Source organism: Cynocephalus volans, chromosome X, assembly GCF_027409185.1.
Source record: "Cynocephalus volans isolate mCynVol1 chromosome X, mCynVol1.pri, whole genome shotgun sequence".
Classification (NCBI taxonomy): Eukaryota; Metazoa; Chordata; class Mammalia; order Dermoptera; family Cynocephalidae; genus Cynocephalus; species Cynocephalus volans.
Genome location: NC_084478.1, coordinates 177,887,114 through 177,948,969, shown reverse-complemented (window position 1 = coordinate 177,948,969; position 61,856 = coordinate 177,887,114). Strand labels below are relative to the sequence as shown.

Sequence of the window (61,856 nt, the reverse complement as noted above, 5' to 3'; positions counted from 1 at the left end):
TGCACTGGAGGCTTCAGAGGGAGCTAGGCCCTGCGAATACCTGGATTTTGGACGTCTGGCCTCCAGCACTGTGAGAATCAGTTTCTGCTGTTCTAAGCCCCCCAGTTTGTGGCACTTTGTTACAGCAGCTACAAGATACCGTACGTGGGCCTTCCCCGGACCCCCACACAAGCCCTTACTCCCAGGGCTCGGCTGTTGTAGGCTTCCTTGCCCCAAACCATTTGGCTAAGTACTGATTTTTCCCCATGGGAAACTGGGTCATATTTGATAGCAGAAGTCCATGGAAAAGAGAAGTCACAGACACAAATTCACGATTCTTTGTGGGGAGCATAACATCTCTCCATAAGGTGCCAGCCGTCCTGGTATGGAACAGCGCCCAATCTGGACTGACAGCCTTGCGGTGAAAGACATGCTCACGCCCCAGTAAAGCGGAGGCACGCAGCTGCCTGGCTGGCTGCTGGCTGCTGCCATTTGTCTTTTTGCCTGTTTTAGAAGTATGGACCCTGGTGGTTGGAGGGAATCTTGAAGCCATTTTTCTCCTTTCTTGGCAGCTTCCCTGGAAAATGCGCTCTCTGGTGCTGCTAAGTCTAAAAGGGTGATGTGCGGGGCAGCGAAATAGAAACATCATGGAATGAGGTGAGGGGAGCCTTAGTGCCATCACCGCAGTGGTCCTTTGCAAGTCTTGGCCACAGAACTGCCTTCCTGGCTCTCCGGAGCTGGACCACGGGGAGGGCCGCGGGCACGGGTGTCTGCACGCACAGGTGTTCCCAGGTAGCTGGCGAGTGCGGGAAGGGATCGTGTGGAGTAAGTGGATGAGGGACAGGATGGGCTTTCTCTCCACAGCTTTGGGTTGAAGAGGAAATCCGATTGGAAGCCTCGTGAGCTGCTGATGGGCACGTACAATGGTGCAGCTGCTGTGCAAAACAGCACGGCGGCTTCTCAAAGATTAAACACAGAGCTGCCACAGGATCCAGCAATCCCACTTCTGGATACACACCCAAAGGGGCTGAAAGCAGGGTCTCAAAGAGATATATGTGCACCCATGCTCATAGCTGTATTATTCATAACAGCCACAACGTGGAAGCAGCCCAAGTGCCCATCCATGAATGAGTGGATAAGCACTGTGTGGTCCAGCCATACGATGCAGTATTACTCAGCCTTAAAAAGAAAACTCTGACCAACACGCTACAACGTGAATGTGCTCCGTGAAATGAGCCAGGCACAAAAGGACAGAGCTGAATGGTTTCACTTATTTGAGGACCTTATATGAGAGGAGTCAAATCCATAGAGTAGAATGGTGGTCGCCAGGGGCTGGGGGAGGGGCGGGGAGTTAGAGTTTCATGGAGACAGTTTCCGTTTGGGAAGTTGAACACTTCCGGAGAGAGTGTGATGCTTGCACAGCAGTGTAAATGCACTTAATGGCACTGGACTACACCCTTCAAAATGGTTAACATGGCAAATTTCATGTTCTGCGTGGTTTACCACATTACAAAAACTAGGGCGTCTGTGTGTGTGCCAGGGTTCTGGTGTTTGGTTTGGTGCACTGGCGCTGAATTGTCGTGATCGTCAAGGGCCCTTCGCCCTTCGAGGTCCTGATAGCTGGTGACCCCCGGAGATTGAGCGCCTGTCCCCTTTGCCCTCAGTGGGCTAGCTGTTTCCTCCTTGGCAAGGATCCCGCCAGGCTGCCACACGCCCAGGGTAAATTCACCATCCCTGTGGCTTCTCAGCTCTGGTGAAGTGCCCTGAAGACACCTGTTTTGTTCTGTATAAGAATTCACCAAATAATAAATCACACGCGTTACCCAGACCAGGATTGTAGGAGCCTTTCATTTTTTTTTCTTACACACAGAAATTTTGGTCTATTCTTTAAATTAGGAAATTCAACTACAGACTTTGTTATTATGCATCTGTGGTCTTTCTCATTAAGATATTTTTTCATCTTTATAACAGGCAGATAAAAATGTAAAACATATTTATTAACTGAACACAGTTGACCAAGCCATTCCATGTAATATAATGCTTTGTAAAGAGGGGCTTCCCGATAAGACAGGTCCCTCGGCCTGAAGACTGTACAAAAACCAGAGCAAAAGATCCGAGTTCATGGTGCCCCTTTTCTGAACCCCACACCCCAGCGCAAAGGCAGCCCAGGGACTAAACAATCGACGTGTACATTAGGCAACTTTATACAGCAGCACTGAGGGTTTGGCTTAATGTATGTTGGCCATTTGTTCTATCAATGTGTCTACAACAGAGAGTGAAAAGCAGCCCATGAGTGTAGCATTCCACAGCTTATCTTCTTCAAGTTAAACATTCTGAGTTTTATTTCTTATTTAAGAACACAAAGACCCTCAACAAATGGAGTTACCCTTTCTTTTGTTGTCGTTTAAACAAGGACATCAGGGAACAGTTACAAATGGGTAACATTCTCAATGTGCCCTTTAGAAAAAAAGGGATGGCTTTAAGTTATCTGTAGCTGGCATTTTAAAGTGGGATTTTCTTTTCTAACCCAAATTCTTTTGCCCGAGATCTGACTACTCCTGCTCAGGGCTGACGTGGCGTCGGTGTTACTGGTGGGGACGTGTGGCTTTGCGCGGGTGCCGCTGCAGGTGAGGCACTGGGCCAGTGCGGGGTGGGGGCGTGGTGGGGGTGCGGCGGGCTCAGCCCCTGAGCTGCAGTTACCCCTCTGTGCCCCTCAGCTCCCACTGTCTCCCGGCAGCTGAGCCCCAGGCCTGAGCGACAGGCATGGATAGCAGCTGTGCTTGGACCCCAATCGCCTTCCTGCAAAGTGCCACCCACTTCACTGGTGTCACTGTGGGTGTCCACCCTTGGAACCTGGGGACAGAGGGTAGGGTTGGCCTTCCCTTAGGAAGAGGTCCGGCCATCTTGGCTTCCTCAGTAGGGCAGCAGAAGTCGGGACTCTCTCTATGTCCTCTGCCTTCTCTGCGTTTCCCTCCCGGGTTAGGCTCATTTGGGGAAATTGAGACTCGGCACAGTGGGCGCGCGCCCTGCCAGGAGAGGCTCCCAGGAGCTCTCGGGAGCCTCAGGCTCAGCTTGCCCGGCCATGGGGCAGCCCCACGTGCCGGGTGGGCCACGTCGGCCTGGGAGAGAGCCCGGCAGGACGAGAGCCAGCAGTGGCAGCACACGCAGGTTCCTGCCTTCGTGCCAAGATGTCCTTGTCCTCTGGATCAGAAGCCTGATGTCAAAAAGAGTGCATCGGCAGGACAGGTGGTGTGTCCCGGGCCGCAGCCGCCACTGAGGTGGTCCAGCGAGAACTTCTGGGCATTTGCCAAAGCAAAAAGTGGGAGCCCAGTCAGAGGTGCCGAGGACGGGCTCCGAACGGTGGCCGCGCTCCTGATGTCGTTCCCCCACGCTCAGCTCCTCTTGGGTGTCTTTTGAACTCGTGGCCCTCTCCCCTCCCCACTTGAACCTGGCACTGGGGGCTGTATGTGCTCTACTGAGGCTGCTCCCAGAATTCCAGGTCCGCCCGTCAGCTCAGACGGGTGGGGTGGGGGCAGGGCCCGCACCTGGCACACAGTGCTCCATGTTCTTGAGGTTGGAGGTGTGGACAGAGGAAGCCACCAGCAAGAATTAAGAACTTGGAACTGGAGTTGAAACCAAAGGAGCTGAAAGCAAAACTTCCCCTTCCACCTACTGGAGGGGATCATTCTCATCAATACTTTGGTATTTTCCTCTTAAATACAAATCTCATTGAAAAATCTGTCTCCTCTCTAGGCAAGGGGTCTCAGAGTGCAAATGTCTCCATTGTAGTGGCTCCAGGACTCGGGCATCCCCCCCAGCCCTTCTCCTGGGGAATCTCAGCAGGGCCGGCTGGAGGGGAGGAGTGGAGGGGTGGGGACCCTGAGGGCTTGGGATTAGGGACGCCAATATATTAACCAAAAAGATATCCTTGCAGTCTAGTTCCCTGAAAAAAACCCTGCTACATTCAATAATGAAATTTCAAAATGAAAACACCTGATAAGAGGAATGGAAATATCATGCCAATAAATAGTTCCTTATTCTTTAAATATGCATCTTGCCATATATATATGTATGTGTGTGTCTGGACACACACATACATATATATGCACACGTGCACACACATGCGTACTGCAGCTGTGTCTAGTTTGCTCTGGGATGGGTGGCTTTGCGGTTGCAGGTATGTTTGCAGGTGGCTCCCTCGGGTGGCCTGTCTGGGCAGTGGCACCCTTCCCAGGCCTGCACAGTCTCACCTTTTTTTTTTTGCATGAATATATTGGTATGACTGCTCCTGCACAGGGTCAACAAAGCTCCCCATAAACCCAAGCCAGCCCCTGCCCCCCGCACGGCCCAAGTGGCAAATGTCGGGTGAGGTTGTAGCGTTCGTTAGAAAAGAAGCATTGGCAGGCAAAGTGTGGGGCACACAGCCCGGCTCCCTCTTCTGCTTGCTGCTTCTTCCCCTTTGAATGAAGAACCTCCTCCTGCTCTCCCTCCTCCTCCTGCTCTCCCTCCTCCGCCTTCTCCTCCGGTCCTGGATGAGAAGCCTGTGGCGGGTGCACCCTTATTGAATGGATTCGGGTCCTTGCAAATGCTGTGTAAGAAAAGTCTTTGGCCACCTGAGTCGCTTCGCTCTTTGGCGGGTGTGCGGGGTCCCATCTGCGCATGTGCGTGCGAGTGTGCGTGTGAGTGCGCGTGAGTGTGAGTGCGCGTGTGCCGAGAGAAGTTCTGCTTACAGGGACGTCTCCACGCTGTGGAGCGGGCTTCCGGGACTGGAAGAAAACGCTGAAGAGGTAGCTGACTTGGTGACATGCGTGGTCAGGTAGATGCCGCTGTCTATGGCGTTGTTGTTCTGATTGGGGGACGGGGGCAGGGGCGCTCGCAGGCGTTCCTCATTCTCGTCCACGTCCGTGTCATCGATGAGCGGGATGTTGTGGGTGTAGTCATTGATCAGAAACTCGGGCGTTGCCATGAAGTTATGGATGGACGTCTTGGACTCCGGTTTCTCCAGGCCTTCGTAGAGCGAGCTACGGAATGCTTTCACCACCCGGATCTGGAGCAGGAGGTGGAGGGACAGGGGCCCGAGGTTGGGATTGGGGAGGGAAGAAAGGACAGGAAAGGAAAGAAAAGGAAAGGACAGGAAAGGAAAGGAAAGGAAAGGACAGGAAAGGAGACAGTCAGTGGCAGGCTGGTGCTGGCAAGGTCCACCCACATCAATGGCCGGGGGTCCTCTGTTGGAGGGTTGCTATGGAATGGGGCAGCTGTGGCTGGCTCTGGTAAGGGTTTTCGGGTCAGGGCCTCGGTCTTGTCAACTCTCTCCATGCAGGAGAAATGGCTGCCCAGGGCACATCTTGTGGAAGGCAGGAGTGCTTCACTAGCCTCTTGGCTGCCACCTCCCAGTTCCCTGCTGGAGGGTTGGGGTGGTGGATGGGACTGGCTTAGGTGGCCCCTGGGGTCTCTGCCCAATCTGAATTCCAATTTGGTAGAAAAGAAAGGTGATCTGAAAGGGGGCGAATGCTGGAGAGTGGGCTGTCTACTTTGTCCTACCAGAAAGTCTGAGTGCCTTCTGGTAGGAGAAAGTTCCTAGTCTACGGGCATTGCCGGTCTTTCTCGCGTGGGTCTCCTTCCGTGCTTCTCTAGGGACCTCGACTCCACCCCCAGCTCCCGTGGCCAGCGCCATCAATCTCCCTGCCTCTAAGTCCAGTGGCTGCTTCTGCATTATCGTCCTATTTGACACCTCAGGGGCACTCAACACAGCTGACCTCCCCTCTTTCTGGAAACTTCTCATGGCTTCTTGGACATTGCCCCTGCCTGGCCCTTTTCTACCTCACTGGCTGCTCCTGCCCAATCACCTCCACTGCTCCCTCCTTTGTCCCGGGGTGCTCCAGAGCTCTGGCCTGGCCCTGGCCCTCTTGCTCCCTGTCCACACCACGGCATTGGGCCCATCTGGCTATTACCAGGCTCCGTGGCCCAGGCCCCGCCTCAGAGCTCCAGGCCCGAGGGCCTGCCCGTCCCCCACCTGGGGGCATCTGAGACCGAATATAGCCACACTGGTGATTTGCACCCATCAAGCCTGGCCCGGCTCAGATGCCCCTGTGCCCCACCTGTGTCCTTTGCCACACTGCAGCTAGATGGGTCTGACTAGGTCTTAGGGGGTGGTCCGTGCCACCAGAGGCCCTTTGCAAGCTGGTGCTACCTGATGTCCAGCCTCTCCCACCCTCTTCCAGTTGCCCATGCCCAGAATTTACCATCTTCTCCCTCCACCCAGGCTTTTCTACGCGCTGTTCTCTGGCTGTCCCCACTTGCATCTCCAGACCTCAGATCAGCACAACTAGCCGCTAGGAGGAACTTCCCACCACGCCCCGGGCTCCCCCCGACTGCGGTCCTCTGCTCCCAGCTGACCTCCTGGCCCCTCCAAAGCCCCTGCACCTTCTGCAGGGCCCTGAATCAGGGACAAGCTCTCCCTCCTCTGGCTTCTCTCTGCTCCCTCCCTCGCCCTCCAGCTTGGGCCCCTTCCTGCTTCTAGAAGCCAGGAGTGGATGGGTCGGCCTCTACCGGGCCTTACATGAGCCAGCGTCAGCACAGCCACCAGTGCCAGCTGGCCCTGTGCTGCGAATGCAAGGCCAGCCCAGCTGCCCTCCCTCTAGGGGCAGTGGCAGGAACTGGCCCACCAGGCAGGATGGTGGGGTCTGCCCAGCGCCACTCAGCCTCTCTCTATATGAGTAGGTGGACACAGTATGAGTTCTAAAGTCATTTCTCGGTCTGAAGTTCTAGGATTTCATTTCCTTGCTTTAGATAAGGCGTTGGCAAACTATGGCTCAAGGGCTCACTCTGCCTTTTTTTTGTAAATAAAGCTTTATTGGCACATGGCCATGCCATTCGTGTACGTATTGTCTACAGCTGCATTCACACTATAAGGGCAGAGTTGTGTCATTGCGACAGACACCTGGCCTGAAAAGCTAAAAATATTTACTCTCTGGTCCTTTATAGGAAAAGTCAGCCAACCCCTAGTTTAGACAATGAATCACCCTGTTTACAATGAGTCCCTTTCAGCCCTCCAGAGTCTGGGCCCTGGGGCCGACTCAGGTAGGCCAAGCACAGTTCTCCTAAATCGGTTTAAATGAGGCAAACCTCATAGTTTTGCAAGCACACAAAAGTGAGCCAAGTAGTTTCATAAAACTGGAATTTTCTAGCTCCGTATCTGAAATCCAGTTAGGATTTTCTGTGGACTTGGTGCAGCCGCATCTGTCAGACTGCAGAGGGCCAGCTCTTCTCACACAGGCCTTTATCCCCGGGCTGGTTTCTGAAACAGGGGTAACACTGAAATTGAGAATCGCTTGACATTTTTAATGGAAAGAAACAATTCACTTTCGGTAGCTATGCAGACGTCACCTCGTTATTCAGGCCTTTTCTGGTGCGGGGCTGCGGTGTGGAAGCCACCCAGGACGTCGCCTCCTCCAGGTGCCGGCTGTATTCGTCAAGTCACAGAATACAGGGAAGGCTGCCCGCTGCTGCCCTTGACCCTGGGAATGTGTGGGTAGGTTTGCCAGCAATGCACCGTGTGACCTTGGTCACACCATCTCCTCGCCACGGGGATGGAGGGGGTTCGAAGCCCGGCTCGCATCATCGTGACTCTTTCACAGCTGATGGCGAGTCAGCTTTTCTCCAGGTCCTATTTTCCCTGCATTCAAATCTCTGGCTATTAAAAAATGGCTTGGTATTGGTCTTATGGTGGGGTGTTTGCAGCTCACCCCAACGCTGCAGGTTGCAGTCAATTCCTGGGAAAGTGGGTTGGTGAAAACCAGCAAACATTGCTAAGAGAGGCCCGTGCTGGAGGGCTGAGCTCGTTCATGCCCGGGCTCCCTTCCACCTGCCGGGAGCTCCATGTGTTCCCAGCGCCGGCTCTCGGGGCCTCCCTCCTCTGCCTCCTGCACGCGTCTGCTCTTCTCCCAGCCCGGCCGCCCGTCCATCTCTACCACTCCCCAAGGGACCTTGCTGCCCTCAAGGCTGTCAATGCCATCTACAGACCATCAGAAATACCATCTGCGCCACGTCCACCTTTGTGTCTGCAGCTGGGGCCCACCTCTTCCTGGGTCGCCAGCCGCCTCCTGGACACCTCCCTCTAGCGTGTAATGGACCCCCTGAGGGTAAAGACCTTGTCTGCCTGGTCCCTTGATCCTCCCCTGGCGCCTGACACACAGTGAGTGCTCAGTACCCAGCTCCTGACTGCGGGGCTGACACCCCTGTGGTCCCCTGCACCGTCCGTTCTCCAGATGGAGTTTCCAAGCTTGCTCTGGCTACTGAGTCAGACCCTGTGGCTCCTCCACCAGGCTCCAAACCTTCTCGTGGCCAATGGAACTGGCCTGCATCCTGACTGTGCGTGGGAATTCATCAGGCTCCTCCGCCCTCAAAGCCCATTTCACCATAGGGCAATTTAAAAAGAAAGGAAAGAGGACGCTCCAGGAAATGTGACTCCTAGAGTTATGGCCAAGGTGTCTGTCTGGGAGGACCCAGGAGGGTCGGGTAGCTTCCCATCTCACCTGAGTGAGGTGACATGCCTCCACAGCCCATGTCCCCCCCTCCTGGCGTCTTCTTTCACTGCCCCTGCACTCACTCAAGAGCGGGCCTCCCGCCATCTCCTTGTCCCTCATCCGGGTTGCTCATTTGTCCCATCTTAAAAGAGACCCTCTCTCGGTCCTGCAGTCCCGTCCAGCTGCTGCCACACGTCTCTGCTCTCATTGTGGTGACACCCCAAGAGGTTGTTGCTACTTTGTTTCCTCCCAGGCCCAGCAGTGCCTGGCATGGCAGGGTGTGCTGTGCTCCTTTGTGGCCACTTTGCTGGCCCGTCTTCTCCTGCCCCTGCCCTCCGTCCAGGTGCTGTCACCAGGCTTGTAGCTTCCATCCCATCTGTCTCTAGCTCCACACTTGGATGTCTAACCCACGTCTCAACCTTCACAGTCCCCAAATCCCCAGCCCCAGCCCCCGCCCACCCCACTGCTGCTTCCAGACGCCGTCCACAATCCGGCCCTGCACATCTCCGCCAGCGCGCCACCAGCTGGCCCAGGCTGGCTGTAGCAGAGACTCCGCCCTGCTCTCCCTGCTGCGGCCCTTGACACCTACAGTCTGTTCTCCGCACGGCAACCCACACAGTCCTTGCAAATGAAAGCCAGAGCGTGCCGTGACCTCCACCAATGCAAACCCTCCGAGAGGAAAACCTGCCACGGACCTGTCCCGGCCTCTCTTCCCCTCCCCTCCTTTCCTCTCTTCAGCTCCCAGCGCATCTCTGCCTCAGGGCCTTGGTCCTCGCTGTTCCCTTGGTGCAGGGCTCCCCTCACCATCTTCTCAGTGCACTGCCCCAGCACCCCTGCACCGACTTCCGCTTCTTCTCCTCCTTGGTTCTGCTCACCTTAAAACGTCCCACACATCCCACCATTCTCTCCTGTCTCCTGTCACTGGAACATAAGCCCCTGAGGGCAGGGGCTTGTCTGTCTGATTCGCTGGTGGCCCCATGTGGCCTGGTGCCTGCCTGTCTCCTGCGATGGATTCGCCCCTCCCATGGCTGTAACCAGCTAGCTGGTGCACTCTGCACCCACCTCCAGGGCTGTGACACCTGTCCTGTCCCCTTCCCCTAGACCAACTCATGGCTAGCCTTTTCTTATCCTGAGCTTGGCTCAACTATTCATCCCAAATAGCAGCCCTAATGCTCTGAGTCCTGCTTTCTCTCCTCCCGAGGCTGTGACCAGAATAGGCACTCAGCTGCCTTCTCTGGTCCTTATTTGCTGCCCAGAGGGGACACGCAGTGCTCTGTGCGCCTCAGACATGGGCAGGTGGGCGCCGCGGGCATGGCCAGGCCCCCGAGCCACCCCCAGGGCACACGATGCTGCAGACCGACAGGGCCCACCGGCAGGCATGCGGGAGCCGCGGGCGCAGCGGGCAGGGTGGGAAGCAGGGAGACCAGCACAGGCCTGGGGAAAGCCCGCCCATCCAAAAGAGTGGAACAAAGGGAAAGAACAGAAGAGAAAACTGAAAGCGAAGGCTCCCGCAGCACGATGACTTCAGCAACAACAGAACTGAACCCCAACTGCCCCTGCCGCGGCTACGCTGAGGGGCCCAGCGGCCCGAGGGGCTCCACGCTGTCGGCTCCAAGCACTAGTCAAGAACCTCCCTTGCGAGGCAGGGACCTGTCAGCTCCCTGGCATCTGGGCTTTGGATTTAGAGGAAATTCTAAACGCAGCAGCCAGGGAGAGCCAGGGGAGCTGCTTGCCAGCAACTTGAGGGTTTCCAGGCCCCAACCCTCCCTGTAGGTATGGGGGTGAATCATGACTTGAAAGTGACCCAGGAAGATGTCATCAAGAGCCTGTGGCCATATGATACATCAATCCATTCAGGCAATGAGAAACCAAGCTCAGAAGGCCTGAAAATTGAGGGAAAGATGGCTTGGGCCTCACTTGTGTGTGGGGGGCGACAGCAGGGGAAGGGCCCTGTCCTCCCAGGGGGACATCGTCTGCTTGACTTAGGAAAAATCAAAGTGCAAGCTCGAGTTGGCCTTTTCACCGAAGGATTGAACCAAAAGTCAGAAACTAGAGACACAGCTCTGTGTGGAGCTGGAACTGCTAAAGGCTGGTGAGTTCTGTGCCCAGGATCGTGCAAGGCCGGACTTGTGCTCCTGCCATCAGCAGCTGAGCGCCTAGTCTTACCTGGTCGGGCTAAAGAGGACTAAGAAGCTGCACCTGAGCCCTGGCCTCTCGCCCTGGCCAAGCCAGCTGCAGGGTGTGGGAGCTCCCTGGCTCCCAGCCCGAGTGGCAGTGCGCGAGGTGCCTGCTGGGGAAAGGGGCTCGCAGCAGGGGTTCTGGGGGCTGCCCTAGGCTGCTTTCTGGTGGAGGCTTTAGGAATTGCCTGCAGGGTGGTTCTCCTGCAATAGGGCGTGCTTCCAGGAAGGCTTGGGGCAGGGAAGGGCCCTCATTGGAGGAGCTGATACTGTTTCTAGTGTGGAGGCCATGTGCACACTGTCAAATATCTGAGAAAAAATGCCAATACGCTATTCCCAGAAATGCAAATGGAGAGATTGGGCTCAAAATCAATGAACTTCCTGAGAAAGGAGCAAACTGCGGAAAACAAGATGTTTTCACTTTACCAAGTTCCTTCCACCATGGGCTGTGAGCGAGTGACGGACATGTCTCCCTGTGCTCTGGAAGGCACGTCCAAGGAAAGCTGTGGGTGCTCACGCAGCCCAGTTTGGCCCTGTTGGACACAAGGTTTTCAGGTTGCAAAAGCCAATTAAAATAAAGCAACTGTTGTGATTTGGTTCTGGCATGGTTAATCAGAATGATCCAGGCCTGAGGGAGCCCCCCTGGGCATGTTGGACCAATTGCGACCTCTCTGTCCCCCCGCCTCTTTGCTGGGCTGGGTCAGGAGCCACCTCCTGACCTACTGCGACAGTAAACATTCGAGTATGGAGGCCCAGTGTGACTACAGGAAGGACAGGCCAGGCTTGGCTGCCAGTCGGAATGGGAGGGCCATCAGGGTGAACTGGTAGGGAGCAGATTTCAGATGTGCAGCTGTGGAGGGGCTGGGGTGTGTCTGTGTGTCCCCATGGGTCTGTGTTTGCTTTTCCAGTGACCTCACACCCTCCTGTTCCCATCTGGAGGCAAGTGTGCAGAGCCCTAGGCTTGCTGCTCTTAGGTAAATCCAAGTGACTGGAATGCCCCATCTCCGGCCACAGTTTGGCGTGGGATGCTAGAAAGGATTGGGGACACCCATCTGGGACAGTGATGCTGAGCTTCCTGCAGCACGGGTGTGTGGGTGTGTGGCTAAGGTGGGAAAACTTAAGGTGGTTGTTAAAGAAGCCTCTTTCCAGAGCTGCCCAGGTGGGCCGGCCTCAAGACCATGTCCCAGGTCACATGAAATGAGGTGGCAGCTGTTGAGGAGAAGGCACTACCCCCTGAGCTGGGAAGGTTGTGAATGAAATGGCCATGATGGGGGATGGCCACCAGGCTGGGCAGAGGAGGAGCAGTGGAGACCATCCTGGAGCAGTGCTGTCTGTGGGCAAAGAAGGGAGTGGGGACAGTGCCGGGACTCCTGAGTCCCAAAGCAGCAAAGGCGTGTGTGCGCATGCAGTGTGGGAGGCTAGAAAGCGTGGTCAACCCGGGCGAGGGGTGGTCTCTCCTCTCCCTCTGGCCCTTCCCCCTGGGGAGCCTGAGAGCCTTAGTTGGAATGAGTCTGAACAGGAGGCCCCTCAGTGCCCTGAAAGCTGCAGGCACGGTCCCCTGAAAGGCTCCTGACTCCCGGTAGGCTGAAAGGCAGACTGGCCTGGAGCAGGCGAAGAGGAGAAAATTCCTCATGTATGAAACCGTGGGTTTTCCTTAGGAAACCTGGTGACTTAAGGAACCTTCAGGCCTTGCTGGGGCAGCCTGTGGCCACAGCACCGGGCACAATGCCACTCTCATCTAGGGAAGCTCCTTTGTGGCCTGCCTTCTGAGCAGCTCCACCCGCTGGAAAGTTCCAAGGAAGGGGTGAGGGCTGGGGCTAGTCCCCGCTCTGCCAGGCCTGGCTGCCTAAGGGGCCCCGGGCAGGTCCTGGCTCTTGTGGGCACCCGCCTTCCCTGATTGGTAAGATGAGGGTGCTGGGCTCTGTGATTCCTTGGGGTCTTTGAAGCTCGCAGTGGGGGTTGGGTTCTGAGTTCTATAGCCACCTGCTGCACGGTGACGATGGCAGGAAGCAGTTTTGGTTGGCGGCTTCTGGAAGCAGATTCCCTGAGCAGCATCTTCCTCCACAGCGAGGTCCTTGCTGAGGTGCTGCTGCTTTGCAGGCCGGTTGGGACACGGGAGCCCTGGGCCTCCGCATCAGCACCTCCTCAGAAGGCTCTGCCACCCGCCCCTCGCCTGGCAGTGCACAGTGTGGACGGGACAGCTCCTTCCTTCCGCCAGCTGCTACCTAGGTCCCCATGGGATGGCTCGTGAACAGCGGGAGGGGTGGCATCTCTCCCACTGTACTTACCGGGCACTGCTGGGTGCTGGAGATGGGAGGGAGGGGGCCACCAAGACAGGAGAGCGGCGAGGAGGGGCCACCAAGGCCGGGCTGGCCCTGGAGTGGGACAAGGAGCTGGCTTGGGGTGGGGGTGGGGACAAGGCCAGAGCTGTGGAGAAGGCTTGAGGGGTGTGCAGAGTGAGACCATGTCCGCTGCGTCCCCCTCGACAGATGGCAGATGGCCAGATGGACAGACGGGAGGCACAGAGAAAGATGGCAAAGAAACACATGGAGGAAGTCGAGGGGAAGGAGGGGCCGGGGGCAGATCCTCACAGCCCTTGGGGACCACCCACGCCTGCTTGGGTCCCTCCGTTCCCAGGAAGGAGGGTGCTGCTGCCCAGCCGGGCCCTGGCCAAGGCGCCTGGAGGCCACGCTCCCTTTCTGTCCTTAACAGACTTGCCAGAGCTTCCTGCTGGCCTCTCTGGGGCCAATGGCAATGGTGTAGGCCAATATTTGTGGCCAGGATGGGTAGCCCAGTGAGTGTGCAAGAAAACTGCAGATATGTGTGGCCTGTGGTTTGGAGAAGGGGTGTATGTGTGTGTGCACGTGTGTGCTGATCCCGAGTGGGGCCTGGGGCGGGCCTCACCCCTTCCTAAAAGGGCAGAGTAGCCCGACATGACAGCCTAAGCAAGAGAAGGGTCGCCCCCCACCGGGGACCTCTTACCAGTTCCTAAAAAAAAGAAAAAGAAAAGAAATCAAGCAAGAGGAAACTCGAAGAGTCTGTGATGGGAAAAAGGCGTCATTAAGGCCCCATCTGCGTGGGAGTGGCGTGGTCACGGAGGGGAGGGCTGCGGGGCTCACTGGAAGGAAAGGAAAAGAGGGACATCGAAGCATCCTGGCAAGGGCTCTGGGCTCATACTCGAAAGTTTACTGTTTGGTTTTTGAAATCTCTTGAGTTTGTTACAAAAAGCAGGCTGCCTGCGGGGGTGGGGGCCTGCACGGTCCTCTGCATTCTCTCCGGTTGGGGGGACTGTGCAGCGGCAGGCTCAGAGGTCTGGTGGCCTTCCTCTGTCTTTGTAAAAAGATGTGAGCAATTGTGGAGCTTTCTACCTCCGTAGGACAGCCCCTGGGTTCTCTTTAAAATGTGACCAACATGGTGGAAACTTTTCACTGAAACGTATAGAAGGGAATCGATTTTTCCCGGCTTCTCAGAGAAAGGAGGAGAGAGAATGTGGACCAGATCGGGTAAGACCTTCCAGTCCTGAGGCCTGTTGGGAAAGAGCAAAGGTGCTTCGGGAACAAATGGAGATGGAGCTGAGTGTGGGCCCGGCCTGTGAGCTCCAGCTCCCGGGGCACCTCTAACATCCGAGGGCTTGGGGCAAGGGCCTGCGGGGTGGGCACCACCTGCGCGGGAGTGACTGGCCACTGAGGCTGCCTGGGGACAGGTGGCAGCAGCATCCTTTGGAAACAACCTCAAGGAGAATGCCAGAAACTGCGTTCTTCCACTGCAAATGATGCCAGAAAGGCACTGGCCTCCCCTCCAGCCCCGGGAAGCAGCCCTGAGCCCGCGCACTTCCAAATCCGCTGCACCACAGGGCACCGAGCAAGGCCCAGCCTGACACCAGACACCACCAGAGCGGCCCAAGTTCATGAAGAACCATCGGCAAGTGCAGACAAGTTCAAGAAAAGAAAACCAATGGCAGAAGGAGCACTACACGCAAACCCAAAAACCAAACAAAGAGCAGAAGATCCGGACGTGCCATAGGTTGGTACATTTCATAAGAGAATATGGCTTTGGAGAGACACACCGTCTGGGCGGGAAGGACTGGACGGGGCGGTAAGAAAGAACGGCAAAGCACGGTGAGCGCAAGTGCAAGACTGGAAAAAAGAGAAGGCAGAGCTGGGGAGGCTTTTTCTTCCCCAGAGAGGCCATTTATGAGAGTAAAGGGAACTCAAGACTCACTCCCAGCAGCACTGGCGGGATGGGCAGCAGAGAGAATTAGGTGAGTGGGGGTAGAAAGATTGGTTACGTCATGGAGCTGGCTGAGGACCGAAGACCGCCGGCGCACAGCACCCTGAAATGAACCGCTTCTCTTGAAGGTACTCACTACCTCCATCTGTGGGAGAGAAAACGAGATAAAGTTTGGCTTGCACTGTTGTCCCGGCTCCTGCGGGGCTGGGGCTGGGCGAGGGGGGGCCGCACTGGGCACATATCGTGACAGCAAAGCCTCGTCTAGGTCAGCCGTGACCGAGGCTGGCCTCCGTGTCACCCACCGAGAGAGGGTTTGCTGAGCAAATGATGAGTGGTCACGAGGTAGGGAGGGGAGGGGGTTACACACCAGGGGACACTGCAAACACTTCAGAAACGGTCATTTGCATTCACGATATGTGCATGCAAGCCACTCGTCAGTAAGTACCTGTGTCGGGCGATACTGTGTTATCCTACTGCATAGTGCTCAACCTTTTTTCCGCCCCAACACACCTGAGGGATGGGACACCACGCTCCCATTAGAAACCAAAGTCCCCATGGCTGCATTCCTCAATAAGCTCGGGGACAGGGCCCTCCCCTGGGCCCGTAGGGAGTTACTGTCCTAAGCAGGGGGGATCTACTGCTTCTCCCTAGGCGTGCCTGCCCTGCTCCGGTGGAAGGGGTGGCTGTCACTCCAGTTCTGCCACTCATCCAAGTAACTGGGTGGGGGCATGGAGGGGAGGCGGGCAGAGAGGCTGGAAGGATCGGCCCCGCTCTTTACGTCTCCCGGAGGTTGGAAGGCGCGTGGGTCTGCAGGAACTGAGAGCCGCAGGGGCGCCTGTGGATGAACCTGCTGGGATCCCTTGACCCCGCGTCTCTGAAATTCCTCACTCTGCTTTTGACTAGAGTGGAGACTTCTGTCTATCGTGCAGGAGCCTGGGGACAGATGATGCACAGGCAGTGGGGTCCCAAGGAACTGTGGCCCAGTGGCCACATTGAGTGTCCCCCCATCAGGAGACCATGTCTACACTTTGTGGGGTGCACACTTCTGGCTCTTTCTTTGCAAATGACCTCAGTCGGGGGTGGGGAATCTTTGGCCTTAGAGGGTTGATCTGATTTCTGCAAAGTGCCATATGGTTCACTGGATGATGTGAGCAGCGAAGCCAGCATGCATTTCTGGAGCCCGAAGCCCACTCGCTAGCTGCTCCCCACCCCAAGCCCTGCAGTGGCTACGTGGTGGCCGCCAGGCTCAGCCGGGTGTCTGGCGTGGGCCAGGGCTTCTTGGAGGAAGGCAGTGTGAGTGTTAAGACTCCCCCACGCCAGCCCAAATGAAGATGCACGGAAAAGATTCACCGTCCTTCTACCCGAACTGCTCGGTCCCCGTGTGCCCAGCACACCTGCTTATTCATGAGAAGGGGCCGGTAGGGACCTGCACACACGTGAGCAGGCACACGCCCAGCATGTCAGCGCATGGAAGGGAGATGACTGATGTGACAGCGTCACAGGCTCTTGGGGCATCTCCCCTCTAGCTTTAGACGTTTCTAAGCGTGTGGAGACTAGTCTCTCTCAAGGGAGGACTCTTGCTGTGGCCAAGGTGATGAGGGTGAGAAAGACTTTCCTGCTTCTGATTTGCATTGGCCTCACCTGGCTCCACCTGGTGTCCCGATGGGACAACCGTATCAGTGGAAATACCTCCATCATCACCGCCCCTCACCCAAGACCAAATGCTGGGCCAGGAATAAGGCCCAGTCGCTGGTGAAGTTTCTCACTGGCTTATAATGGAATGCAAAACAGAAAGACCAAGTCATGAACACTTAAAAAAGCTACAGGTTCTGGGTTCGAAGGACGCTCTTTTATTCTGCAGTGACACCCTATCCGTCTGCTGCGTGGATATGTTAGTATGAAACGATGGTGAGAGCAGGTAGCAGGTTACAAAATGCCTTCACTTAGCAACATAAAAAGCTGTGCTGGCCTCCGAAATCTGGGGAGATATTTGTGGCTCACGAAGTCCAGAAATCTGGGGCTGGCTGCCTGGAAAAGGTTTGTCTTGGCTTAGGGCATACACACAGCCTGAGGGCTTCTCCCAGGATTTACTTCTGTTTTTCAAGAAGGTATTTTGAGTCACACAGAGCGGACACTCTTAAAAAGTTGAGATAAAATAACGATTGGTTCAGCATTCTTGAGAAGCATGGTGAATTCGATACGACAAAGTCAAACTCAAAAGCCGCACGGGTCAAGATCCCATAGAGGAATCAGAGTGGCTTTTTGAGGGGAAAGGCGTGTGCTCTGGGCCAGGTATGGGAGACATGGGCCTGGCTGGTCCTCGCTGTCACTGTGTGACACTGAGCAAGTCCCTTCCCTCTGGGCTCCATTTCCTCGTGCATAAAGCAGGGACCTGACCTGTCAGTGTCTACATAGGCACCAACAGGTGGAATGACCCCAAACTCCAAGACCCGAAGTGATGGGACCCACTTCTACTAGCCAAGCTGCAGTGGCAGGTCCAAGAGCATATGGGCACACGGGAGACCCAGGACACACTGCCACCTCAGATCAGGGTGGGGCCGCTGTCTTAGGTTGCACTGATGGAAGTGAAATGAGTTGCTGAGGAGCAAGGTCCTGCTGTGCCCTCCCCCCAAGGCTCGGGCCAACTCTGGGCTCTGCAGCAGAACAAGGGGACAACAGACCAGAGCCAGAACAGGGGCGGGGCAGGGGCACGGCCTCACAGGCACAGTCTTGTAGTAGAAGGCACAGTTGGGTGGCCAGGAGAGCCTTGGGAGGCGTGTTTTGACTTTAGCACATGAATGTTGATTGCCGGGAACAAGAAGACATGGCCTGTGCTATGCCCCAACCTGTCCCGGGCGCCCCCACTTGGGAGGAGAGACTTAAGCCGTCTGGCTCTCTCTGTGATCCGGCCAGGCCAGGATTGAGCTAACGCTGCTCAGAGTCCCGACCTAAGACAGCCTTCCCTGGCCACACTGGGTCAGGTGCTTCTGGCACCAGCCCAGTCTCCTGGTTCTCAGCTGGAGAAGCCCCTGGAAACCCTGGGGAGCTCCTTAAACGGGGAGTTCTTTGGTGCCACTTCACCTATCCTGCAGGATCCTGGTCTGTGGGGCTGGGCCTGAGACTCTGCAGTTCTGAAAAGTCCCCCAGGGCATTCTGATATGCCTGGACTCTAGTGCCCTGGGCTGGGAGCACTGATGGCCCATGGTGGCAGAACTGAGTGAAGTTTGAGGAGGCTTTGCAAGGCTGGTGGCCTTTGAGCGGGCTTTTGTAGCATGAGGAGGGGGTCCCAAGGGGACACAGGGGAGGTAGCAGGTTACAAAATGCCTTCACTTAGGGCATTTTGGGGCCTGGACAGCGGCAAGCGTGGAGGTGCAGCGGCCTGGGCGAGCAGAGCACACACTTGGAAAGGCAGCCAGGGGTATAGGGCTGTGGGCAGTCGTGAGGCCACGCCAAGAGGCAGAGGCTTGAAGGCCATGGTCAGGAGCCTGGACTTCATCCTTAGGACAGTGGAGAGAGGCTGCACAGGCCCTGGTGCAGAGGGCGGCCTTGGAGGGCCAGCCGAGCAAAGGCAAGCAGAGCAGATGGGAGGCCGGGCCCCACGAGGTCACTGGGAGGACACACCAGACCCAGGGCACTGAGGACAGCCCCTGGTGGTGTGGGACAGACAGTCTGGAGGCAGACACTGCGGAGGGGTGTGGCCTCAGGTCCTGCTCCAGAAAGCTGCCCAGACAGACTCCTGGGGGGCCTGGCTGGGCGGTCCTGCCTCAGCTGCTGCTGGTGGCTTACACAGTGCATGGTGGTGTCCTTTACTCTGGAAGGACCGCAGGGAGGAGAAGCAATTGGACCCATGTCAGGGCCAGTGGGACTGGGGGCCCTGAATCAGAGCATCACCCAAGAGAAGGGGGACTGGGCCTTCCTGGAGGAGGAGATGGCGCATGAGAGGTGCTGGGGAGGGGGGGCCGTGGGGAATGTGCCGGTGGGAGACCGGCACCCATGGGGCCGGGCAGGCAGGGCTGAGGAGAAGCCGAACGAAGGGCTGCAGGGTAGGAGGGCCCTTGACAGGCCAGGCAGGAGGAATCAGGGACCACCCAGCCCCAGGAGCCAGAAGGTGGCCTTGGCGAGGACCGTTTCTGGGGGTGGTGGCAGACGCTAGGCCACAGCAGGATCTCGAGAGAGTACATGGGAAGGATGTGGCGAGACAGCGAGTATGGAACATTCTGGCAAGAAGGTTGGTGAGGAAGGGATGGGACAGAGAGCAGGCCGCTCTGGCACACAGGCTCCTGTGAAGCCGTCTGACTTTACGGACGACTGTAGTGGACGGCCTTGGCCAGCCCTGGTGTCAGACACTCGGATGAACGGAAAGAAGCAGCTCAGTGGCCAGAGTCCACTTCCCAAATTAACTCTTTCCACGGTATTTACAGTATAATCCCATTAACACCGAGCTCACCAAAACCTACTTGAAATGGGCATCTCTTCCCAAGAATGTCACCTGCTCATGACCTGGGGCCATTCCCACCAAGTAAAGCGAGCCCAGCAGTTATGCGGACGGCGCTGGTCCGTGCCTGCTGTGGGGGGACCTGGGCTCTGAGGGAGGTGTCAGGGGCAGGAGATCTCAGTGCCACAGCCACTGGCAGGCATGCCCGGAGATGACAAGGGGAGACTAGCGACTGCTTTGGGGATTTTGGTAGCAAGGCCACAGCGTCTCCCTGTTGGCCCCGGGTGCAGGGCGCCCGTTGTCTCCCCGAGAGACCGTGCGGCAGCGGTGGCGGTGGCGGCGGCTTACCTGCGTCTGGATGCGATTGAGGCCCCGGAACCAGAGGACCTGGCCCCGGCGGAGCTCGCGCTCGGCGTGGTCGATCTCCTCCTCCCCCTCGGCCAGCTCCTCGTCGGCCATGTCGTCCTTCCCAGGCCCGTGCCCTGCTTCCTTCAGGCACTTGAGCTGGCTGGTGGGGATGGTGGCGATGACCTGTGGAGAGTCATAGCCAAGGGACAGCAAGCGGAAGTGGCCATGAGAGCAGGACCGGGGTCGGGAAGGGACCCCCGCTCCCCAGCTGCCCTCCAACGCAGACTGAGGCTGGTGCATTGTTTCCTCTTTGCTGTGGGCAGACTTGGGGATGGGCACCTTTTCCTGGACCCCAAGGCTGCATGCACTGGCTCCCCTGCCTGGTGCCACGTTCTGCTCTCCAGACAGAGACGCCAGCCTCCTTCCTCTGAAGGGTGCTGCTTTCCATGTCTCAGCAAGGGGGGCGAAGCGAGAGCAGCCGCTGAGGTGGCCGGGGGCTCCCGGGTGCGGGGCCCGTGCCTCCTCCATTGAGCCCCAACTAGTCAAAGGTCAGGGAGAGCCAGAACAGTAAAGACAGGTGTGGCCCCTGCTCCGGCTCCTGGGAGGGGACCTCTGAGCCCCTGGAACATTCTGCCTGAGGGGAGTGTTGTTTCTGGGGGGCTATGCTAACAGTGTGATTCATGGAGTGCAGGGGCTTGGGCCATGAAGTATCAGCTCGACCTCCAGAGGGGCTGGAGGCTGAGGCTGGCCACGTGGACACTGCATGTCCATGTGACCGGCCCCCAGGAAAGCCCTAGGGGAGGCAATACGTTCTCTACATCTTTGACCGCCTCCCCCAGGGAAAGTGGAAGCTCCCGCCTGGTCTCTCCTGGGCAGCACGTGTCCTGGGGGAAGGTGGGCCTAGAGAAGGGCCTTACCCTGGGGGCTGGGACAGAGGGAGAGGTGACAAGGGGGAAGGGAGGGCTGGGGGGGGGGTAGTCTAGAAGGATGCAGGGGAAGCCGCAGAAAGGGATGAAGGAAAGGCATCTGGAATTCCAGAACAAGACGGGATGATCTGGGTGGATCCGGCTGGAGGAAAACGGATTGACACGTCTCAGCCTGCCCAGATTGTCCTGTCAGTCTTGTGTCTGAGCGAGTCTTTGGTGAATGTGGCCAGGAGGGGCTGGAGGACTTGCTCACAGAGCTTCCCTTCTATTGGATTTTTTTCACACAAACGTGTTTTGTTTTTGTAGTTGAAAAAAGTTAAAAAAACTAAAAGGACCTCTCAGTACTGGCAAGGCCGGCTGTGGTTAGAGTCTATGCTGTGGGAAGTGAATGGACTCCATGGGGCAGCCAGGTCCAAGTGTGACTGGGAGAATTCTGATAATGAGATGAGGTACTGGGTGGGCTGTCCCCAAGGACACTGATGCTGGGGCCCAGCAAGAGATTTGGCATCTGCAGCAGGAGCAGCTGCCCCTGTGGCCGGCTCAGGGGGACACCAGCGGCTCAAGAAACAAAACCCAGATTGCTATGGACTGAATTGTGTCTCCCCCCAAGTTCATATGTTGAAGCCCTAACCCCCAATGTGGCTGTATTTGCAGTAAGGAAGTAATCGAGGTGAAATGAGGTCATCATGGTGGGGCCCTGGTCCGACTGAATTAGCACCCTCCGAAAGGACACTGCAGAGCACACAGCGAGAAGACGCCATCTGCAAGCTGGGAGGGGGCCCTCACCAGAAACCGACCCCACCACCACCCTGATACTGGACTTCCAGCCTCCAGAACTGCGGGCAAATAGGTATGCTGTTTAAGCCACCCAGTCCGTGTGCTTTGTTATGGCAGCCTGAGCTGATCCTAGACTCACCTTCCTCTGCCAATGTTCTAGAACTGCAGAGAAATGCTTTCAGAGGCCTCTTGTGTGCCTGTGGTCTGGGCTGGCTCCGTACGTGCCTGTGTTCTGACCAGCTCCAGCCACCAGGCTGTTTCTTTCTGACCTAATGATCGAGTCCTGTAAACTTCTCCCTGCACCAGAGATCTTGATACATGGTTCTGGCACTTTCCCTCAGGTCAAAAATATTACCTATCTTCTCTTGAGTCTTTCTCTTGCCCCACAGATTATTTAGCAGGGTGTTGTTTAATTTCACATATGTGGGGATTTCTGAAGCCACCCAGTTTTAAGGGGCCATTTTTTGCTCTTATCACGAAAAGGGGAGCAGCAGGTTTTCCTGGGCCCCGTGACATCCCAGCTACAGTGCAGGCTCCGAGGCTCTGGAGAAGGGAGTTGGGGCAGCAGGGGTCCCGGGCTTGCCGTGATTCCCCGGCATCTTGCTCATCACCTGTGCCATCTGCAGGGCTGACCAGACACTTACCTGTCCCCAGACCAGCTCCCCAACACCAACAAACAGGCACCAGAGCCACTGTTCCGTGGACAGGGGGGAGCAGCTGAAGGGCTTCCCGCCGAACTGAACGATGACGATCTGCAGAAGATGGTGGGAGAGGGGTGGGTGCCACAGCAGTCCCCAGCGCCGCCCCTCATCCTGCAGCCCTCGGGCCTGCCCTGCCTTCCAGCCTATCCCAGTCAGAGTCGGAGGGGCTGCTGGATCCCCCGGGCAGGTGGGATGCTCCCAGGGAGAGGGCCCGGCTGTCCTTTCTCTGGGCTTCTTCCCTTCACTTCTCCCTCAGCAAGTGCAAGGCCGAGGGTACCATCACAGATGGCGGGCAGCCTCGCTTGGCTGGCACCACCTCCCCAGGTGTAGTTCAGCTGCACTGACCATGTTTTCAGCTGCTGCAAACTTGAAGCTTGAACACTCGCACTGCACGCATGTGCCAGACACGCTTTGTTCTGCAAGGCCCATAACATGCCCCCATAACATGCCCGAGTCATCTGCCTCAGCCTCCTGTCTCTCTCGTTACCTCCGACCTCCTCCTTGGGAGGACACCTCTTCCCAGAAACAAGCTTTCCAAATGCACACCAACCAATCAGACTCCACACCCCGACCACCTCCTCTAGTGGGCTCTCACACTCCAGGCCACGATCTCCCTGCCATAGTCACCCGGGGCCAGGTTCCAGACAATCAGGGACAGCCCCCACACCCTAGAGCCTGATAAAATGATTCAAACTAGCCAATTCTAAGCCTGCCTACCCTGCCTTGCCCATTCCTTCCTGAGGAAAGCACCATGAAGGCTCCAGCCCACAGCCCCCCGTCTCCCTCTGCCTGGACTTCTCCCATGTGCCCATCACTGCCTGCTGGGCGTGCTCCCTCCTCTTGGATCTGTGAGGAATAAACTGTCTTTCAATGGCAGTCATCCCCTGATCTAGTGGCCTTACTATTCCGCAAATTTTCTACTGATACACTGTTTTTAATTTAATTTAATTTATTTATTTTGGTGGTTGGTTGGTGTGGGGATCAGAACTCTTGACCTTGCTGTTTTGACACTGTGCTCTAACCACCTTAGCTAACCAGCCAGTTCTGTTCCACTGTATTTTAGAGTACGTAGCCTATCCTGGAGAGCTGAGCCAACTAGCCTGTCCATGGCACTGAGGGCACCTCCAAAAGAACCTTCTAGAGTTACGGTGCTCTCACACCTAGGAACTAACTGCTAGAAATGGGAATGGCAGATCCAGCGGGAGCCGGGGAGGACTGATGGTGGCTTACGGAAGCCCTCTGGAAGCCAGCAGCTAACCCAGGGCAAGCCCGGAGATGTCAGGAACATAAACAGGCCTGCTCTGAGACGCACAGAGGGCACGGTGACCGGGGCTACCTGGGACCCGCCCGCCTACCTGAATGCCAAAGGTGCCCAGCACGATGGTGCAGAAGATGGGGTTGCCGAAGATGCCGTCGAAGACATTGCGCTCGCCGTGGATCTTGCGGGCATTGATCTCGTTGAAGAGCTGCATCATGACGAACGTGTTGAAGATGATGGTGTAGTGCTCCGAGGGCGGCGAGTGCAGGGGCGCGTTCCTGCCACTGTCGATGTCGAAGAAGAGCTCCCCTGCAAGCCCAGGGCGCGTGTGAGGGGGGCGGGGGCCCTGAGCGGGACACAGCCCCCTGGCCGGACTCGCCAGATCAGTGCTGGCCGACATTCCCCACAGTGTCTCAGCATGAGACCAGGGCCACATCACTCAGGAGTGAGACAGCAGTGCGTAGCTCCTGACATGAGTCTCTTATCCCACAGGGTGACAAATTCGAACTCGCAGCCAAGGCCCAAGACAGCCAAACTAGGGCTCAACCAGAGTCCTGAGACCCCACCAGACCGAGAACTGGACCTGGGGGTGCTGGCACTGGAACTCTGAGGGCAGGAAGAAAGGAGTTAAGAAGAGATGTCCTTATTTTTCTCAGACCTTGGTGCATCTCTTGGCATGTGTGCCTTGGATTGAGCTGGGGTGGGTTGGGGAGGATCAGACGGCTGCTGGGTGCACAGAGGGCCTAGCCCCTCCTCTGCCCGGCTCCTAGGACCGGGCAGCCGGCCTAGGCCCTCAGCAGGCGATCGAAGGCTTCAGCTCTCAAGAAATCAGAGAAAGGTTCCCCCAGAGGACCCCCAGCTACTGACACTGTGAGTCCTGCCCCTCAGCAAATGCTGTCCCTGCACACCAAGTTTCCAATTTGCTCCCTGGCTCACCCTGGAATGTAGCCTGAAAGCCGAGTCTCACTAGGCACTGCAGGACAGTGATGGGTGACTCGGGCCACCCGATCGACCGCTTCCAGCCCTTTCTAAGAGCCTCACGTGGATATGGAACCACACGGTCGAGGATCACCAGGCACCTGGAGAGCACCCCCGACATAAGGGAGACAGGCCACCAACTGAACAATCCACAAACCAAGCCCTGGCTGTGAGTGAAGGAATCGTGGTAAATGGAGCCTGTGCAGGACGCAGAAGCCCCGTCCAGGAAAGCTGCCACCAGTGCTGGCAGAGGCGAGAGGCTTCCAAGAAGGAGCCATTGCCCTGCAGGATTCAGTTCTCCAGGAGTGTGCCCTCCACGTTGGTCCATATGGCCAGTGGCCTCGGGCTCTGCATTTTTCTTGCAGAGTGTCCTCACCCCAGCAGTCTGGGCTCCGCCCTTGCCGCACACCCTCTTCCTGCATCCCCATCCCCTGGCCACCCCGGGCCTGACTGCAGGCCCCCCGCCTCCTCTCCCCTTTCTCTGCTGGTCTTCATCCTCCCACAAATTCAAGCCGAGCACCCTGGTCATCGTCCCCTGGAGTAACAGCTATGGCTAAGTGGGTGACTGGATCTGGGAGCTGCTCTATTCCCAAGGCTCCCATGGCCGCTCTGGGTGTGGGCGGAGGGTGAGCCACTTTGCCTACTCTACAGAGCAGTGGCCAAGATGCTAAGACACTGGGGCTGTTTCACAGCTACTCAGGGGCCTGAGAGGAGAGTCAGGGGCTGGGAAGGAGTTAGGGGCTCCCGGTGTCAGTGGCCATCCTCCTTCACCACATCAGTCCCTGTGACCCCTGGTGGGGCACATGCAGTGGGGGCCTGGCAGGGAGGTGAGGGCCGAGGGTGTGGGGCAGGCCGGGCCAGGGGGGCACGCCTTGTCCATCTGTTCCTTCTCATTCAGCATTCGGTCAGCAACTGCTGGGTCCCACCCTCTGCTGGGCTCAGGGGTAGGGACAGACGTGTGCCAGACAGGGTCTGAACCCCAGGGGACAGCAACAGCGCCCAAAGGCCTCCTGTGTGCTGGGGCCAACCTACCGACAAAGAGCAGGGTGAAGATGACGGTGAGCTGGTAGACGGCGTGGCCCAGGATGTTCTTCATCATGGTGCGGGAGATGAGGGGCTTGTCCCGGCCATACGGCTTCCGCAGCAGCAGCGACTCTGTGGGCGGCTCGGTCGCCAGGGCCAGAGAGGCAAACGTATCCATGATCAAGTTCACCCACAACATCTGCACGGCTTTGAGAGGAGAGTCCTGCAGAGGGGAGGCAGTCACCTTCCACGGGCCGGAGGAAACTCCGGGGGGGTCAGTGTCACCAGAAGTTCATTCCCATAACGACTTGACATCTCCATCCCTATGCTGTCTCTAGGCTAGCAGGGCTTTTTCACTGGGCTTTCAGATGCCCACCTCCCTTCTTCTCCCACCTGGTGACACTGGTCTGGAAGGTGTGGTCGAAGTCCTTAGCAGGAGGGGAGGACCCCCGTCAGTCACCCCAGACTGCAAACAGCCTGTCAGGGAGGGCTGCCATTTGGGACAGCGGAGTGAGGGATGCTCTCCTTGTCCCCCACAGCCCGGGGCCAGGAGGAGGCAGCAACTCTGAGCTGGACCTTCCTTCTCACCTCTGAGTTGTTGCTTAAAAATCTGCCTCGCAGAAACCAGACACACAAGGCCTTACACAACTGACAACTGCACAGAGAGCAAGGGGACGAGTGGCGGACAGGGGCTGGGGGAAGACGGAGCAGACAGTGACGGCTAATGGGGACAGGGTGTCTTTCTGGGGTGATAAGAATGTTCTAGAAGTAGATAGAAGTGATAGTTGCACAGCACCGTGAGTGTACTGAAAGTCACTGAATTGTACACCTTAAAAGGGTTGTTATGAAGTCTATGGTAAGCGAATTTTATCTCGATTAAAAAAGAATCTTTAAAAGGACCGAGTTGATCAGCACGGAATTCAACTACTTGTCTACCACGAACTCGACCCTCTCTAAGGGCGGATAAATAAATTCTGGACACTCACCAGCGGGAAGAAGGGGACTGTTGAGGAAAGGGAGAAGCCCCCACCCAGGGCGAGGGCCAGAGTTCCCGTGTTGACCCAGACACCCCGCTCCTGGGTCTAGACTTGGGAGAACGGAAGACGCGCACCCCCGCAGGAGCCGGCGCGTGAACGTTCGCGGCAGCACTGTCCGCAGTACCCCAAAGAGGAGGCGACGGGAGGTGCGTCAGCTGATGGCTGGTAAACAAACTGGGCACACTCTTGCAATGGGACCATCATCAGCCACGGAAAGGAATGACATGCGGACCCACGTTACAATGTGAACAGACCTTGAAAACATTGTGCTAAGACACAGGACACAAAAGGCCACACACTGTGTGATCCCGTTGACATGAAGTGCCCAGAAGAGGCAGATTCATATAGATGGAAAGCAGCTTGGTGGGTGCCGGGGTGTGGGAGACGGATGGAGGGTGACCGCTAATGGGTCCGGGTTTCCCTTTGGGACTGATGAAAATGTCTGGAATCAGACAGAGGTGATGGTTGCGTGACATTGTGAATGTACTAAAAACCCCACTGAACTGTGTACGCTAAAATGGTGAATTTTTTGGTATGTGAACTTGATCTCAGTTAAAAAATCCTGCAGCAGAGGAAAAAGACTCGCTCTCCCAGTGTGGCCCTCAGGCCCGAGAGCCTCGGCCCGAGCCACTGCCCTGGGAAGCCAGCTGCCTCCTGCAGGTCCCATGGATTGCGGGGGGCAGAGCCCAGTTGTCCTCAACAGGGCTCGGTAGCCCCTGGTGCCCACCTGAGTAATGCAGGCGCCTGTGAAGGCCACAATCACGGCCACCACGTTGACCGTCAGCTGGAACTGCAGAAACTTGGAGATGCTGTCGTACACGTTGCGGCCCCACATGACCGCCTTGACGATGCTGGTGAAATTGTCATCGGTCAGGATGATGTCGGAGGCTTCCTTGGCCACGTCGGTCCCTGCGATGCCCTGGGGGGTGACACAGACACAGACACAGACACACACACACACACACAGTGTCCATGGGACCCCTTCCTTAGCTCCCCCAGTCCACTCTTTCCTTCCAAATAACCACCCCCACCCCCAGCTGAGAACAGCACTTGTTTATATCCAACACGTCTCGTGCTACAAACAGCGAGCTGTCACATGTCACCGTGAGGAGGACTTTGGTCATAAACACTGAGGGTGCTGATGATGTGGCCATCAACATGGCTTTACACACAAGGCCCAGTGGCTGCCACGTGGCCACCAATCAGCCTTCCATCCATTCTTGGTGCTCTACAGAAGCCTGCTATCTAAGGGGCCTGGGAGTCTTGGGTGAGGACGCCTCGGCAGGGTGAGGAGCCTGTCCCCCTGCCACACGGCGGGTGTCTGCAGGACGGGCCCCGTCCTCGCCGCTCTGGTCCCCTGGTGCAAGCACAGCCGCAGTCGTGCAAGGCTGCTCAGCCCTCTCGCCTGGCCTAGGCCCAGCCCTTTGAGAGCCACCAGCCCCGTGAAGCTCAGCCTGGCTCTCCCAGCACCTGGGGCTTCGGCTCTGTCTCCTCTCTGGGTTCCGGGCTTCGGGAAGGACCGGCCTGAATGTGGGCTGGGTGAAGGGTGCTCCTTTTTGGCAGGCAGGGTGAGAGAGGGACTGGCCAGGTCTCTGCCCTCAGTGGCTGAGCCCAGCTCCCCTGGGCTCAGGGCCAGCCATGTGGGCATCGCCTGCCAGGCCACCCTGCTCAGTGGGGTCAGGGTTTTACAGGAAGCACTAGCTCCAATGAGTGACTGGAAAGAAGCACAGAGGAAAAGCCTGTCTGGGGACTCTGCTAATCACATTTGGGGACAGGAGTCCACTTAGAGTGGACTGGGAGTGGGTGATGACAGGCAGGTGCGATCCCTGACGAGCCCCCACCTCTGGCTCCCCTTTCCAGGTCGCACTGTCACTTCAGGTGTCATCACACCAAATACCTTTAAACACATCACACACGTGTCCCTTGGCTGGCAGAGCCCACACAGGCCCAGGTGGCCAGGATGTGAGAGAAAGAACCTTCTGGTGCCCTCCAACCCCACCCCCAACACTCGCTCCCACTTTCTGACGTGAAGCTAACGTTCGTGAGACACAAGGCCTCGTGTGCTGCGCTGCGCTGAGCTGGCACCGGGCAGCTTACCATGGCGAAGCCCACGTCCGCCTTCTTGAGGGCCGGCCCGTCGTTTGTGCCATCCCCAGTCACGGCCACCACCTGCCTCTGCTCGCCGGTGGTGCTGTCGATAATCCCTGGAACGTAGAGTGGGGCAGGGCAGGGCTGGTGCCATCTGTCACCACAGCCTTGTGTGGCCTGACCCAGGGAACTGTGGAGGGTGGGCTGGCTCTGAAAACCCTTTGGGATTGTACCCGTGCCTAGTGCCCCCATCCTCTGTGCTCCCCATAACCTGTAGGATCAAGTGCCCAGGCCATGGTTGGACTGGCCCGTCCCCGTCCCCCTCCTCCTGTCCTGGCGGCTCGTCCCCCGGTGAGACTTGCTGAGTTGTTCAGCAGGTAGGAGATGACACAGGGTGGTGTGGTTTGGCAGAGGGAGGGGCCCAGCACTTGTGACTTGGAGAAATGTCTCCCGCTCCTGGGCCTTAGTTTCCCCATCTGTTACAATGGGGGCCCAGCCTCCACAGGCCCTATTTGCTTGGGCATTTCCCTCTCGTCCTGTTCACGCAGAGGAGCAAGGTCGGGGCGAGAGGCTTCGGAGGCCTTGTGCTAAAAGCAGAAGAGGGCTGAGCTCTGGCCCAGCAGCCCTCGGAGGGTGTCTCCATTATTGCCCCTGTTTTCCCGATGAGGAAACTGAGGCTCAGGGAGGGCCAGTGAATTGGTCAGAGGCACAGAGCAAGTCTCTAGAGGCAATGGGTCTGGAGCTGAGGAACCCGGCTTCCTAGGCAAGCCCTGGAGACCCTCTGCGAGTGGCTTTGGGCGTCTGGGAGCAGCCGATGGGGTCACCTCGGGAAGGGGGAGCTCGCTCACCTTTGACTAGCGTGTGCTTGTCGGTGGGGGACGACCGGGCGAGCACCCTCAGCTTGGGCCACACCTTGTCCAGCCGCTCCTGCTCTATCTGGAGGGAAGCAGGCGGATGCTGCAGAGCGGGGGCAGGTGGGGGGCAGCCAGGACTGGGGACTGCGGGCGGGCGGGCGGCAGGGAGCTACCTCGCCTTTCTCGTTGCGGATGCGCCGGTTGAACTCCCTCCCCTCCAGGCACAGGAAGTCCTCTCCGGGCTGGAGGATGCCGCACTTGGCCGCGATAGCCCGGGCCGTGTTGATGTTGTCCCCGGTCACCATGCGGACCGTGATGCCCGCACGCTGGCATTTGCGGATAGCTTCAGGGACCTGGAGGAGACGACAGGGGTGGGGGGTGGCCATCAAGGCAAGCCATATTTTGTGTCGTCTGTCAAGTCCGCAGGACCCAAGGTCTGGCCAAGCTGACTGTGAAGCCACACCTGTAGCCCCACGGTGGGGCCTGTGCGCAGGGCTGAGGTCAGCGAGGTGCAGACCATGGCAGGCCTGCCCTGCCACCGGCACCCAGCCACAGAGGACAGGCGTCCTTCTCAGCCCCTTAGCCAGCCTCCTCCAGTGCCTCCTGCACCATGCCGGGTCCCGGTTGTGCCAGGCCTTGGGGACCAGCAATGACTCAGACCCCGACAGCACGAGCAGGACTGGGAGAGGCCACTGCAAGGTTTTGTTCTGTTGAGGCGCGCCATCGGGCTCGTGTTTGGCTAAGTCACCTGGGTGATCAGAGAAATCGCCCAGCTCTGCCAACCTCCTTTTCCAGCTGCAGAGCCAGGGCCAGCCCCGGTTAGCAGGCGGCTGGCAGTGCGGCGAGCTCTAGAGAAGAGCAAGGAAGGGCCTCCTGCCCCTGCCCTCCTGCGGGCTCCCGACGGGAGGCAGAGCCCACTGCAGGCCGGGCCCTCTGTGCCCCTGCCTCAGGGTGGGGGCTCGGCTGTCAGCTGACTTACGGCCAAGCTCTGGGTCCTCTCTCTCTCGCCTCCGGCTCTTTGTTTTTCTTTACAATATAAAAGCTAAGACATTTTTCTCAGGAACTGGCCTTTTCCTTGGTGCTGTAGGCTTTGCCGCTCGCTAGGGCACATGGAGGTTCGCCTCGGCCGTGTGGCATGCATTGCACTCTCCAGGCACCATATTAGGTTCTGGAGGAAGGGAGAGAGAGACCCCTCTAGTGCTGAGTGGAGAACAGGCTGAAGGGTGTTGAGAGTGGAAAGCCAGGAGACCAACCGGGAGGCGGTGCCATCGTCCCAGCAATGGGGGGATGGAGAGGACAGTTCCCAAGTGAACAAGGAGGCTTGTGGCTCTGCAGGCCCAGAGGAGAGTGACACTGGGTCAGGCAGATGATGCCCTGAGAGCCTGGGCCTACGGGCTGGGCATGGAAGCCCTGGGGATAGTTGCTGAGCCCGAGGTGGAGAGCATGAGAGTGTGTGGGTGTCCCAGTCCCCAGGCCTAGGGAGCCTGGGCACAGGCGGGGTGGACACAGGAGCAGGAGCCACATGGTAGGGGCTGGGGCTGGGAAGCTGGGACACCCCAGGGAAGGACACTCACCTGGGAGTCCCCAGCATGCTGGTGGCCCCACAGGCCATGGGGAGGGGACATGTTGCGATCTCAGCCAAGGAGAGAGTGGGGGCGAGAAGAGAGGGGCCCTCACTTCAGGTTGTAACAGAGTGACCCTATGATCCATGCAGCAAATACGCAAAGTGGCCGGGAAGGACATCGTGCAGCCCTCAGTAATGAGCATCTTGGAGTGCTGGATAATGAGGTCACGAGCCACAGGGATTCAGCTCCCCTTCTAGTGAGCATCCCTGAAGCATCTGGAAGCCACCCTCTGCTGCCACCAAGTGGCCATGCCGAGCCTGAGACATGGGAGCTACTACCCAGTTCAAGTGCAGTGGGGGTCGGCTCCTTCTCCAGGCTTGCTGGTCAGGCCCGAAGGAGCAGGTCAGTCTCGGCCCCCCAAGCCGGGTGTCAGGAAGGACCCCCTCTCCAGAGGGCGACCTCTCCCTCATAGGACAGATTGTTCTTCCTGGATGCGTGGCCTTGCCCCCTGCCTTCTCCCCAAGGCCCAACAGCACAGCAGCCAGCTGGGTATCTGCAGGAGTGGCCCACGGCTGCCTGCCTGTCCGCACCACCCCCAAGGGGCGGAGCTCACGGCCCCCTTCTGCTTGCAGCCACCCCACGCCTCCAAGCACCCTGGCAAGTTTAACCGAGGCCCAAGTGCCCTCCTGCCTGCTCTGGCTGCCCAGGATGTGCAGGGCCCTCCATGCTCCCTCCTAGGGCACCACCTGGCTGGCTGGTCTCCGTGGGGATCTGCCTGGCCTCCCAGCCTGGCCCTGTTGCTGTGATCTGCCACCTGGACTTGCTCTTGGCCACTCTCAAGCCAGAAAGGAGCTGTCCCTGTTTCCTGGGCCCTCTGCCAAGGCCGTTTCTGGATGGTCAGCGAACAGCCCATCACCAGGCCTCAGTGGCCTCTCGCTGCCTGAGCTTCTGGCCTGCCCAGGCAGCACTGAAGCCAGATCTTCATTACGTCGTCCTCACGACTTGTGCCCGTGCTCGACATTTTCTGAGATGAACACACAAAATAGTAATGTCCCCATCTGGGACCCCAGGGGCAGTGTGCTGACCAGGAGAACCACTGCCCTCACAGCTGCAGCCTTGTGACCTAAATGGGCTCACTGGGACCAGCAGCTAGTCACCCCAGTCCTGCCTTTCAGATCTACAGACATGTCTAAGGCCTCTGTCCTTAAATGTATGACCCAAGTTTCTGCTCATCTGACAAATATTTACACCAGAAACGAGGGGCCGCCTGCCCGGCTCCTGGGCTGTGGAATGAAGCCTGGCAGCTGCCTGGGCTGTGCGGCCTCCGGCGGCTGCACACCTGGGGCACCTCCGTCCCGGCAGGCGGCTGGGGGTGGGCAGGCTGGTTACTGACAGGTGCAGAAATGGCCTGGGCCCTGAGCCCTCCGACACTCTGACAGGAGCTCCGGCAAGCTGGGTGGAAAAGTCTGGAGTGTGAGGAGGGAGCAGCACTGAACGGCACCCAGGGGCCTGCAGCCACCGGGCGTGGGCAAGGGGTGAAAGGCTCCATTGAGAAAGGGAAGGTCAAAGGACAAAGCGGGCAAGCCAGGTCTATGCAAGGGCAGCACCAGTTTATTACTCAGCTTGCTCTGTGCCTCAGTTTCTTCCCGGTGCAATGAAGGGATTGGATGGCTCCTGAATGGGAAGGCCTGAGCCCATGTCCCCAGGGGTCGCCCTGCCTCGCCTGGCCAGCACCCTCCTGCTCTGCTTTCTCAGGCTTGCTGGCCTGTTCTGCTTGCTGGAATTCTCTCCCCCTTCTCTGCCACCATCCATTTCTCCCAGGCCTAGCTCAAGGTACTCCGTCTCTGCTCCATTGCCGGTGACCTATGGCCAGTGTTTAGATGAGGCAAGCATTGTCTTCTGAATGGAGTATCTCCCAAAGGAGAGCCCAGAAGCTTCTCCCCAATTACACCCACGCCCTCAAGGGCAGCTCCTATAAATGCGTGCTTTCAGGTTAGTAGGCAGGGTCAAGGTGGCCCTGTTTCTGACACAAGGTGGGTGCCATTGGGAAGGCCCCGAGCCTGGCGCCCTCCCTCTTAGGCCTGCTGTCTGCATGAGTCTCCCTCTCTCCAGGGTCTCCCATCGTCAAAGACCAACAAACACGGCCATGCCATGGAGCCTGCTGAGGTCAAGGTCTCCGGTGACTTCCCAGTGTCAACGCCGTGCTCACTCTGCTCTTGTGTCAGCTACGTGACCTTTGAGGACCCTCTCCCCGTCTGGCCTCTGTTGCAGCAACACACCCGCCAGGACCTCTGCTGAGAGTGCTCCACTCCTACAGCCACCTGCCCACTTGACACCTCCACGGGGATGTCCCGAATCTCACGTGGCCCCAACCAAACCCTCGATCGAGAACCACCCACCCTGCCCCCAAAACCTGTGCCCCTTCAGGCTTCCCCGCTCAGTCACCCCGTCTCCTCCTCTCCCTTACCACCCCCTCCAGTCCCTCAGTCCTGCAGGAGTCGAGGTTCTCACTGCCACCTTCTCTCACCACAGGTTGAGCAGGAGGGGGATCTTCCAGAGGGCAGGACAGAACCTCCATGTGGGTGTCAGGGGTCAGGAGTACTGGGGAGGGTCTGATCTGGGGCACAGTCACCGTACCCCCTGGAGGCTTCCGAGGCTCTGCCCTCCACCTTTCTTCCTTCCCCAGCCTTTCTGGACCCCGGCAGGCAGCCAGGGCTGCTCTACCTATGACTCTGGCAGGAAGCAGCATGACTGCCTGGGAAGCCAGGGGGAAAGGGGCGGGGCTCTCCTTGCAGGTTGGGGTGCAAAGCCCACGTGCAGAGGCTGGGGTGGAGAAAGGTGCTGGCCACACATCTGGACAACCTTGGCCAAGGTCACAGTCACCGGGGCAGCTCACAGAGAAGGGGGTTGCTACCTCGGGCCGCACGGGGTCCTCGATGCCCACGACAGCTATGCAGGTGAGGTCGCCCACGACCTCATTCTCATTGTCCCAGTCGGGTTCCTGGCCTGCAGGGAAGTCCCGGTAGGCGATGCAGATGGTGCGGAGGCCATCGCAAGCCATCGGCTCGATGATTTTCTTCACCATGTCGTCCCGATCCCGAGGACGAAAGCCTCGGAGCTCACCGTTGCTGTTTAAGATGTTGGTGCACCTAGGGCAGGGTGGGGGCGAGGTGGAGGCAGGGGGAGGAAGAGGAGGCAGCTCTGGTCACGCCGGGTTAGTGTGAGACCTTAGCCAATGACTGGTGTCTTTCTAAAAGGAGGAGAGGACACATGGAGACACACACGGGAGGAGGCCATGTGACGATGACTGGAGAGAGGCAGCTGCGAGACCAGGAACGCCAAGGACTGCAGCCAGCAGCAGAAGCTGGAGAGGCCAGGAAGCATTCTCCCCTGGAGGCTGTGGAGGCGGCTGGCCCTGCCGACACCTTGATCATGGAATTTTGGTGCCCAGGACTGGGGGAGATACATTACTGTGGTTTTAAGCCACCTGGTTCATGGTTATTTGTCCCCAGGACACTCATACGCTGGTGTAGGCTGAGAGCCCCGGGCAGGAGGTAGAAGCGAGGCTCCACAGGGTGGGGAACGTGGGTGGGACAGGACTGGGAGGAGTCAGGTGGGGAAGAGGAGGACCACAGGGCCTCTGGATGTGGGTTCACTCGTGTATTCTCACAGCACTCCCAGGAGATAAGTACTCCTGCTATCTCCATGTTACAGGGAGAAACTGAGGTACAGGGGGTGATTGCTCATGTTCACATGGCCAGCAAAGAGTGGAGCCAGGGATGGAGCTCAGCGTCCAGACACAGAGATCGGGCATTTCACCACGGTGGCTCTGTCGCCTATTGCCCATCAAAAGAGAAGCACAGAAAGAGGGCTAGGGCCTCCAACCCAGCAGGGATGGCTTCAGGAAGGAGCGGCCCTTGCACTGGGTTGGGGGGCTGTGCCTGGGCAGAGTTTGGGTGGAGAGCATTCTGGGTGGGGAGGCCAGGCAGGGGGGCACTTGGTACTCTGGTCCGCTAAGAGCAGGGAGCAGAGCCACTCATGAGCAGGGGAGGGGAGTGAGGTGCCGGCTGGGTGGGGAAGGAGGAAAGAGAGGTCAAGGCCGTGGGAGTGTGGAGGTGGGGCAGGCTGAGATATGTACAACCATCACCATGGTCAACTTTAGAACACTTTTATCACCTCTAAAGGAAACCCCAGAAAAGCAACAACAAAAGGGCCGGCCCATGGCTCACTTGGCAGAGTGTGGTGCTGATAACACCAAGGCCCCAGGTTCGGATCCCATATAGGGATGGCCAGTTAGCTCACTGGGTGAGCATGGTGCTGACAACACCCAGTCAAGGTTTGAGATCCCCTTACCAGTCATCTTTAAAACAACAACAACAACAACAACAACAACAACAACAACAAAAGATAAATTGAACTTCATCAGAATTTTAAAACAATTGTACATCTTTTTTTTTTTTTTTTTAAAGATGACCAGTAAGGGGATGTTAACCCTTGACTTGGTGTTGTCAGCACCACGCTCTCCCAAGTGAGCCAACTGGCCATCCCTATATGGGATCCGAATCTGTGGCCTTGGTATTATCAGCACCGCACTCTCCCAAGGAAGCCACAGGCCGGCCCCAAACATTTGTACCTCTAATGATACTATCAATAGAGTGAAAAGACAGCTCACAGAATGGGAGAAAATATTTATAAATCATACGTCTGATCAGGATGAAGTATCCAGAATATATAAAGAACACTTACAATTCAATGATAAAAAAACAAACAACCCAACTCAGAAATGGGCAAAGAACTTGAATAGACACTTCTCCAAAGAAGACACACCAATGGCCGCTAAACACATGAAAAGCTGCTCAACATCACTCATCATCAGGGAAATGCAGATCCAAACCGTCATGTGATACCACCTCACACGCATTAGGATGGCAATAATAATTAATAATGACAATAATAATAAAAGCAGAAAATGACGAGCACTGGTGAGGATGAGAAGTTGCAACCCTCTCACACAGCTGTTGGGGATATCAAATGGCAGAGCCACTTGGCAAGACAGTTTGGTGGCTCCTCAAAAAGTTAAACATAGAATTACCATGTGAGCCAGCAATCCCACACCTAGGGATGTACCCAAATGTATTAAAAACACAAATGATCACAGCAGCATTATTCACAATAGCAAAAATATGGAAACAACCCAAGTGCCGTGTCAGTGAGTAGATGGAGAAACACAATGTGACCTGTCTGCACAGTGGGATATTATTCAACCATAAGAATGAGTCCAGTTCTGATACGTAGATGAACCTTGAAAACATTATGCTAAGTGATTAATTCACAACTTCTCAGGTGAGAAGAAAAAGAAAAAGAAACCATTATGCTAAGTGAAAGATGTCAGTCATAAAAGGCCACCTACTGCAGGATTCCATCTATGTGACATGTCCAGAACAGGCAAATCCATGGAGACAGAAAAGATCAGCGCTTGCCAGGGCTGGGGAGGGGAGTGGGAGCGACTGCTTGATGGGGATGGGGTGTCCTTTTTGAGGTGAAAAAAATGTTTGGGGACTGGGTAGTGGGGATGGATGCAAGATACTGTGAACGTGCTTAGTGCCGCTGAACTGCACACCTTAAGGTGGTTACGATGTCAGTTGCGGGTGAGGTCTACTTCACCACAGCAGTGGACAAGCAGGTCTGGGCCTGCCCGCTCGCCCCCCTGGCTGCCGGCCGGGCCCCTGTCCTGCACTCACTTTTTGAGCAGGATCTCCGAGGCCCCCTTGCTGAAGAGGCGGAAGCCGCCGTCGGGCGTGCGGATGGCTGTGCTCATGGACTTGCGCACCGAGTTGAAGGTGTACACTTTGTGCAGCTTATCTTCCGGCAGCTGCTGGCGCACGGGCTGGAAGTCCCGCTTGAGGTCCAGGACGAAGCCCAGCAGAGCGCACTCCGTCTTGTTGCCCACTTGGCGTGGGAGAGCGCCTTCCTTCTCTGGAGGCTGCAAGGCGAGGAGAGCTGGCATGGCCCTGGGGGCCCGAGACCACCCTCCTTTCCACCTGGGGCCCCAGCTCCTGCCCGGCCACAGCCACTGTGTCGTCCGAGGGTGGATGGTGGGAGGCAGAGGCCGGCCTCCTGTGTGGACTGGACGGCCAGGCCTCAGCTGCCACGCGATGCCAGAGACCGTCGTAGCTCTGCTCCGAAGTTCTTCAGGAGCCCTCGTGACCGCTCATGCTGTGCCCCACCTGGCCCCTCCCCTCGCCCCTGCCCAGCTCTGCCCCGCCTGCCGCTGCTCCAGCTCACTAGTATTTTGGTGGTGTAGGCACTGTTGATGGAGATGGCATGGACCAGGAGGTCGAGGATCTTGGGGGTCAGGGCGCTGGGGGCCGGGATCTCTTTGTAGTGGGTGTCCCCTAGGTAGGACTGGACCACCGTCATGCGGTTGGTGGTGAGTGTGCCCGTCTTGTCTGAGCAGATGGCTGTGGCATTGCCCATGGTCTCACAGGCATCCAGGTGGCGTACCAGGTTGTTGTCCTTCATCATTTTCTGGAAACAGCACAGGTAGGGGTGGGGAGCGGGAGATGGTCAACGCAAACTTCCTGTGTGGCTCTGCTCTGCCCAGCCAGCCCTGCGCCTTCCACTAACTGCCCTGGGGACCTTGGTTGGCACCTCACTGAGGGAGCAGGACTGTAAGATGTAAGGAATCTCATGAAATAGGGCGATGGTCACATTCCAGGCAGCCACCGTCCCCAGAGCTCACCTGGGGCCTCCTATTCCCAGGGCCCTCTCTTTCAGGCCACCCAGCCTGCCCCCTGGCTCTCCTGTGCCCACTGCCTCCAACTGTCCCAGTGTCCTCATCTCCCTGCCTCCCTGCCCTGCCTCTGCAGGCAGCACCAGCACCCTTGACCTCCTGGCCCCTCTCTCCTCCACCACCATGTCCTGCAGATGCCAACCCCCAGGTCTACCCCAGGGCCTGCCTGCCTTCTGGCTCATCTCATTGTGCCAGGGAGCTGGGTGGGGAGGGCCGACCCTCTGTGTGGATGGGTCAGCTGAGCTGCCCCCGGCCGTGTTCAACACCTCCCTCCTCCCCGAGCTGTCCCACACTTTTCCCAGTCATCACTGAGTCCCAGGCACTTAACTGCTTCCCACCCCAGTTTCTGGGTCTGTGTAATGGTATCCACTGAAGTATTATTATTACCTTGACAGAGTAAGCTAAGGAGATGGTGACAGCAAGAGGCAGGCCCTCCGGGACAGCCACGACAAGCACCGTGACGCCGATGATGAAGAACTTCACAAAGTACTGCACGTACACCGGTGTGCACTCAGCCAGCCAGGCCCGGCCATCCGCAACAAAGGTCTCGATCACAAAGTAGAGGACCAAGATGATGACGGTGATGGCGGACATCACCAGCCCTGCCCGGCCATGACAGGAGGCCACAGAGGGTGGGGCAGGAAGAGGGGTGCCATGGGGGAGGGTGGGAGGTAGAGGGGAGAGGAAAGAAGAGGTTAAGGGGCGCTGTAGCTATGGCCAGCTCCAGCCAGGTCGGGGCCTTTCGAAGGGCTCATGGGGTTGGCTTGGGTTTTGGGGCTTGGTTCAGCACGGTGAGCATGGGCCTGTTGGCACAGCAGCCTTGGACACCTTTGCTTGAGCCCCCCAGGTGGTTTAGGGGTGGACAGCAGACAGCCTGTGCCCAGGTGGCACCAGAGGCCGGCTGGGGAGGACCAGCAAGCCTAGGCCCACTCTTGGAAGTTGGGATTCTGGCCAGCAGGGCATGACACCACTGGCTGCCTTCTGCCCTTGCTCTGGGCACAGCCTGGAGCCTTGGGCAGGGGAGCCCACTGGGCAGCAGGTGAGCATGTGACCTGGGGCTACAGCGGGGGGTGGAAATCCAGGTCCACTGGGGGAGGGCTGGGCCAGGCTCTCATGGCTACTGCTGCCCTGGCCTGTTCCCCAGCTGCCTGGCCCACAGCACCTGCCATATCCCTTCTCACTCGCTCTGCACGGCCTGGCCTCATCTCCAGGAGCCTAGTGTCCTCTATACTTGGCTGGTGGACCCTGGCCCACCATCTCCAGCTGTCCCTACCTGCTTTCCCGATCTGCACGGCCAGCTTTGTGAGCTTCCCCTGCAGGACCGACTTCTCCTTCTTGGGCACGCTGGCTTTCCTCCTCTCCCGCTCCTCCATCTCACCACCCTCGGCACTCTTCAGGGGCTGCATTTCCATGGCAACTGCCCCATCCTGCTTCTTAGCTGCGCACAGAGGAACCCCGCGGCCAAGGTCAGGGCTCAGCCAGAGTGAAGGGGCTACAACAGGCTTTCACAGGGAAAGGCATGCCACAGCATACGCGAGCAAACGGGATTCAACAGACTTCTCTTATTTCCAAGTTAAACATGGTGCAGAGCGTCCAGAGGCCTCCCTCCTTGTGGCCTCCTGAGCCCAGACCCTCGCGAGGTGTGCGGGGCGGCTCCAGCACTGTCCTAGGTGGGACAGAGAGATGGTTCCCTCGGGGCCTCTTGGGAGAAGGGAGGACAGACACAAGCACAAGGAACTTGGGCACACAGACAGGGTGGCCAGTCTTGGAAGGCCCTAGATCTACAATACCCCAGAGCACAGGCCTGTGGCCCAAGGATTGTTCTGCCCATTGGTGGCCAAGCCGCCTCCCTGCTCCCCTCAGGGAGGTGAGGAGCCTGGGTGCCTGCTCCTCCTGGCCTGGCTCTGCCCCTGCTCAGGCTTCCTCTTCCCTCAGCCTGCTCCCTGGCAAGCCTCTCCTGTCTGTCCAGCCACCTCCTGCCTCCCCCTGGGGCAGATGGCTCCCTTGTTCCTCCTTGTGAGGTCCTGTGCCCTCATCCTCGCTGCCCTGCACCGCACAGCCACCAGGTCTCCAGCTGCACTGGCCACCTTGTCTGCTTCCTCCGCCCAGCCCACAGATCCAGGGGTCCCTGGACTTGTCCTCTCTCACCACTCTTGTCCCCCATCCAGTGAGGCTCTTGGCACTACTACCATCACCTCTGCCCAAGGCCACTCACCATGGCTCCTTCCTTCCAGTAGTCTCAGGGATACGCCAGGCCCCAGCCAGCTGGGCCACTCTAGCCTTGTGCCTACTATTGCCACTTCCCCCAAATCCAGGGTTCCAGCCATTGGGCTGTCCCCTGCCCCAAATGCTTTCCCAACCCCCAGTTCTCCTCCGAGCTCCAATTGGCTTGTGTGACCCTGTCGCAGTCCCTGGATAAGCATGCATCCTGCTGCACTTGGGTCCTGGCCCGTGTCTATCTCTCTGCACCGTGACCTTCCCGAGGGCCAGAACCATGCTTTATTCACCTAGAACTGGCCGCTGATTTGACCTGACATCTCCTCTCCTCCTTAGGCCACCACCTGCCATTCAACCATGTCCCCTGCTTCCTGCATCTCACAGCCAGGTGCATGCCCAGCCACAGAGTGTCAGCACCACCAGGCTTTCGGGGCTGAAAGCAGAGCCAGGCCTCTGCCCCTTAGATGGCTGTTCCTGTGGCCCACAGGCTCAGCTGGAAGGGAGCTGATGTGGGAGACCCACAGTCTGGGACTCAGAGCTTTGGGTGAGTCACCCTCTCTGCACCTCAGTTTCCTCATTTGGCCAAAGCAGACCCAAGGTGCCCACTCACAGGCAATCTTTACCCTCAAGCTATGCTGATGGCACGGGTGTCCGCTAGCCTTCCTCGTCTAGAGGGCTGGTCTGAGCTTCCGGCAGCGTCCTCTCTCTGGCCTAGGAACGCATGGTGTGCCAGGATGGGACCGACCGTGCAGCCAACCCACCTGGTCTCTAAGTGTTGCTCCCGCAACCAGGCAGCGGCCCGCCCCCCACACCGTGCCCTGGGCCAGCCCACCCCTGGCTCCCGGCAGCCCTGAGCAGAGGCGCGTTACCTTTGGTCTGGCTACTCTCCATCGCCCCATCCTGCTGCTTGCCTACAATGGAAGAGGAACGACAGACACGGAGACTTGAGGACATCCACGTGGCCCTGGCACACACACACACACACACACACACTGAGGACAGAGGGCAGAGCAGGGGCACAGACCATGCAGCCTGGGGACCACACGGAAAAGGGGTAGGGAGGAGAACGATGGGCCTGATTGCTGGTGGCCGTGACCACTGCCCAGGGCTGGGCCTTCTTGATGCCCTGTTTTCTCCAGGCTCATGCTGTCATCAACTCCTAGCACGTGATCACCATGAACACTCTGGATTTCCTGAGCAACACTACTGGCCAGGGTTTCCCATGGGGCCTTTACCCCAACCCTACAGTGAACCCCTAAGCCAGTCCTGGACAGGCCCTGGGTCACGTGTGGCTGGCAGTGGGAGGTTCCAGGAAGGCCTGCTGTCTCAAGCAGGGCCCTCCTCCAGTCGGGATGTCTGCTCCCTTCAGAAGCAGCTCAGGGGTTGATCTAGATGATTCCTAAGCCCTGGTGGCCAGGTAGTCAGCACCCAGCCATCCTGGCCTAGAGACCACCTTTCTTTGCAGCCACTGACAGCAGTTCGCTCGGTGTGTGCTTTAAGGGACAAAGGAACGAGACTCTAGGACACTGCCTGGCCTTGGGCACCTGCCCTGCTGGGTGCCTCCAAGTCACTGGTCAACCCATGGCGGAGCTTACCTGTGTGCCCAGGGCCACCCTGAGGGAGGGCCAGCCTGAGCACCAGGCACCCAGCAGCACTGGAGGGAACGTGGGCAGTGGACAGGCTGGGCCCCAGATGGACCTGTCCAGGGGCTCAGGTAGTGGGTGCAGCCCTCCTGGGAGAGACCCAGTGCCAGCCAGCCCTGCTGAGGGCTGTACAGGGGACAGCAGTAGAGGAGCTCTCCTGAGGGCTGCATCTGCACTGGCCCCAGATCCAGAGATGAACCTGTTGGTTACCACCCAATAGCTCATGTCCCTGGGGATCCAGGGACACAGACAGGGTGCCAGGTGCCTAGGCAATGGAGTTGGGGTGTGGGGTCCCCAGGGAGGAGGGAGAGGTCCCCTGCCTACTGGGGGTGGGGCATGGATTGGGCCTTTTCTCCCCAGGACCCCTGTGAAGGTTACGGGGGTAGTTCAGAGGGGAAGGAAACTTCTAGTGGAGGGAAGGGAGACATCCAAAGACACATGATGACAGTACGATGACAATACGGCACAACAAGGGAGACGTTGCCCTGGGCCATGGGGGCCCAGAGGAAGGACGGACTACAGGCCCAGTTTGCAGACAGGCCAGGGGAGGCCCCTGGAGGGGCTGGGGGTGGGCGGCTGGGCTGAGCTTGGCAGGAAGAGAGAGAGGAGGAAGGACACTTCGAGGAGGAGAACACACAGGAGCTGAGGTCAAAGGCAGGAGACGGGCAGGGGGAGCAGGTGGAAAAGGGCCCACGGAAGGAGGGCGGCGAGGCTGCAAGGGTGGAGGCAGCCCTCCCCAGAGCCTGGCCACTTGCTGGTCCCCTCCAGGACCCCTCTGGGTGCCCCTTCTTCGGGATGCTGCCCACTCTGACTCTTAAGTAGCACAGCCTGAGAGCGCTGGAGAGGAGCAAGAGGAGGGGCCTAGGACCAAGTTGTGAAGGGCACCAACATTTAAGGGACACCAGGAGAGTGTAGGTTCCAACAGGCCAGGGAGAGAGCCTTGGGGGAAGGTCCCCAGAGAGCCCTGCATGGGAGGGAAGGAGGACGCCACCGGGCCAGGTCAGCTGGGCTTCCCTGGAGCCAGGCCTGGGGACTCAAGCCCCGCCCAGGACACAGGGCCCACCCATGCACCTGTACACCTGCAAGTTTCTCACTGGGCAGGGACAGCAGGCTGAGCCCTACAGGGACAGGGGCCCTGGCCTGCCAGGAGCAGGGAGGTGCCTATGCAGGGAGACGCAGGCCCCGACTGCCAAGAGAGAGGGCCCACAGAAGCTTCTAGGCAACAGCAGCTTGTCCAGCTCGCCCCTCACCGCCTCCAGGAGCAGGGAGCTTCACAGGGTGGTCTGGGGCTGAGGCAGCTGCCACGTCTTTCCTTATGCTGACCTGTCCCTGTGTGGGGTGTGGGTGGGCCAATCCTGCTGCTCTCTCAGCCTGTGGCCTTGGCTGGATGTCCCCTCCCTGGCTCGTGGGCCCAGGGCCCCGGAACACACTGTGCATTCTTTGTACGCCGAGGTGGGCCAGGTGGAGTCTCTCAGAGGAGAGGCACATGTTTAGAAAATTCCGCTCCCTCCCCGTGTTTTGGCTGCAGGAGAGGCCTGAGGGCAGACCCGGGCCAGAGCAGGGGGAGTGCTGGGGGCAGCTCTGCAGCTTTGCAAGCCTTGTTCTGAGGACTGAGGGAGGACACTGGCTATGCTGGGGTCAGCAGGGTGGCTTTGTGCCAGGGAAGAAGACATCTGTCGCTAGACACTGCTTTTCCCCAGGGCCTGCCCTGTCCCACCCCCTCCCAGCTTCCTCTGGCCCCTGATGTCCTCTCAGGAGTCCTGTCCCTTCTGCTCAGCCAGCCTTACCATGCTGGAGGTGGAGGACCTCTCCACCTCTGACTTTGTGACCCCACTTCCCTGGCGACCGTGGTGGCCCGGGACCCTCAGCACCTTATGGGGTGCCGGTCATCCAGGCCATGGGGACTGAGCATGCTGAGGGTGTAGAAGGCCCCCAGCAGTGTTCTCCCAAGCCAGGGTGGCTGGCCTGCGTCCCTCTGACAGCATTCTGCCCCCCACCCAAAGCCTTTAGGGAACACCTGGGAAGCTGTCCTTACATGGAACTGGATGGACCCCCAACCCGCTGGCTCACGGGGAAAAAGCCCAGAAGGGGGTTCCAGAGAAGAATCAGAAGCAGGGGCACGACTGCCACCCCCTGAGGGCTGGCTCTCCCCAGAGTCCGAGACAAAGGATAAAGAGCAGACGTAGAAGGAGGACCAGCCGCCTTACCTTTCTTATCCTTTCTCTCCTCCTCCTCCCCGCCAGCTCCCAGCAAGGTAAAGATGATGCCTGTCTGGGAGTTCACGCCCACAGCCGTCACCACCATTCTTCCAGAACCTTCCATGACATGGGTACCTGACACAGCAACGCAGAGAGACTGAGACAGAGATTTGCACCGCCTGGTGGGAGACATGTTCAGCACCCACGGGTTCTCTCCCAGGGCGTCCCAGAAGCAGGGACTCAGCATCCAGAAGCCGCCGGAGACTACTGACCTGCAGCCCGGCTCTGAGAGGCCCCAGAGGCCCACAGAGGAGCGGGTACTTGCCCAGAGGCAGGGGCCGAGCCGTTCACAGGGCCCACCTGGAGCCTCCAGCCTTCCTGTCCCATTGCACACTGCACTTCCCACCGGGATAAAGACTAGGCTGGGGCAGAACCTTCTGGAGAAGGAGTGCTGCTCCACCGGGTCTACTCCAGGCTCTGGATTTGGGAGGAGCGTGGCACTATGCCGACCACCCAGTCAGGTCGCTCCTCTCGGGGCTTCCTGTGGAGGACACCCAGGGTCCTCCTGGGCTGGGAGGGCCCGTTTTCTTGCCCTGTGGCTGAAGGCCTCCAAGGGCCCTGTCTGGCCTTGCCAGACTCCCCAACGGGACGGGCTGTTCAGGGGAGCCCCGGCTGAAGCCGAGCCTGGCAGGCTGGCCGGGATGGGGCTGCCGGGCCCGAGGGCTTCTGAGGTGACTGTGTGTGCTGGCCGGGAAGGTGCTGTCACCTGAGAGCAGCATGGGGTCTTTGTCGGCCGACTTGCGCACGTGATCCGACTCTCCGGTCAGGGAGCTCTCGTCAATCTTGAGGTCGTTGCCCTGGATGAGCACGCCGTCGGCGGGCAGCAGGTCTCCTAAAGAGCGGCCCGGGGCCAGAACCAGAGGCGATGGGCGCGCGGCCTCTCCCCACCGCCGCCTCCTGGCTCCCCCGGCGGAGATCCCGTCACACGTGATGGGCCCCCTGGGAAAGGGCCTTGCAAGCCCTCCTGCTTTGGCCTCCTGCTTTCTGGGGATAACCACACACACCTAACTGTGTGGTACAGCTGCCAGGCAATGGGGACATTTGCATCCTGTGTAGTGGGGAAGCCGTTGACAGAGGCCATGGGGACAGCCTACTTCCTGGGGGTGCTGTCACATTGGAAACTCCCCCGCTTTGCCCTGCCTCACACTCCCCGCCTCCAGCCTCCTGCAGGTGAAGGCACAAAGCTCGTGGGGACAGGGCCTGCCCTGGGGTGTCCCTTCTGGCCCACGTGGCAGTCTGGGTCAAGATTGGCGCACTCACCGTACTTGACCTGGGCGATGTCTCCCACCACCAGCGCGGCCACAGGGACCTGGAGGAGCTGCCCGTTCCGGATGACCGTAAACTTCTGCTCCTGCTCGATTCGGCTCTGCAGGCCGCGGAACTGCTTCTCCTTGCTCCAGTCGTTGAAGGCCGTGACCAGCACCACGCAGATGACAGACAGCAGGATGGCCGCCCCCTCGATCCAGCCAGCCTCAGCCTCCCCCTCGTCTTCTGCCCCACCTGACACATTCCCGCAGGCTGTGCCCGAGGGCAGAAGGGAAGGAACACAGTGGAGAAGTCACGTGACCCACGAACCACTCACCCAGAACCCTGCCGCCAGGACTAGGACATCCTGTGACCCTCTTGTGTCTTGAGGCCCATTCCTCCCCGTCCTGCCAGCTCAGGCCCCTGCCCCTCACCTTCACTCTCTTCTCCAGGCGGTGCATAGAACGAGAGGCCCAGGGAGACGATGGCAGCCACCTCCAGAATGATGAGGGTCACGTCCTGCAGGGCCTCCCACACCAGCTGCAGGAAGGTCTTCGGCTGCTTGGGAGGGATGAAATTCTGCCCATAGATCTGCCTGCGCTTCTCCAAGTCATTGGTGTTGTCCGCCAGACCTGCACAGCACCCAAGGAAGGGTAGCAAAGGCACAGAAGGAGAGGATGGGACAGGCCACCCTGCGCGGCCCTGCCCCCCCTGCTCCTGCTGCGGGAGCACCCTCAGGGCTCTCTGGCCGCTGCCTGCCTCTCCCTCCAGGCTGGAAGCTCCGAGAAGGCCCATGAACAGCCAGGGCCAAGGGACATGGGGGTCTCTGGGAGCAGGGAGAAGCCACTGTGGCCACGGCTGCTGAGGAGGACAGAGGAGTGGCTGCTGGAGACAGGCAGTGGAGGTCTGCTTTCCAGAAGTTTCTCAGGGAAGGAGCAGGGGAGAGGGAGCATGAGAGCTAGTGGGGAATGCAAAAAAGAGACCCCAAAAAGGGGACCAACAGTGTCCTGTGAGGAGAGAGAGGCACAGGAGGATGGGTGGGGGCAGGGAGGCGGGACTGAGGGAGCTCTGCAGGCCTCTTTGGGGCCTTTGCTCTGCCTCACCGTGATGTGCAACATCCCGTTGTCAGTGACCCCCGGCCTGTGAGGGGGACGCTGCTCATCAGCTGCTCTGTCCGCCCTGGGAGGGAGGTGCTCATTTGAGCCTGCCAGGTTCTGGACAGACGAGGCAACCGAGGCTGGAATGGAAAGGGCCCTGTGCCCCGAGCCAGAGCTCTTGCCTTCAGCCTGGGCCAGGACGACAGAGCCTCCCAGATGCTGGGCCACCAGGACATAGAGCCCTTACCACTCAACAGGAAGCAGTGAGAGGCTCGGCTCCAGTCTGGCTCACGCTGCCAAGCAAGGGTCTAGCCCCCATGCCACCCAGGAGGCGTGCAGGGAACACTCCCGGCTGCGAGCACTTCTGGCGTGCCCTCCAGAGACAGCCGCCTCAGTCAAACGCTGTCCCCAGACCCCAGCTCCAGTGCCCACCTCGAGCCCTGAGCTGGAAGTCATGGCAAAGGGCAGGGACGGGACGTGGGCCCCAATGCCTCCTCCAGGCTCCCAGGGCTGTATAGGTGGCAGGTGCTCAACATCTGCGTGACGACTTGCGTTACATATAGAGCCACCCTGCCGAACTCTGTGATCAACTTCCTCAGGAGCCCCACAGTCTGCCTGGGCCTCCCAATCAGAGCTACCCGGCCCTGTTCAATTCTGTCACCCATCATCCCTGAGGCTAATAAGATTGGCCCCAAGTGCCCAGCCCCACACTGACACCTAGTGGACCGATGGCAGCTTGCAGCTCCCGGCCCTGAGGAGCTGGTGTTAGTCCTTCCACCTGCTGAGGGCGGGAAAGGGGGGCCACCAGAAGGGCCTTGTCCCGGCCAATGGGGCGCTCACAGCAGGCTTGGGAAGGCACAGAAGAACCCCCCAGACAACCGGAGAATAAGGAAGTGCTAACTGGGGCTTCTGGGGAGGAGGGACCTGCCCAAGAGAGGACCGACAAGAGCAGAAGTCCACAGCCATACAGGCCTGGCACGGCCACTCGAGATAGGTGAGAGCCACATGGTGTCCCCTCCACCACCCAAAAGAGGTGCAGCTGTCCCTGCCTTTCTCCCCCTGGCCTCTGCACGCCTGGGCCTGGCCAGCGGCTTAGGTTTCTGCTTTGGCCAAAGGCTCTTTCTGCGGTGAGAAACTTGGGACCTCCGCCGCTGACGGGGCAGGGGGCTGGAGACCAGGGACCCAGCTGAAGAGCACTCTGGCCTGGGCCCCTCTATCTGCTTGAATTCTAGGAGCTATGAGAGGTGGATCACAACTAGGGGGGTACCAAAATTCTGAGACTCCCAGATGCCTAGGGTCTCCACTGCCTGGTCCCAGACTGGCTTCTGAGCACCTGGGTCCCTGTGGTCCCAGTGGAGAGAGCCAGCCAGGCTCGGGTCTGTGGCCCAAAGAATGAGCGGCACGAGGACTGGCCTCTCCTCTGTCTGACCCCGGCAGCCCTCGAGGTCCTCAGGCTGGAGCTGTCTGGGTGCCAGGAGTGGTGACTTTTGCTCCCTGTACTCCTCAGCCAGGCCATGTGCCTTGGGCCAGTGTGAGGTCCTCTGCAGGCCTCAGTGGCCTGCCACAGCATCTAGAGAACCCACGGGTCTCCATGACCCCATGCAGGTCTGCTTCCTGCCTGCCTGGCCCCACATGCCCGGCTTGTCCCCAGGAGAGGCTGGGCCCTTGGGCCCCTTCCCCAGGAGCTCCCTTCCTGCCCCCCCCTGCCTTTCCCTTGGCCTTGACCCACCCTTGCTGCTGCAGCAGCACTTCTTCCTCTTTGCCCTGGACCAGGCAGCTGCCCTCGGCCCCTCCCTGCACCTTGGCCTTACTGTGGGCTTGGGGGTCCCGACAGTGGTAGCCGCCACAGCACTGTTGTGAAGTGGGGACAGAAGGCAGCTGCAGGGCCCCTCTGGTTGTGAGCATGTGTGCGCCCAGCAGGCCTGAGGGTGGCCCGGGTCCAGGGCGTGGGGGCAGGGGCCAGCCTGTTGGCATGGACACAGATGGGCGGCCTGCCCAGAGCAGAGGCCAGATGCCATCGGAATTGGATTAGGAACGCATCGCGTTGGCTCCCAGCTAATCCGCCCCCTCCTTTCCGTGACTGCCTGTGGAGACCAGACAGGGGATGGGTGGGACCCAGGTTCTGCGAGCGTGGCCTAAGACCCCGGGTTCCCTGACCAACAGCAGTGGCTTTCTTCAGGATGGGTCCTGGAATCCTCTTGGATTTCTACAGAGGCTGTGTGGGTGGCAGATAGATGTGCTTATGGCCAGAAGACAAAGATCCCCCTGCCCCAAGAAACCACACGCCCACCTGGCCTCCCCAGCCCCCACAAAGCACCTGCCACATGGGGGAGTGCCTGCCCGCCTCCTGGGCACCCCCAAATCTGGCTGGGGTGCGGTTGAGCCGCCCCTCCTGCCATTCAGGCCGTGGTGACTGACGGGGGTGGCGGGGTGGGTCTGGTGAGAACTCGAGGTCAAGTCAGCAGCCCGTGGAGGACCCCACGCCGGTGCAAGGCACACGGCCTGGCTGAGGAGTACAGGGAGCAAAAGTCACCACTCCTGGCACCCAGACAGCTCCAGCCTGAGGACCTCGAGGACTGCCAGGGTCAGACAGAGGAGAGGCCAGTCCTCGTGCCGCTCATTCTTTGGGCCACAGACCCGGGCCTGGCTGGCTCCCTCCACTGGGACCAAGGGGACCCAGGTGCTCAGAAGCTAGTCAGGGGCCGGGCCACCCACCTGGGCACCTGCCCTTCTCCATGCCCTCCCCCTCCACAGGCACTGGGCAAGCTCCCGAGTGCTGTGGCAGAATCAGGCAGGTTCCCAGGGGCCTTGACATTTTAAATATTTAACAAGGCCTGACAGGGAGAGAGAAGAGCTGCCAGCTGGGGCCCATCTGCTTCCTTTGATCTGGAAGAGGCCAGAGCCCTTGTGGCTAAGTGGTCCTCCAGCCCAGCCTCCTCTGAGGCCCGAGTCCTCGGGGGCTGGCTGAGGAGGAGGGAAGGAAGAGATTCTCTGGCCCGGTGACAGCGCGCTGCACCAGGCTGGCGTGCGGCAGGCGAGGCGGGGGGTCTGTGGGCGCACCAGCCCCAGAGCACAAAGCAAGGGGGACACGGGGTCGTTCCTCCTGGGAGCTGTGGCCCAGGCCCCCAGACCCACCTCCTCCCACCTCCATGCCTCCCCTGGCCCTCGCACCACCAGCAGACAGACGGGGCTTTGGGAAACTGGGTCGGGCTGAGGCCAGAACAACGGGATCCTACTTGTGCCTTAAAGTTTCCACGTGGGGGGCCAGGGCACAGCGAGGAGGTGGGAGCAGTGGGGATGGGTAGGAGGGAATGTGTCCAAGGGACCGATTTAGAAATCTCAACGGGCAGGGCTTGGTGATGGATTGGACAGGGGTGCCGGGGGCAGAAGACCAGGGCGACAGCCAGGGCTTGCAGCACTGGGTGGGCCAAGGTGCCGCTGCTGAGCCAGGCAGCTGATTAAAATCAATCAGCACTGGCCGGGAAACAGGCCTGGTATGGGGCTGGGATAGCCCTGCAGCCCTGCCAGGCATGTGACAGTTGGGCCAGAAAATGCTCCAGTTCCTAGAACCTGGGGCTAGGCCTGGCTCCCAGGTGGTCCCTATCTCATGGCAGACCCTAGCAGCCAGGGCAGGGCAGGGCAGAGCTTTGCCTCCCAATGGGGGAGGCGGGGACCCAAGACGGCAGTCAGGCCTCCAGCCCAGATCCTTCTAGAAGGCGCTCACCAGGCTTCCTGGAGGCTTGCTGCAGTGGTGACACCTACACTGCCTTGGGACAGCCTGTGGCCAGTGCCCCCTTCGATCGGCACTCTGCCCCTCACTCCCAGCTCATGTCCTAGCTTCGGCCACCCCTTCCCACCAGACCCAAATGGCCCTGTGCTATCCCCTGACCACCCCCTCCCTTCCCAGGGACAGGCTCCCTGCAACCCGAACCCCAGAGGGCTTGCACCCTGCACCCCTTCCTCCTCTCCTGGTCCCCTTAACTGAGCACAGGGCCGAGCACACAGGGAACCCACAAATACGCAGACGGGGCCGTGTCTTCCTCCTTCGTCAGGAGGCCGCCCCACTCTCCCTGCCCTGTTCCTTGTAAGGGATTCTGGGGCTTCGGTTTGGGGTCCCCTCCACCTGTGTGTGCACGCCTCACGAAGGTCCCTTCTCGTCCCTTCTTCCTCTCTTTCTCTCCACGGAGTGGAGGACAGCTGATGATGGAAGTGTGGGTGTCAGGCCACACCCCTTGAAGGACTCAGGTCACCCAGAGGACAATGCCCTCCTCACACCACACAGAGCACCTCCCACACAAGGGGGATGGCTGAGAGGAGGGGCACAGTCAGGGTCACCAGGGCCTCCTCGCCACACAGCCCGTCTGGGAAGCTGCTGCAGTAGTGCCACCGAGCCCTTGACTGTGGCCTGCGCCAGGGTAAGGGATGTCTTCAAGACGGGTGCCTGGCCCGAGCGACTTACCCTCTGTGGGGGAGGTCTTCAGCCTCCTGCAGAGCCCGCTGATGTCCCCGTAGGCTTCCTGGATCTTCTGCAGCGCCTCGGCCCCGCGGAGCTCCATGAGGGTGCGCAGCTCAGCCAGCGTGCACCCAAAGCCACCTGCGTGGGGGGCCTCCCGCTGCTGCTGGGGCTTGAGGTGGAACTCGATGGAACTGTTGGCCATGTCACCCATCCTGCCTGTCGGGCCTTCTCACAGGGGCAGCCTCGGCTCAGCCGCAGTTAGGGACGGGCAGCCACCTGCGGTCCCAGTGCCCGGGAGAGGTGCAGTGGCGGTGGGAAAACGGCTAAGCGTGGGCACCTGGGGAGAAGGAGGCAAGAAGAAGCCAGGGGTGTGGTTGAGACAAAACTGAGGCCTGGTCTTCCAGAACATTCTCTGCAAATCTTCGCTCAGTCTGGAGTGCAAAATTCACCTCCTAGGCTGGGCCAGTGGCCCTCATGCCCTGCCAAGCCCCACCTGCCAGGCCTCCCATCCGCCAGTCCTGTGCACCGTGAGCAGCCGGAGCTGGGAGGGCTCGCCGGGGTGGGGAGGGAGGAAGTGTCAGTGCTTCCTGTCAGGATCCCTGCTGCCACCAGCCCTGGACAGCTGGGGTAAGGATCCCACTGCCCTCCAAATCCATCTGGGAACCCACGCGGAGGTGAGGGCAATGTGTTGGGACCGATCAGAGGCTGGTCTCACCCAGTGCGGGTGGCTCATCGCAACACAGTTCTTCCACGCCCGTGCCCCACCACCAGCTCTCGGCTCTTGCCTGGTTAAGTCTCGCCCTGTGCCGCTGGTGCTGGCATGCTATAAATCCCTGGTGGTCTTCTAGCGCGGCCTCGGCGGTGCACGGTCTCAGGCCCGGGAATGCGCAGGGCTCCAGGTCAAGGCTTAGAGAACAGGGTGTTTCTGCAGCCCTGAGGGTAACTGGGGGGGCAGGAGGGGAGGAGGATGGATGGGATAGGACGGGGGGAAGGGAGGAAGAGAGAAAGAGGAAGGGAGAGAGGGGAGGAGGGGCGAGGGAAGCAGGGAAGGAGGGGGGACAAAGGGAGCGAAAGGGGAGGGGACAAGGAGAGGGCACATAGGAGAAAGCCAAAAGCAGCCACAGGTCACTGGCGACTCTGCCAATGCCCCAGCCCGTAGCACGGTGCCACCTGCTCCCTCCACACCCTTCTTCCCTCCCGATGACAAGTGAGGAGCTGAGGTCTCCCCACACCGAAAGCATCCAGCCCTCTGCAGAGCATCACAAAGCTGGCATCCCTCTCACCGCCCCCACCATGCCCATGCCCTCTGCTCGCCCGAGGAATGGCTGGTGCCCAGGTTGCAGCTCCTACAGCCTTTGCAGGGGCTGGCGGGGGGACCACTGGGGCCTGCTGGCCTGCCCCCCTCCTTGGCCCTGACCATGGCCCTCCCCAGCTTCTCTGTCCCCACATCTACTTCCTGGTCTGCGCATAAGTGGGAGCACCCCCAAGGCCATGTGCTAAGCTCCCCATGTGCTCCTGGAACTGAACTAGTCTCAGTGCACGTGGCCTTGGCCTTCACATCTGCAACACGACTCAGTTGGGCCCGACCCCTCGCCTTTGGAGAAGCTTCTGGCTCGGAAGGATCCTCTTGGAAGCAGAACTTAGCCACCGATCCTGGTTTCTTAGCTAGAATCACCCATGGAGACACAATAACCCTGAGCCCTGAAGAAAGGCAAAAAAGGCCCTCGGGCAGCCAAAATGGATGTGGCCATGTGCATGGCCTTGTACTCTCCAGAGAGCCCCCACCTCTCTCCGAGCCCCGCAGGCTGGATCCTATGAGCTCCTAGCTGATGCTGGGGTCATGGAGTACCACATGACACCAGAGTCTCTGGGGAAAAATGGGCCATTCCCGACACATGCCCCCGGCCCAGAGAGGGACTCTGGACAGCAGAGGCCTCAAGTGTGCATACCCATGAGGTCTGGGGGGCAGAGAAGGTGCTTCCGAAAATGTCCATCCAGAGTGATCCATGTTTTAAAAGTTTGGGCACCTAAGTGTCAACTCTCCAGACACTTTCCACATGGGGCAGCCTTCACTTCCAGAAGCCGTGGGGACAAGATGATGGCCATGTGGATGTGCCGTCCTCACCCAGGCCATGCACGTCTCTCTGCCGCTCTGTCAGTCAGTCATCTGACAAATACTGACTGAGCACCTGCTGGTGCCTGGCACTGGCCTTACGTGCTGGGGACAGGGGCTCAACAAGACAACGAATTCCCTCTGTCTGTATCTAGGTGGGAGACAGGTAATAGCAGAGTGACAGAGAAAACACTAGGCTCAAGGGCCAAGTGCTGTCAGCGAGGCCAGGGGGCAGAGAGGGCCTCTGGGAAGGGGAACGTGGAGAAAAGACTGGAAGGAGGCAAAGGAGTGGGAGCAGGGCAGAGGGGTCAGTGAGCGACAGGGCCCAGCACAGACCAGAGGCACCTGGAGGGTTGCAAGCCGGAAGGTGGGGCGGGGTGGGCTCCTTCTGGGGGGTTGTGTCAATGCGTCCCTGCCACCCAGGTGGTGGTGCATGAATCACTCTTCCTCTCACCAGTGCAGGAAACTGAGGCTTGGCCAGGGCAAGTGGCAGAGCCAGAGGACAGCTGGGTCTCCTGCTTCTAACCACCTGAGGCAGTGATGGCAGCTTTTGGCTGCCACCTGCACCCTTCGTCCCCTCCAGACAGCCTTGCTTCCCCTAGCCCGGGACCTTTGCTGAGGCCGTGCCCCTGCTGGGCGTGACTTCTCCCTTCCCCCCCAGCTACCCCCAGCTGGCTGCTGGAGAAGAGGGACAGGGCTGGTTTGTCTGTGTAGGCACTGGCTTCAGCCAGTCTCTGACAGGCACAAAACCCCTGGGAGTGGGCTTCCCAGACCCCAGGCAGGCAGGACTGCTAGAAGAGGCCTAACCATGGGCTGCATGTGCGGGGGCACCACCCAGGGAAGAGCAGAGCAAGGTCCCGCCAGCGCTGGACAACGGGTGGCTGGCACTTGCCCCAGGCTCTGATGCCATCTGCAGGCAGACCTCTGGCCTGCATTCTGTCACCCTCAGCATGTGGCCCCAGGGCCCTGTGAGCCAGCAGCCTAGGGACTCCGCAGGGGCTCTTTCTAAAAGGGAAGCTAGATGAACACTTTTGTCCCTTTGGAGCCCATTTATCTTTTCAGCCTCCCCGACTTGGGGAAGAGGAGGTTGTAGGGCACCCAGCCCCATCTGCTCTGTGCTGGTGAGCTCCAGGGCATGGCAGAGTGAATGGCCTGTTGGGTGGGCTCTTGGGCGACACATGGGCCCGACAGAATGCCTGTTCCTCAGAGTGGGGACATCCTGCACCCATTCTCTGACAGCATGGTCACCAAGGCCTGGTGGCCCCTGGCTGAGGCTGTGGCCCTCCCGTGGCGGCTGCTCGCCCTCCCTCCTCTGACCAGGGCACACCCAAGGCCAGCTCCATCCTTCCCCTCCCCCTCCCTGCCCCTGCCCCCCAGTGTGGCTCTGCCCTTGGTTAAGCAACAGTGGTGGCCCAGACAGAGCCACGCCAAGTCCTTGAGCCACTCCGGACTGGTGTACTGTCATTGCTGTGGCTGACTGGACCAGCAGTGACTCACGGTAAGGGTTTGGGGTGGGGAGGCCAGGCCTAAGCTTCTGGTGAGGCCTAGCTGTGTCCCCTCCTGCAGCCAGAGGTACTCTGCCGGGGCTCAGAGCATTCCTGTCCTTTGCCATGGCCCTGGGGTCAAGCTCCTGTTCCTCGGCCGGCCCTGCCTGGCAGCCATGGCCTGCTTCTTCTCCCCCATCCCCCACCAGGTAGCCCCATGTCTTGTATACCAGCTGAGGTCTCCCTCCAGCTAGGCGACTGGTACCACCTGCTCTGAGGTACCACCTTCCCTGCTTCAGTCGCCATTGCTCCAGAAAGCTCTTTCTACAATCCACAGTGGTCCTGCCACACCCCCGCTTCAATCCCGCCCCCCCATCCCCATCAAGCAAAAGGCCAAATGCCTTCAAAGCACCTCCCAGCTCCTCTCCTGCCCCGGCCCGTTCAGCCGCGCTCACCCTGCCACGACCGCACCACCTTGCCAGCACGGAGCCCTGACTGCACACCCTTCTGTCCCACCTGCTGACCTCCACCAAGTTCTTTTAGTCGCAATTCAAGTAAAACATTCTCCAGGAAGTCTCTGCCAGTTCCCCAGCCCAAACCGATTGCTGTCGAGTCTATAATCCCACGACCCATTCTCATTTTGCTCTGCTCAGCACCGCGATGATCTGTGAGCGTGTCTTTCCCACTCGCTGGGTCATTAGCTCTTTGAGACACATGGTTATTGAGCCTGCAGGAAGCCCACTGCGTGGTCAGCTCTAGACAGGGCCTGGCCCACGAAGGAGGAGCCCAGAGCCCTGGGAGGTGGAATCACTGTCCTGGAGAGCATGAGGGAAGGGTGGGCTGGGGTGCCTGTGCTAACCTTCCTCATCTTCACGAGTGCAACAGGCCATAGGGCAGCCAGGAGCCATCAGTTAAAGCAAAGCCCATTTCGAGTAACTGGTGGCCGCTGTAGAGACCAAATGGTATAGTTTCTCTGGGTTCTCTGAAAGCCTAGGTGATGGCTTCCCTCAGTCAGAATAAGGACAGCAGCCATCACTGAAATGGTCAAGAACAGAAGTGACCAGACCTATCAGTTCTGCAGGCCCGACAGAGCTTCCGGCCTGGGCTAGCGGCCGAGAACGGTCTGTAGGCACCGAAAGGGCAGAGGACGTGCCATTTCTGTGCTCTTTCATCCTTCAGACCTTAATTGGCTTAATTGAATTGAAAACCTCCACAGAGGGGGACTCAGACCTTCTGGCATTTGCTCCATCATGGCACAAGTTGGCCTGCACTGTGGGGAGGAAAGAGCAGAGACTGGCACTGGGTTCCCTGGCCTGCCTCACCCTCGCTGTGTGACTGTCCACAGGTTGCTGTCTCAGGGGGCTGCTGGAGTGCTGGAGGAGATAGCCCAAGTCCAGGCCCATTACCCAACTGCCTTCTGGATCCTCCCCTACAGTGGGGCCCAGGTACCCTCACCTTCACCCCACCAGTCACTCAAGTCCACCCGACCAGAAACCCAGGGGCCTCTATCCCCTGCGTCATCCCTCCCTGGCCACCTCTCATCAGGCTTTGAGGTCTCACCTAGCACCTCCAACTTCATCCCCTCCGGACTCCCCCCAGGCCCTGCGCAGCCCATCACCTTCCAGGACGCTAGGAACTTACTAAATGACAGGGGCACTTCTGCTCCCAGGCTGCCCTCTTTCGGGACCCCACACCAGATGTTGAGTTTTCAGCGTGGGCACCCACAGGACCTGCGACATCTGCCAGCACCTGCATACCAGGTCTTGACAGACATGCTCTTCCTCTTGCACCCTCACAGACACCCTACGAGGGCAAGAACTCTCCCTGTCTCACAGAGGGGAAACTGAGACTCAGGAAGGGTCAGAGATGCCAGACACCAGGCTCCCGCTCTTGCCCTGGCCCTCCTGGCCTTGTCTTCCATGTGGCCTGAGGTGAGTCACAGCCACCCATGCTGGGTCACTCCGGTGACATCCTACAAAACCTCCCCAGCAAGCCCAGGCTGCACTCCTCTTGGCCACCTGCTCCGCGTGGGGCTGCCCAGTCTCGCCCTTACAGAGGGGACAATGAATGAGGGACCAAATCCCACCACTGGCCTCCAGGTCAGAGTTTACAAACACATTAGAATTCACCCTGTTCTCAATTCTAGAAACACAGCCCCACTGCCGCCCCTGCGCAGCAGCAGCCTGCAGTAGCTGGGGTCCCTGTGGGCATGTGTCCTCATGCTGATGATGGGGCATTTGCTACTAGGTGCCACTGCCTCTCCTGGGTGGACGGAGCCTGGCTGCCAGCACCAGCTAGAGGCCAGAAAGTTGTAGCTCCCACATCACCCCCAGATATTGGGCCCTCAGTGACAAATTCTACTTGCATGACCCAATGGGCAGTTGCCTGAGGTAAAGGGCTGTGTCTTGCTGCCCCCTGGCCTTTGGACCAACTGGATGCCAGAGCCAGGCCCAGGACACCGTGGCCCTGAGGCAAGAAGGAGGCAGAACCCAGGTCAGAGGGCAAGATGTGGCATCTTGGGGGTCTAGCTGGGCATGAGCCCTTCACTGCGGCTCCTCCTGGAGGCAAACTGTCCGTCAGCATCTCCCTGCAGACCCACCAAGCAAGGTCTCTCCATCGCTCAGCAACGTGACTCACCATGGGGATTCCTTGAAATAACAGTTCCCGGTCCTCTCTCCACCTCCAGGCCCCTCGAATGCGGGCCAAGCCCCACAGAACTGAGAGAGGACAAGCAAGCCAGGGGGACAGTGAGAGGCTCAGCACCGGGCTCCCTAGCTGGGCAGTCCCAGGCCTCCCTCCCCTTCGTGGGAGGCTCAGTCACACACCTGCAGACCCAGGGTGGCACTCGGGGACCAGCTGGGGTGCAGGTGGGGAGAGGGCACGGGAGGAGGGGGACCCTGGTGGGCAGCCACCCTGCCCTCTTCTGGGCCTGGTGTGAGCCCGGGCAGGTGGCCGCTTTGACCCTTGCTTTTCTGCGTCTCCCGCCCCCGCGACACCCCTCTCCCTCCTGCCCGCCCCCGCCCCCTCCCCTCCGCTTGACGCACCTTGGCGACCACCCGGGAGGGGAAGGAGGGTTCCGAGGGCGAGGCCTGCATGCAGCCTGGGAGGGGAAGGGAAGGAGCCCAGGCAGAGAACAGCCTCATTAATATTTCAGAGGCGCTGTCACTGCAGCTCCTGGGCCCTCGCAGCCCCACCGCTTGTGCTGCTGGAGGGAGGAGGATGGGAAAAGAGAAGGAAATAAAACCCGAGAAAACAGATTTAAAGGGACAGGCTCCCCCACCCCCCGCCGCTTGTTCCTTCCTCCCCCTGCTCCTGGTACAATCTGTGCGCACGCCAAGTGGCTCACGCTCCGGGAACAGCTTTGGGCAAAAACAATAACAACAGAAAAGGGTCAACCACCACCATGGCGCCCCTCTCCACTCGTGCACACGCCCACCTGCTCCAAGCTCTGTCGTTGCTGGGCAGCCCCTGAGGCCCCGGCCAGCTGGGACCAGCTCACCGGGGCTACTTCGGGGACCCACCGGGGGCTGCCAGCAAGGCCAAAGGGGTGCTTCCCGTCCAGTGACTGGTCCAGCAGAAAGACACAGACACACAGACTCCAGGCATTGGAAGTCCCTGCTCATGAGGGTCCAGCCAAGGAGGATTCTGGAACCCAGAGAAACACAAGTGTAGATTCCTGGAGGTGGCAGAAGTATAGGACGTTACGCAGTTCAGCCCCTGCCTCCGGGCGGGTGAGCTTCTACCGTGTGCCCCCCTAACTGAGGGCCTGGCGCTTTGGTCTCATGTACAGCAGCCAATGCCAGGCCTGCCGGGCCCTCCCCACCTGGGGAACTTACAAAATGCAGAGTCCTGGGCCCAGGCTTCCCATTCAGCAGGGCTGGGGTGGGAGCAGGACTCTGTAAAGCACCCCACCCACGAGGGATCCAGATGCCCGGCCAGGTGGAGACCCCACGCTTGCCTGGGAGGCCCAGGGAGGCCCAGCGCCCTCCAGTGAGAACAAGCCCCGCTGGCTGCAGAGCGTGGAGAGGCCCCTGCGGCAGGCAGCCTGGTGGCTCCTGAGAAGTTCAACACACAAGTACAGCGGCACCCAGCGATCTCGCTTCTGGGCGCACACCCGAAGGAACTGAGAGCAGGGTCTCGAAGAGATACATGTGCACCCGTGTTCACAGCGCTGCCAGTCACTGCGGCCACAGCGGGAAGCAGCCCAGTGTGCCCGATGGGTGAAGGGGACAGCAGGTGTGGTTGAGACACACGACGGAATATCACTCAGCTGTAAGAAGGGAGGAAGTCCTGACACACACTACAGCATGGATGACCCTTGAGGTCACTGTGCTCAGTGAAGGAAGCCGGTCACAAAAGGACAGATCCTGTATGGCTCCTCTTAGTAGTCCAATTCATACACACAGTAGAGCAGTAGGTGCCAGGGGCTGGGGAGTCGCTGTTTCATGGGGACAGAGGTTCAGTGTGGGAAGGTGAAGAAGTTCTGGAGGTGGATGGTGGTGACGGTGGCACAACACTGTGAACGTGCTTAATGCCACCGAGCTGTGCACTTAAACATGGCTAGCGTGCTGTATTTTATGCTACGTGTATTTTACCACAATACAAAAATCAAACCAGCCCCACCAGCCACTTTGCTCTGTGTCCAGGGTAGTGGACACCGGGCCTGGGTGGCCTCCTGTGGTGCCCCAAGCCACACTGTGATTGTGGGAGTCTCACTGCCTTGACTGGCCAAATCAGCTGGCAGTTCTGCCCATATGGATTTTAACTTTCAGAAAATATCCTACCGAAAATGGAAACCTAAGTAGACGCTCCCCCACGGGCCTTACCCCCACCCTAGACCCTCTGCCTTTACCACCATCCACATCCAGCCTCACTGGGTGGGTGCCCTGCGAGGTGGCACGGGCACAGATGAGCTGGCGAGGCACTGCCACCACCGCTGCCCTCCTACTGGGAAACGGCCCCTGCCTGCTTGCTGCTGGTCCGCATCTGCTCGGAGGCATTAGCCCCGTTCTGTCCTCAGAGGGGACGGCCAGATCACTTCGGGAAGGCCTGGCCTCAAGACGCGTAAGCTCTGCTTCTCAAATATGGCTTTAGGAGGTGCGAATGAACCCATAGAAGGTTATGGCAGCGACTCACTGGCCATTCCGCCACTTCCTAAATCGTATTTTAATTTTTAGCTAGGTGTCTTGTCATCTGGCTCACTAGTATATTCCCCCAACTTCTTTGCGGCAACATATGACCATGTGACTATGTCCTGGCCAACTGGATGTGAGCAAAGGTGGTAGGGACAATGTCGGGGTTGTGTCCTTAAAGGGAGAGAATGTGTTCGCCCTGCCCTTCTCTTTTGTCCTGCTGGCTGGAATGCTGATGTGAAGACAGGAGCTGCAGCAGCTATCTTGTGCCATCTTGTGAAACACAACTAAAGGAGCCCGGATCTCTGAGGACCAAGTTGCCATCATACCAGCCCGAGGTTGCCTACCTAGACTTTTACGTGACAAAAATCTCAACTTTTCTCTCATCACAGCCACTGTTAGGCTGGGTCTCTGTGAAAGAGGCTAAAGCCATAGCCTGAGCAATTCACCCGTGTGCAGGGAAGAGCCTGAGCCTGCCACAAGGACAGTAGCTCAGTCTTCGTTCCATGCCTAACTCCAGCCCTGGGTCTGGGAGAGCCAGGAGGCCTCCCTGAAGTCTCCAGCAGGTATCAAGTCCCCATACTTCCCTGGCTCCCTCTCACCTGTATCATTTGACATTGTCCTAGAAGTTGTAGCCAGAGCCAGGAGAAGACAGAAGCCCAGGCACTCTGGTCCGGCGCTTTGCCAGAATCACTGCATTTGCCCTATGCTACCAGCCTGTGGCAATGATGACTGTCGCCACTGTAGAGCTGAAGCAGCTGAGGCACAGAGTGACTAAGGAGCTTACTTAACGTCACGCAGCCAGCAAGGAGCAGAGGCTGATGTGAACTCGGGTGGTCTGGCTCCAGAGGATTCTATATCGCTTCTCTGCCAAATGACTACCCAGAAAACCCCAGAAAAGCAATGAACACGTGATTAGAACCAATTAAAAGAGTTCAACAAAGTGACTGGCCAGGAAATCTGTCCCTGAAAACCTCGGGGCTTGGGAGTGCAGGCATTGTAGTCAGAGAGGCCTGGCCGTGTGAGCTGCCTCAAGTCACTCAACCTCTCTGGGCCTTTACTTTTTAATCTGTGAAATGGGTCTTCATTCCTCCTTCCTGCCTTGGTATGAGAACAGGGCCCTGCCCCCACACACATACCTAGGAAGGTCCCCAGGGGGCTGGGCCCATTTCCCTGGAGGGTTTCTTCATGCCCATTCGACTTTCTCCAAGAAGATGAGTGATGGGGACGCTCTTTGTTGAGCCAGTGAGTCCTGCCACTTGTACCTGCCCCTGCCTCTGCCTGCCCTGAAGCCCTGAGCTGTCTCCAGAGTTCATAGGTCAGGACCAGTTCCACCGGTGGGGCCCAAACATTCTGCTTGGCAAGGGGCTGACCCCCCGTGCCTCTCAGGATGTGTCCCCATTTCAGAGGCCATCCCCCAGCCTGCTTGGGCTCTGCATCGCTCCTGTCTCCCCAAGATGATTCCAGAGGGGAGTCAACACTCACACACAGGTGGATCTCACAGCACTGGGTGTCCCTGAGTCCCAGAGGGAGGTCAGAAGCCCCTTTCTGGCTGGGGCCTTGAAGTATTGTTACTGGGGCTATGACAGTAGGCTGAGGGTGGAGGGACAGTCATTTGTTTCCTGCCAGAGAAGGCGAGAGCTGGCGAAGGAGAAAGCAAGAGAGCAAGAGAGCGGAGCGAGGGGCCCATGGGCAGGAAGCGTAATGACACTAATTATCCAATTACGGGCGGCGGCGGCGGAGAGCTGCATTGCAGCGAGCAGAGCGGCCAGCCTCGTGCCCCTCCTGTCCCCACGCACCGCCCCGTTGGGGACTGCGCTCCTGGGAGTGGTAGGGGGACCCAGAAATGCCGTGGCTGGCCTCTGTGGATGACTCCAGCCCGCAAAGGGGCAGAGACCTTGTGTCTGGGGTTCAGGGGGCAGCCAGGTCCCCGTCCTCCCAGCCCTTTGCAGCCAGATAACACGTGGGTCAAATGAGAGGCGCCCCAAGTCTCCCTGGCTCTGTCCGTGGTCGTGCAGCGCCCGCCCCTGCCAGTTGCAATCCTGGAGCCAGCTTCAAGGACCGGAAGCAGCCAAGGCCTGACAGGTCATGAAGGAAATTACAGACAGCTGGAGGCCACAGTGCCTGCCGGCCCAGGGCTGAGTCCTTCCAGCCCAGATAGGCAGGGACTAGAGAAGGAGACTTCCGGGACACACGTGTCCTCCTGGGGGACAAGCCCCATGGGGCCCCATCATGGGTACTGGGGGAGGGGGTGTCTGGTTTCTGGAAACAGGCCGAGGTCCTTGGGAGGCCAGGCTGAGGGGACTCATTAGGGTCATGGTTAGGGGTGGGTAAAATGAACTGGAAAGTGGGGCTACAAATAGGGTGGCTAAGTGATCTGGCTGACGCATCCAGAGGGCCAGCCCAATGTGGAGAAAGGGCTGACCAGGACTGTCACCATAGGGGGAGGTTGGGCATGCAGGCGTGAGGGTCCAGAAGCTCACTTTCCCTGGTCCCAGGCCACTCTGAGCCCGTAGA

General features: G+C 58.9%; 1 protein-coding gene across 8 annotated transcripts; it reads right to left on the bottom strand.

Annotated features, from left to right (window-relative positions):
- Positions 1–4,530: 4,530 nt before the first annotated feature.
- ATP2B3 (ATPase plasma membrane Ca2+ transporting 3) lies at positions 4,531–50,938 on the bottom strand. Of its 8 annotated transcripts, none has more exons than XM_063084170.1 (21): positions 50,614–50,938; positions 45,492–45,689; positions 45,073–45,330; positions 44,519–44,644; positions 43,762–43,887; positions 40,781–40,822; positions 38,968–39,132; positions 38,082–38,296; positions 37,187–37,429; positions 36,643–36,884; positions 33,816–34,050; positions 29,510–29,689; positions 29,331–29,418; positions 28,492–28,598; positions 27,122–27,313; positions 25,367–25,580; positions 23,454–23,665; positions 22,042–22,149; positions 19,695–19,877; positions 14,931–15,056; positions 4,531–5,026 (listed from the first exon to the last, which is right to left on the bottom strand). In XM_063084170.1, exons 1-21 carry the CDS (start codon positions 50,819–50,821, stop codon positions 4,706–4,708), a joined length of 3,789 nt encoding a protein of 1,262 aa, XP_062940240.1. In that variant the 5' UTR covers positions 50,822–50,938; the 3' UTR covers positions 4,531–4,705. The 8 variants fall into 8 exon arrangements, with proteins under 8 accessions (XP_062940240.1, XP_062940242.1, XP_062940244.1 ...); XM_063084172.1 differs by having other exon boundaries at positions 14,970–15,056; XM_063084176.1 differs by having other exon boundaries at positions 4,922–5,026; positions 14,903–15,056.
- Between the last annotated feature and the right edge of the window lie 10,918 nt (positions 50,939–61,856).

Excerpts from the sequence above, each read along its gene's own strand:
- ATP2B3 (XM_063084170.1), bottom strand. The coding sequence starts at position 50,821 with ATGGGTGACATGGCCAACAGTTCCATCGAGTTCCACCTCAAGCCCCAG. Across the intron at positions 38,297-38,967 it reads CGTGCAGATCGGGAAAGCAG|GGCTGGTGATGTCCGCCATC; the intron begins GTAGGGACAGCT and ends ATGGCCGGGCAG. Across the intron at positions 27,314-28,491 it reads CGGACGTGGGCTTCGCCATG|GGCATCGCAGGGACCGACGT; the intron begins GTAAGCTGCCCG and ends GTCACCCCCCAG.